At 48.4% G+C, this 72,089-nt stretch overlaps 1 protein-coding gene across 1 annotated transcript; it reads left to right on the top strand.

The window, feature by feature from the left end:
* The first annotated feature begins 21,072 nt into the window (after nucleotides 1-21,072).
* On the top strand, nucleotides 21,073-70,097 carry ZNF143 (zinc finger protein 143). The gene is made up of 15 exons (XM_044269831.1): nucleotides 21,073-21,230; nucleotides 45,519-45,635; nucleotides 48,068-48,160; nucleotides 48,239-48,316; nucleotides 48,583-48,657; nucleotides 48,746-48,942; nucleotides 51,906-51,980; nucleotides 52,073-52,192; nucleotides 55,319-55,394; nucleotides 55,769-55,894; nucleotides 64,178-64,357; nucleotides 64,725-64,952; nucleotides 66,683-66,810; nucleotides 66,921-67,064; nucleotides 67,798-70,097. The coding sequence occupies exons 1-15, from the start codon at nucleotides 21,134-21,136 to the stop codon at nucleotides 67,879-67,881; spliced, it is 1,818 nt and encodes a 605-aa protein (XP_044125766.1). The 5' UTR covers nucleotides 21,073-21,133; the 3' UTR covers nucleotides 67,882-70,097.
* The last annotated feature ends 1,992 nt before the right edge of the window (nucleotides 70,098-72,089 follow it).

The raw sequence follows: 72,089 nt of genomic DNA, 5'->3' as shown, positions 1-72,089 counted from the left end.
CAGAGACAGACTGATGGGGGTCTTAACGATTAAAAAAAAAAATAATCGGTGCAGGGAAGTCACATGACTGGGATGAGTGACCCCCCCCCAGACCGGGATTAACAATGAACAGTGCAGGAAAGTCACATGATGAGCGACCCCCAGACCGGGATTAACAATGAACAGTGCAGAGAAGTCACATGATGAGCGACCCCCAGACCGGGATTAACAATGATCAGTGCAGGGAAGTCACATGATGAGCGACCCCCAGACCGGGATTAACAATGAACAGTGCAGGGAAGTCACATGATGAGCGACCCCCAGACCGGGATTAACAATGAACAGTGCAGGGAAGTCACATGACCGGGGGGAGCGGCCCCCAGACCGGGATTAACAATGAACAGTGCAGAGAAGTCACATGATGAGCGACCCCCAGACCGGGATTAACAATGAACAGTGCAGAGAAGTCACATGATGAGCGACCCCCAGACCGGGATTAACAATGAACAGTGCAGAGAAGTCACATGATGAGCGACCCCCAGACCGGGATTAACAATGAACAGTGCAGGGAAGTCACATGACGTCAGACTCTGCTGCTAAAGCATCAAAACCATAAAGAATCCTCTCGATAAATGTCAGACCACTGGGCTTTACTGGTCCTCACAGCATTGCTCCCCCGCAGGAGAGACCTGCTCTGAATGCAGAGTAGTCAGGGATGAGATTGTGAGCCCCACTGAGGACAAGTGATGGGAATGTCTGTACAGCGCTGTGGAATAGGTCAGTGCTACACAAGTGATGGGAATGTCTGTACAGCGCTGTGGAATAGGTCAGTGCTACACAAGTGATGAGAATGTCTGTACAGCGCTGTGGAATAGGTCAGTGCTACACAAGTGATGAGAATGTCTGTACAGCGCTGTGGAATATGTCAGTGCTACACAAGTGATGAGAATGTCTGTACAGCGCTGTGGAATAGGTCAGTGCTACACAAGTGATGAGAATGTCTGTACAGTGCTGTGGAATAGGTCAGTGCTACACAAGTGATGAGAATGTCTGTACAGCGCTGTGGAATATGTCAGTGATATACAAGTGATGGGAATGTCTGTACAGCGCTGTGGAATATGTAAGTGATATACAAGTGATGGGAATGTCTGTACAGCGCTGTGGAATATGTCAGTGATATATAAGTGATGGAAATGTCTGTACAGCGCTGTGGACTATGTCAGTGATATACAGACGTGGACAAAATTGTTGGTACCCTTTGGTCAATGAAAGAAAAAGTCACAATGGTCACAGAAATAACTTTAATCTGACAAAAGTAATAATAAATTAAAATTCTATAAATGTTAACCAATGAAAGTCAGACATTGTTTTTCAACCATGCTTCAACAGAATTATGTAAAAAAATAAACTCATGAAACAGGCATGGACAAAAATGATGGTACCCCTAACTTAATATTTTGTTGCGCAACCTTTTGAGGCAATCACTGCAATCAAACGCTTCCTGTAACTGTCAATGAGACATCTGCACCTCTCAGCAGGTATTTTGGCCCACTCCTCATGAGCAAACTGCTCCAGTTGTGTCCGGTTTGAAGGGTGCCTTTTCCAGACTGCATGTTTCAGCTCCTTCCAAAGATGCTCAATAGGATTGAGGTCAGGGCTCATAGAAGGCCACTTTAGAATAGTCCAATTTTTTCCTCTTAGCCATTCTTGGGTGTTTTTAGCGGTGTGTTTTGGGTCATTGTCCTGTTGCAAGACCCATGACCTGCGACTGAGACCAAGCTTTCTGACACTGGCTAGTACATTTCTCTCTAGAATTCCTTGATAGTCTTGAGATTTCATTGTACCCTGCACAGATTCAAGACACCCTGTGCCAGACGCAGCAAAGCAGCCCCAGAACATAACAGAGCCTCCTCCATGTTTCACAGTAGGGACAGTGTTCTTTTCTTGATATGCTTCATTTTTTCGTCTGTGAACATACAGCTGATGTGCCTTGGCAAAAACTTCGATTTTTGTCTCATCTGTCCACAGGACATTCTCCCAGAAGCTTTGTGGCTTGTCAACATGTAGTTTGGCATATTCCAGTCTTGCTTTTTTATGATTCGTTTTCAACAATGGTGTCCTCCTTGGTCGTCTCCCATGTAGTCCACTTTGGCTCAAACAACGACGGATGGTGCGATCTGACACTGATGTTCCTTGAGCATGAAGTTCACCTTGAATCTCTTTAGAAGTCTTTCTAGGCTCTTTTGTTACCATTCGGATTATCCGTCTCTTAGATTTGTCATCAATTTTCCTCCTGCGGCCACGTCCAGGGAGGTTGGCTACAGTCCCATGGATCTTAAACTTATGAATAATATGTGCAACTGTACTCACAGGAACATCTAGTTGCTTGGAGATGGTCTTATAGCCTTTACCTTTAACATGCTTGTCTATAATTTTCTTTCTGATCTCTTGAGACAGCTCTTTCCTTTGCTTCCTCTGGTCCATGTCGAGTGTGGTACACACCATATCACCAAACAACACAGTGATTACCTGGAGCCATATATATAGGCCCAATGGCTGATTACAAGGTTGTAGACACCTGTGATGCTAATTAGTGGACACACCTTGAATTAACATGTCCCTTTGGTCACATTATGTTCTGTGTTTTCTAGGGGTACCATCATTTTTGTCCATGCCTGTTTCATGAGTTTATTTTTTTACATAATTCTGTTGAAGCATGGTTGAAAAACAATGTCTGACTTTCATTGGTTAACATTTATAGAATTTTAATTTATTATTACTTTTGTCAGATTAAAGTTATTTCTGTGACCATTGTGACTTTTTCTTTCATTGACCAAAGGGTACCAACAATTTTGTCCACGTCTGTATAAGTGATGAGAATGTCTGTACAGCGCTGTGGAATATGTCAGTGCTACACAAGTGATGAGAATGTCTGTACAGCGCTGTGGAATATGTCAGTGATATATAAGTGATAATGTACAGCGCTGTGGAATATGTCAGTGCTACACAAGTGATGAGAATGTCTGTCTGTACAGCGCTGTGGAATAGGTCAGTGATATATAAGTGATGAGAATTTCTGTACAGTGCTGTGGAATATGTCAGTGATATATAAGTGATGAGAATGTCTGTACAGCGCTGTGGAATATGTCAGTGATATATAAGGGATGGGAATGTCTGTACAGCGCTGTGGAATATGTCAGTGATATATAAGGGATGAGAATGTCTGTACAGCACTGTGGAATATGTCAGTGATATATAAGTGATGGGAATGTCTGTACAGTGCTGTGGACTATGTCAGTGATATGTAAGTGATGAGAATGTCTGTACAGCGCTGTGGACTATGTCAGTGATATATAAGTGATGAGAATGTCTGTACAGCGCTGTGGAATATGTAAGTGATATACAAGTGATGAGAATGTCTGTACAGCGCTGTGGAATATGTCAGTGATATATAAGGGATGAGAATGTCTGTACAGCGCTGTGGAATATGTCAGTGCTACACAAGTGATGAGAATGTCTGTACAGCGCTGTGGAATATGTCAGTGCTACACAAGTGATGAGAATGTCTGTACAGCGCTGTGGAATATGTCAGTGCTACACAAGTGATGAGAATGTCTGTACAGCGCTGTGGAATATGTAAGTGATATACAAGTGATGAGAATGTCTGTACAGCGCTGTGGAATATGTCAGTGATATATAAGGGATGAGAATGTCTGTACAGCGCTGTGGAATATGTCAGTGCTACACAAGTGATGAGAATGTCTGTACAGCGCTGTGGAATATGTCAGTGCTACACAAGTGATGAGAATGTCTGTACAGCGCTGTGGAATATGTCAGTGCTACACAAGTGATGAGAATGTCTGTACAGCGCTGTGGAATATGTAAGTGATATACAAGTGATGAGAATGTCTGTACAGCGCTGTGGAATATGTAAGTGATATACAAGTGATGAGAATGTCTGTACAGCGCTGTGGAATATGTCAGTGATATATAAGTGATGAGAATGTCTGTACAGCGCTGTGGAATATGTCAGTGCTACACAAGTGATGAGAATGTCTGTACAGCGCTGTGGAATATGTCAGTGCTACACAAGTGATGAGAATGGCCGTACGGCCAGGGATTCAGCTGCTATCATTTGCTCTACAGCAGTGGTCCCCAACCACCGACCTCTGGAAGATTGTTTGCTGGGCTGCGGCAATACACAGTGCTTGTTTTTTCTTGTGTGGCGGCTGGCCCTCCTTATATTTTAATTGCAGCTGCGCTGTACTTCATACCCTATTATAATCCCGCGAGACCTCCTGCGGCAGGTCTTGCGGGATCAATGCTGGAATGACGCGGCGGCGTGCTGCGGGATTGTGCACCGAACTGAAGCCCGCCGCAGATGATAATCAGTGGCACGAATGTCTGAATCCAGAAAGCGGAGGAAGCCTTAGGATGTCCTCTATAAGAATCTTCTATGTGACCCCCAGTAGATTACAGTCTGCTACTCGGGGGGAGGCCGCTCCCTGGTGATGTCTGTATGACAGGTACTGATACAGCCTTTGCACTATCCACACAGAGGTCCTGTCCATAAAATGGCCGCTGATGGAGGGTCATGTGATCTCCAGACGATGTCTCCTCCAGTCAAATGTTGCCAACCCCTTTAAAGACGGGGATCTGAAGTGCTATACAGACTGTTACCCTCCTGATATCTAATTCCGACTTGGCTTCGCCACAGAAAGCAGCCCAGAAAGGAAGGGCCCCGGCTGGAGAAGCTGCTCTACCACCAGGGCCACACTTTACAATCACAGTGCACTTACAGAAGAGGGAAAGACACTGACAGGGGACAGCCTCAGGGGGGCGCTGCAGGCTGAGGAATGGCAGCATGGCCCTCCCACCCTGATAATCAGTCACTATGGAGGGCGGTGTTACACTCGGTGGTCTTCTATATACAAGCCAGACACGGACTGAGCAGCAGGGGAACAGCCGGCCAACAATCTCACTTAAAACAGCCGAGCTGGTCTACAACTATCCGGCAAACACATCAATCTCTTTTCATATAAAAATTGCCGGTAAATAATCATTTGTTTACTTTCATCCAAAAAAGAATTCTGGTTGAAATTCTCAGTTTTGATCAACTTTAAGACTGATGTGTAAAACCACCATTAAAATTTCATAGTTGCCAGTAAAGAGCCTATAACAATCCTTACAAAGTACATACATTCCTCCTACTGAATCTATCACCTGAGGCAGAACTACACTGCAAACCTGCATACTCCAGAGCTGCACTCACTATGCTGCTGGTGCAGTCACTGTGTACATACATTACTTATCCCTTTACTGATCCTGAGTTACATCCTGTATTATACTCCAGAGCTGCACTCACTATTCTGCTGGTGCAGTCACTGTGTACATACATTACTTATCCTGTACTGATCCTGAGTTACATCCTGTATTATACACCAGAGCTGCACTCACTATTCTGCTGGTGCAGTCACTGTGCACATACATTACTTATCCTGTACTGATCCTGAGTTACATCCTGTATTATACTCCAGAGCTGCACTCACTATTCTGCTGGTGCAGTCACTGTGTACATACATTACTTATCCTGTACTGATCCTGAGTTACATCCTGTATTATACTCCAGAGCTGCACTCACTATTCTGCTGGTGCAGTCACTGTGTACATACATTACTTATCCTGTACTGATCCTGAGTTACATCCTGTATTATACTCCAGAGCTGCACTCACTATTCTGCTGGTGCAGTCACTGTGTACATACATTACTTATCCTGTACTGATCCTGAGTTACATCCAGCATTATACTCCAGAGCTGCACTCACTATTCTGCTGGTGCAGTCACTGTGTACATACATTACTTATCCTGTACTGATCCTGAGTTACATCCCTGTATTATACTCCAGAGCTGCACTCACTATTCTGCTGGTGCAGTCACTGTGTACATACATTACTTATCCTGTACTGATCCTGAGTTACATCCTGTACTATACTCCAGAGCTGCACTCACTATTCTGCTGGTGCAGTCGCTGTGTACATACATTACTTATCCTGTACTGATCCTCAGTTACATCCTGTATTATACTCCAGAGCTGCACTCACTATTCTGCTGGTGCAGTCACTGTGTACATACATTACTTATCCTGTACTGATCCTGAGTTACATCCTGTATTATACTCCAGAGCTGCACTCACTATTCTGCTGGTGCAGTCACTGTGTACATACATTACTTATCCTGTACTGATCCTGAGTTACATCCTGTATTATACTCCAGAGCTGCACTCACTATTCTGCTGCTGCAGTCACTGTGTACATACATTACCTATCCTGTACTGATCCTGAGTTACATCCTGTATTATACTCCAGAGCTGCACTCACTATTCTGCTGGTGCAGTCACTGTGTACATACATTACTTATCCTGTACTGATCCTGAGTTACATCCTGTATTATACTCCAGAGCTGCACTCACTATTCTGCTGGTGCAGTCACTGTGTACATACATTACTTATCCTGTACTGATCCTGAGTTACATCCTGTATTATACTCCAGAGCTGCACTCACTATTCTGCTGGTGCAGTCACTGTGTACATACATTACTTATCCTGTACTGATCCTGAGTTACATCCTGTATTATACTCCAGAGCTGCACTCACTATTCTGCTGGTGCAGTCACTGTGTACATACATTACTTATCCTGTACTGATCCTGAGTTACATCCTGTATTATACTCCAGAGCTGCACTCACTATTCTGCTGGCGCAGTCACTGTGTACATACATTACTTATCCTGTACTGATCCTGAGTTACATCCTGTATTATACTCCAGAGCTGCACTCACTATTCTGCTGGTGCAGTCACTGTGTACATACATTACTTATCCTGTACTGATCCTGAGTTACATCCTGTATTATACTCCAGAGCTGCACTCACTATTCTGCTGGCGCAGTCACTGTGTACATACATTACTTATCCTGTACTGATCCTGAGTTACATCCTGTATTATACTCCAGAGCTGCACTCACTATTCTGCTGGTGCAGTCACTGTGTACATACATTACTTATCCTGTACTGATCCTGAGTGTTACAGCCAGACACGGAGGCTCATGTTGCTATCTCCTTCTTTACTTCCACCAATAGCAGCAAAGGAAAAATTAACATAATCAAAACAACCAAGGCCCCTCCCCTGACAGATCCTATAATAAGCAGTGTCCTCTTCATATCTTCCTCTTTCTTTGCTGCTCCACCAAAGATAAGTTGTCTATATTTATTCAGTTATGTGATTTTAGATTGAAAGCAATTTATGTCTTTGCATGGTATTTTTATGCTGGCCGAGTATATATATATATATATATATTCTGTGCTGATCGGTAACAGGGTTCCCCCCTTTTCCCTTCATTTGTGGGATTTTTGCGCTGTATTGCTGCATCCTCTGTGCACCTATTGCGGTCTTCTGCTGGGGTCCGTTTCCCCCTCCCTCTCTTTCCCCTCGGCCTTGGCATTGACGCTGTTTCCCAGTCCTTTTACTTGTGGGGTTTCGTTTTTGTCCCCCCTCCTCTCCCCCTACCTTTGCGCCGCTCCGATTCCTCCCTGCTGTCCTCCGACGGCATAGGTTTTCAGCGGCGCTTCCCGCGGCTCCGAGATCTCGCGAGATCTCGGCGGCCATCTTGGGAGCTCCCGCCCGTCCTCTCGCGGGATTTCGGAGCATTCATCAGTTGCCTCACTGCTCCTCTCGGCTCCGGATCGGCTCCTACCTCTCTGCGGCGCTTGGGGTGATTAACCCCTGCTTAGGTTAGTTCTTTCGGCCACAGGTTAGGCTCTATTAGTCTGGGTACAGTAGGGGATCCCATCGATTATTCTGATAATACTACCAGCCAAATATAATCGAGATCATGTCCTCAGACCGATCCCCCTCCGGGCCTAATCCCCCCCCACCATCGGGGGACCCCGGTTTGCCAGTCATGAGCACACAGGCCCTGGAGCTACAACGCTCAGTGTCTAGTGCCATTATAGAGGCTATGGGCTCCATGTCCTCAATGATCTCTCAGACCATTTCTCAGGCCTTATCTGCCCATGCTCCGGGCCCCTCTAATTTAATGCCTGCACCCACTAACCCGCAGCCTGCCATTGAACCTCCTGCCCAGGAGAATTTGATTGGTGTGTTCCAAGCCACCCAGGATAGCGCGCTTAGATCGCGCAAAAGAGCCTTGCCGCGCCAGGCAGAAAGGGCGCGAACGTGGAAAAGTGCTAGAGCACAAACTTATGATAAAGATTCTGAGAACGAATCTGACATGGAGGCTTATGCGGAGGCAGATGACCTCTCTGATGGAGAGTTGGAGATGGAACAGGAGTTTCCAGGTACATCAGGCCCTAGGCCTTCCACATCTGGGTCCGTGGGCGCATCCACCTCTGCCCCTAACACGGCTTCTAGCCTGGTGGATCCCTCTGGCAACCCACTGTTTGACCCTGATGCCCTCCACCACCCTAGGTCGGCGGAGTGGATGCCTGTAGCTCATGTGAGCGACTACCTGGAGCATTGGGCGCGCCGTCCTCTCAGCAAAGAGGCGCGCAGTAAACTCCGTGCGGAATGCCCCAGACCATTAATCCCAAACAAGGTCTGCGAAACGCCAGCTGTGGATCAAAAGATGACGCAGTTTTTGGCCAAAACCGGCTGGAATCCCCGTAAGGGGCTAGATTCCGCTATAAAGAGTTGTCAGGACAAGCTCCTCGACATTTTTGGCCCCCTCGCCAAAATTTTTGAGATGGCCGAATCGGCCAAAGTGGACGGCTCTCCGGTTGACCCGGAGGAGCTTACTGGCTGGATTCAAAGAGCCATTTGCATTGCGGGCAGCACTAACTCCTCCCTGTCCATTGAAAGGCGTAAAGCCATCCTGTTTAAGATCGACCCAAAATTGGCCAACTTGGCACTCACTGAGACAGGGAAGGAGGCTCAGGGTCAACTGTTCGGGGATTCCTTCATTAAGGACCTCAGCAGGTACGTTGGAGCATTTACCGCATTGGACAAGGCCCAGTCCTCCATGAAAAGGGTATTTCAGGGACGGGTCTCCACTAGGGCCGGCAGTGGTAGGGGCCGTCTGTCCGGCCGCTCCAGTTATCAAGCCCGCAGCTCGGGCAGAGGCTCCTTCAACCAGAGGCCTCCTTTCCAGGACCAAAGGAATCCCCCCTCGTTCTTCCCGGCCAGAGGCGACCAATGGCGTTCCAGGTCGGTTAGAGGGAATCCGAGCTACAGAAAATCTTTCGGTAAGTCTTTCCCCAGTGGGGACTTCTTCCACCCCTCGCGTAGGGGGCAGACTCCGTCTATGTTCCCACGTTTGGTCCAACATCACATCAGACCCATGGGTGCTGAACACCGTGCAGGGGTTCCACATAGAACTTACGGGTTCCCCAGATTTCGTCCTTTCTCCCCCGCCCCTGGCACTACCGGACAGGGAGCTAGTGGACGTAGAACTTTTTTCCCTCTTGCACAAGGGTGCGATAGAAAGGGCCCCTCCTACCCGAGGGGGCGTTCTCAGCCACATTTTTCTAGTTCAGAAAAAAGGGGGACAATTTCGTCCAGTCATAAATCTCCGGGCACTGAACTCTGGTGCGTTACCGCCACTTCAAAATGGAGGGGATTCACCTCCTTCGGGACTTGCTGATTCCAGGGGACTGGATGGTGAAGCTGGATCTCAAAGATGCCTATCTGACGGTTCCGGTTGCCTCCTCATCCAGGGACCTTCTTCGCTTCCTGTGGAAGGGCGAGGTGTGGCGCTTCACTTGCCTACCGTTCGGCCTTTCCTCGGCGCCTTGGTGCTTCACCAAGTTACTGCGCCCAGTCATGGCCTGGCTGCGGAGTCGGGGGGTGCGTCTTGTCATATACCTGGACGACATCCTCATTATGCACCAATGTCAGCAGTCTCTGATACAACACCTCCAGTGGACCTCGGATCTGCTGACGAGTCTGGGTTTTCTACTCAATCTCGAGAAGTCCTGTCTCACACCGTCTCGGCGTATGGAGTTTCTGGGCTTCACGGTGGACTCTGTCGCGGAATCCCTCAGTCTTCCTGCGGAGAAGTTACGGACGATACGCAAGGAGTTGAGACATGCTCTCTCTACTCCCTCCCTATCGCTACGCCATCTGGCTCGCATCATTGGGCTATTAGCCTCCTCTATCCAGGCAGTCTTCCCCGCTCCACTCCATTATCGGGCTTTACAGCGTCTGAAGATCGCCCACCTCCGTGCCGGGGCCTCGTTTGCAGACGCGGTGATTCTGGATCAGGAAGCTCAGGAGGAACTCCGTTGGTGGTTGAGCAACTTGGAGGCCTGGAACGGCAGAGCAATTTTCGGATTCCAACCGGAATTCACGGTGGAGTCGGACGCGAGCCTCCAAGGCTGGGGGGCCCACTGCGAGGGTATCTCCACTGGCGGTCGATGGTCGGAGTCCGAGACCCGTTTTCACATCAACGCTCTGGAACTTCTAGCGGGTTCGTTTGCCATCAGGAGTTTCACCAAGGGCATAGCTCATGCTTGCATCCGTCTACGCATGGACAACGTGTCGGCGGTCCGATACGTCAATCATCTAGGCGGCACTCAATCGGCCACCTTAGCCCGACTGGCGAAGGAGTTCTGGTCCTACTGTCTGTCCAGGGACATCATGGTCCAAGCGGAGTACCTTCCGGGTCTCCACAACTACCGAGCGGATTGGAGCTCCCGATGCTTCACGGACGGCAGCGACTGGAGGTTGAATCCGGAGATGTTCTCCATGATCTCGGACATCTGGGGTCCTTGTTCCATAGACCTCTTCGCGTCCCGTCTCAACGCTCACCTGCCCAGGTTCTTCAGCTGGCGTCCGGATCCGGAGGCAGAGGCGGTGGATGCGTTCCTCCAGGACTGGTCTGCAGCCCTACATTACGCATTTCCGCCGTTCGCCATGATTCCGAGGATGCTGTTACAGACTCGTCGTCAGGCGGCGGAATTGGTGGTGGTGATTCCCTTCTGGGGGTCTCAAGCCTGGTACCCGATTATCCTGGAACTCCTGGTGGATGTGCCTCTCCTACTCCCGACGCGGACGGATCTCCTCCGGGACCCGCTGGGTGCCCCACATCCTCTCCTGGTCGACGGCTCCCTTCAGCTTCTGGCGTGCCGAATCTCAGGACTCCAGGCGAGGTCGAGGGAGTTTCGGAGGCAACTAGACGCCTCCTGGACAACGCTTGGGCTCCCGGCACCCGAAAATCTTACCGGGCAGCTTGGGGATCTTGGGTTGGCTGGTGCATGGAACGGGACCTGGATCCCGTTTCGGCGTCTGTGACCCATTTATTGCAATTCCTGACGTCTCTTTTTGAAGCAGGGAAGGCTTATCGGACCATCAATTTGTTCCGTTCCGCGATTTCCTCGACTCATCAGGGTTTTGATGGCGTTCCGGCTGGTCAACACCCTTTGGTGTCTCGGCTTTTACGTGGCTCGCGTTTGGCTCGGCCTCCTCGGCCGCGTTTCACCGCTACGTGGGATGTCTCCCTGGTTCTGTCTTTTCTCTCTTCCTGGCCCGACAACGCGTCTCTTTCCCTCCGTCAGCTGTCGGCCAAATTGCTGACTCTTTTTTGCCTGATTTCCTGTAAGAGGGTCTCAGATGTTAGGGCTCTGGATCATGATGCCAGGTCCTTTACGCCCGAGGGTGTTACTTTTAACATCACACGGCGTACCAAGACCAATATTCGGTCGGTGTCCTATCCCAGTTTTCCGTCTTCTCCGGCACTCTGTCCTGTGGTTTGCCTGCGGGAATATGAGTTGCGCACTCGGTCTCACCGTTCTGCGGACACTCCGCAGCTTTTCCTCTCTATTCGCCATCCCTTTGGCCCAGTGACCAGTCCCACTTTGGCGCGATGGTTGAAGTGGGTCATGTCCCTTTCCGGGATTGATACGACGATCTTTACCGCTCACTCGGCCAGGGGCGCGGCTGCTACTGCCCTGGCGGTTTCGGGGGCTCGTTTGGAGGACATTCTGCGTCTGGCTGACTGGTCTAGGGCCACGACGTTCACAGAATTTTATTTCCGTCCTCCAACTCACGTGTTTTCAGCTATTATTGAGCAGCTTTGAACTTGCAATACGAAGCCTCCGTGTCTTGCTGTAAAACTTAATGATTTTCCTATTTCATGACGTAAAGTCATAGTTTTATTAAAGACACAGAGGCGAGTATTGCCCGCCCTAGGTTTCTCTTGCCCCCCCCCCCCCCCCCCCCCCGGTTGTTATGTTATTATTATTGTTATTGACTGTTCAACTGTCTTTTGTTGTTATTTATGACGTTTGCCGTTCAGGTTTATTATGGTTGTTTCAGCGACCTCTTTGATGTGCGACCGTTATTGGGTCGTGATTGCGCATTTTGTACCCATGTGCTTACACTGGCTATATTATTGGTTCTGTTTCAGGTTGAGAACTCCTTGGCAGATGGCATTCCGTGTTGTTCCAGGTTTCCTGAGATGTTAGCCATGTTGGCTTGAGTTCTTCGGTTGGAGGGACCAGAAGGGTCGGTTCCAGTTCCAGTTCGGTTCGTTTTCGGTTATGGTTGGCGGTTGGTGTCGTGGATTCAAAGAAAGAGGAAGATATGAAGAGGACACTGCTTATTATAGGATCTGTCAGGGGAGGGTCCTTGGTTGTTTTGATTATGTTAATTTTTCCTTTGCTGCTATTGGTGGAAGTAAAGAAGGAGAAAGCAATAGGAGCCTCCGTGTCTTTAATAAAACTATGACTTTACGTCATGAAATAGGAAAATCATTAAGTTACATCCCGTATTATACTCCAGAGCTGCACTCACTATTCTGCTGGTGCAGTCACTGTGTACATACATTACTTATCCTGTACTGATCCTGAGTTACATCCTGTATTATACTCCAGAGCTGCACTCACCATTCTGCTGGTGCAGTCACTGTGCACATACATTACTTATCCTGTACTGATCCTGAGTTACATCCTGTATTATACTCCAGAGCTGCACTCACTATTCTGCTGGTGCAGTCACTGTGTACATACATTACTTATCCTGTACTGATCCTGAGTTACACCCTGTATTATACTCCAGAGCTGCACTCACTATTCTGCTGGGGCAGTCACTGTGTACATACATTACTTATCCTGTACTGATCCTGAGTTACATCCTGTATTATCCTCCAGAGCTGCACTCACTATTCTGCTGGTGCAGTCACTGTGTACATACATTACTTATCCTGTACTGATCCTGAGTTACATCCTGTATTATACTCCAGAGCTGCACTCACTATTCTGCTGGTGCAGTCACTGTGTACACACATTACTTATCCTGTACTGATCCTGAGTTACATCCTGTATTATACTCCAGAGCTGCACTCACTATTCTGCTGGTGCAGTCACTGTGTACATACATTACTTATCCTGTACTGATCCTGAGTTTTACAGCAAGACACGGAGGCTCCTGTTGCTTTCTCCTTCTTTACTGAACCACCAATAGCAGCAAAGAGAAAAAATTAACATACAGGGAACCATAGCAACCAATGTCCCTCCCCTATGGCCCCTATAATAGGCCGCTCCTCCTATGGCTCTTCCTCTTTCTTTGCTGCTGCCAAGCTAAGTGCACCTTGTCTCTTATTTTGTCTCTGCTTTAGGTGTTATCTGTTGTTTTGCGCTGGCCACCGCAGGGTGACTAACCCTGTTTCGCTTGCAGCGCTTGCTTTGCTTTTGCCTCCCTCCCTCTTGGGGCAGGTGAGGGATTTGTCTTCTCTGCGCTTATTTCTGCGCGTTTGCGTCCCTTTATGCGGCGCCGGTAGGGCCTCCCCACTCCCCTTCTGTGCTGGCCTCTGTGCCTTGCGCTGACCTCCCCTCCCCTCCACCCTTACTTGTTTTACCGTTCCCCGGCGTCCGCGCCGACGGGGGTTGGGGGGCGGGTCTCCGCTGCTGTCGGGGGCTCCATTCCCGGCGCGTCTGCGATCCGGTAGGCCGCGAGATCTCGCGAGATCTCGGCGGCCATTTTGGTTCGCCCTCTGTGTTCGGGAGGCCGCGAGATCTCGGCGGCCATCTTAGTTTGGGCGGCCGCTTCGCGGGCTTCTGGGGGCGGGATTACGGCGCTTCCTGTCTTCCGGCCGTTCACTCGCCTCCAGTTGTCCTGCACGGTCGGCGGCTCCTGCTTTGGCCTCTCAGGTGACCTCGTCCTTAGTGATTTGGGGGTATTTTCGGATCATAGCTGGGTTCCCTTCAGGCATCTGTGTCCACTATGTCCACTCCTACTCCCCCTCCTGCTGCTAGTCGGCCCCCCTCCCCCCCTGAGGCGTTTAACCCCTCCGAGGCAGATGCACAGGCGCTTGCTCTACAGCGCTCAGTGTCAGACGCGATTATGGCAGCCATGGGCTCCATGTCGTCGGTTCTGTCACAGACTATCACCCAGGCCCTGTCTGCACTCCCCACGGGTGTCCCCTCGCAGCTGCCCTCCGCAGCACCGCAGCCTACCTCCATTGATCCCCCTGTTGCACAGGGGACTGTGACTGGTGCGCATATTGCCACCCCAGAGACCGTGCTTAGCTCACGGAAGAGGGCCCTTTCCCGCCGGCAGAACGGGCGCGGACATGGAAATGCGCTAGAGCGCAATCACCGGATCTGTCTGTCTCTGATGGAGCTTCAGACGAGGAGGCGTTGGCGGATTTTGATTATGGGGTTGAAGAGGATCTCACCCTCCCCGTTCCGGGCCCCTCGACTTCCGCTGCTGCGGCCTCCTCTGCCAAGGATTTGGCAGCGACCTCCACTGCTACCCGCGCTGAGGGTGTGCTGGATGAGGCGGGTGAACCGATGTTCGACCCGGAGTCTTTACACCACCCGCGTTCGGCAGAATGGCTCCCCTCTCCTCATGTAGGAGCGTATTTGGAGCACTGGGTGCGCCACTCGCTTAGCCGCGAATCGCGCAACAAGCTTAGGGCAGAGTGTCCCCGTCCGGTGGTCCCTAATAAGGTTTGTGACACCCCATTGGTGGACCCCAAGATGTCGCAGTTCTTGGCCAAAACTGGCTGGAATGCTAAGAAGGGCCTGGATTCAGCATTGCGCAGCTGCCAGGACAAGCTGTTGGATGTCTTCGGTCCTTTGACCAGGATTTTGGAGATGGCCGAGGCGGCCAGAATTGAGAGTTCCCCTGTTGACCCGGTGGAATTGAGGGGCTGGGCCCAGAGGGCCATATGCCTTGCCGGCAATGCCAATACTGCCGTAGCAATTGAGAGACGCAAGGCTATATTGTTTAAAATCGACCCCAAATTGGCCAATTTGGCGCTCACTGAGGCAGGGAAGGATGCCCAGGGCCTCCTCTTCGGCGAGTCCTTCATCAAGGACATGGGCCGATTTGTGGGCACGTTTACCACACTGGACAAGGCCCAGGCTTCTATGCGCCGGGTCTTCCAGGGGCGGGTCTCTCATAGGGCCGGCAGTGGTAGGGGCCGCCTGTCCGGCCGTGCAAATTTCCAGGCCCGTGGAGCGAACAGAGGCTCCAGTGGACATCGTCCTCAGTTCCAGGACCAGCGTACCGCATCCCCCTTCTTCTCCACAAGAGGAAATCAGTGGCGTTCACGTTCCTTCCGGGGCAACCCGAATCATCGTAGACCCTTGGGTAAGTGCTCCCCAGATGGGGGATTCTACGGTACCTTGTGTAGGGGGCAGGCTCCGGCTTTTTTCCCACGCTTGGAGCCTCATTACCGCGGACCCATGGGTTCTGGCCACGGTCAGGGGATTCCACATAGAGCTCTCGGGGTCCCCCTATCTGATTCCTTCCCCTCCGCTCTTTCCCCTATCGCGCTCGGACTGTGCGTTGGTGGACGCAGAATTGCACGCCCTCAGGCTGAAGTTGGCGATAGAGCCGGCTCCCCTGTCATCTGCGGGGGTGATCAGCAATATCTTTCTGGTTCAGAAGAAGGATGGGCAGATGAGACCAGTCATCAACCTTCGCTCCTTGAATGCGGTAGTACGTTACCGGCATTTCAAAATGGAAGGGATCCATCTCCTTCGGGATTTATTGATCCCGGGGGACTGGATGGTGAAACTAGACTTGAAGGATGCCTACCTGACGGTTCCGGTGTCCTCTCGCTCCAGGGACCTGCTTCAGTTCAGGTGGCAAGGAGAGGTCTGGAGGTTCACCTGTCTGCCGTTCGGGCTGTCTTCAGCTCCCTGGTGTTTCACCAAGTTGCTGCGTCCGGTCGTGTCGTGGTTGAGGACTCGGGGTGTGCGCCTCATAATCTATCTGGACGACATCCTGTTGATGCACGAGTCCCGAGCGGGATTGCTGGAACATCTACGCTGGACGGCGGATCTGCTTTCGGGTCTCGGGTTCCTCCTCAACCGGGAGAAATCCTGCCTTACTCCGGCCCAGAGGATGGAGTTCCTAGGATTCACAGTGGATTCGCTCTCGGAGTCCCTCAGCCTGCCGGCAGCGAAGTTGCGGGGGATCCGCAAGGAGTTGAGACGTGCTCTCCTCGCTCCCCATCTCTCGTTACGTCACCTGGCCCGCATTATCGGCCTGTTGGCCTCTTCCATTCAGGCGGTGTTCCCAGCCCCACTGCATTACCGGGCTCTCCAGCGACTGAAGATCGCCCATCTTCGGACCGGTGCCTCCTTTGCGGACGCGGTGGTTCTGGACTCGGAAGCCCGGGAGGAACTGAGTTGGTGGATAGCCAACCTGGAAGCGTGGAACGGGAGAGAAATCTTTGGATTCCTGCCGGAGTTGACGATCGAATCGGACGCGAGCCTCCAGGGTTGGGGGGCCCATTGCAACGGGGTCTCCACCGGGGGTCCCTGGTCGGCGGAGGAATCCCTCCTGCACATCAATGCGTTGGAGCTCTTGGCGGGGTCCTTCGCTGTGAAGAGTTTCTCCAACAGGGTCGCCAACGCGTGTATCCGGCTTCGGATGGACAACGTGTCGGCGGTCCGGTATGTCAACCGTCTAGGGGGCACTCGCTCGGCCACCTTGGCACGTTTGGCCAAAGATTTTTGGTCGTTCTGCCTGTCCAGGGATATCATGGTGCAGGCGGAATATTTGCCAGGATTGAGCAACGTTCAGGCGGATTGGAACTCTCGCTACCTGTCGGACGGCAGCGATTGGCAGTTGGATCCGCTGGTGTTCGCGGCGATTTCGGATTTCTGGGGTCCAATGTCCATCGACCTCTTCGCCTCTCGGCTCAACAGGCAGCTGACCCGATTCTTCAGCTGGCGTCCGGACCCGGAAGCGGTGGGTGCTTTCCTCCAGGACTGGTCGGTGTCTCGCCTGTACGCGTTTCCTCCGTTCTCGATGATCCCGAGGACTCTCCTGCAGGTTCTCCGCCATCAGGCGGATCTGGTTCTGGTGGTCCCGTTCTGGGGATCCCAGGTTTGGTTCCCCTCTTTGTTGAAGATTCTGGTGGAGATTCCTGTTCTTATCCCGAGCCGGCTGGATCTTCTACGCAACCCTCTGGGTCTACATCATCCCCTCCTCCTCGACGGATCCCTGCGACTGCTGGCGTGCCGGATCTCCGGACGCCTGGATCTTTCGAGGGAATTTCGGCTGCAACTCGACGACTATTGGACAACGCGTGGGCTCCCGGCACCCGAAAGTCTTACCGGGCAGCCTGGAGAACTTGGGCTAATTGGTGCGTGGAACAGGACTTGGATCCCGTTTCGGCACCTGTAGCTGACCTGCTGCTTTTCCTCACCTCTCTCTTTGAGGCGGGGAAGGCGTATCGGACCATTAACCTTTTCAGGTCCGCTATTTCTTCTACCCACGAGGGCTACGCGGGTGTTGCGGCTGGTCAACATCCTTCCGTGTCTCGCCTCCTTCGGGGGGCTCGGTTGTCTCGTCCCCCTCGGCCTCGTTTTTCCACTACTTGGGATGTCTCCCTGGTTTTGGGTTTTTTGGCCTCTTGGCCCGAGAATTCTGCCCTTTCCATTAGGCAATTGTCCGCTAAATTGTTGGCTTTGTTTTCCCTCATTTCTTGTAAGAGAGTCTCGGACGTGCGGGCCCTTGATTACGACGCACGTTCGTTTACCCCGGAGGGGGTTACCTTTAACATCTCGCGTCGCACAAAGACTAGCATCCGGTTCGTGTCTTACCCTAGTTTTCCTTCGTCTCCGATCTTATGCCCCGTGGCGTGCCTTCGGGAGTACGAGTCCAGGACTCTGGCACACAGGTCTCCGACCAGGCCACAGCTGTTCGTTTCTATTCGGCATCCGTTTGGCCCGGTGGCTAGCCCTACGTTGGCGCGTTGGCTTAAGTGGGTTATGTCGTTGGCGGGTGTTGACACCTCTGTCTTCACGGCCCATTCCGCACGGGGGGCCTCTGCCACCGCCCTGGCGGTTTCGGGGGCCAGGTTGGAGGACGTGATGCGCCTGGCCGACTGGTCTAATGTTACCACGTTCAGGGAGTTCTATTTCCGTCCTCCAGCTAATTTGTTTGCTTCGATTATTGACAGGCTTTGAACTTGCAATATGAGCCTCCGTGTCTTGATGTAAAACTAAATGATTTTCCTATTTCATGACGTAAAGTCATAGTTTTATTAAAGACACGGAGGCGAGTATTGCCCACCCTGGATTCCCTCCCTTGGGTCTTTTGGTGGGTTGTTTTCTTTCAGGGCTCGCTTATTTATATATCTTTGCGGTTTTTATTGTCCTGTTATTTATTAATGACATTGTATTTATTGTCCTGTTGGTTATTTCATTGCCATTGTAGTGTTTGTTTAATGCACTTTATTGCCACTGGTCATTCGACCCCTATCGGGTCTGTTTGAGCTGTTGGTGTCCGACGCTCTTGTCCTGACATGCCGGTTTCACCTGGGCCCATGGTCTGTTCTCTCTTTCAGGTTGAAGCTGTTTCAAGGATGGTATGCAGTGTTCCTGTTTAAGTTCTACGGTGGTTGACCAGGTTGGCGACTGCTGAGTCCTGTTCGTACAGAGTGGAGTTCTTCGTTCCGGTTGATGTTCAGAATTCGTTGGATTGTTCGGGATGTTGGCACCAGGATCCCAAAGAAAGAGGAAGAGCCATAGGAGGAGCGGCCTATTATAGGGGCCATAGGGGAGGGACATTGGTTGCTATGGTTCCCTGTATGTTAATTTTTTCTCTTTGCTGCTATTGGTGGTTCAGTAAAGAAGGAGAAAGCAATATGAGCCTCCGTGTCTTTAATAAAACTATGACTTTACGTCATGAAATAGGAAAATCATTTAGTTACATCCTGTATTATCCTCCAGAGCTGCACTCACTATTCTGCTGGTGCAGTCACTGTGTACATACATTACTTATCCTGCATTATACTCCAGAGCTGCACTCACTATTCTGCTGGTGCAGTCACTGTGTACATACATTACTTATCCTGTACTGATCCTGAGTTACATCCTGTATTACACTCCAGAGCTGCACTCACTATTCTGCTGGTGCAGTCACTGTGTACATACATTACTTATCCTGTACTGATCCTGAGTTACATCCTGTATTATACTCCAGAGCTGCACTCACTATTCTGCTGGTGCAGTCACTGTGTACTTACATTACTTATCCTGTACTGATCCTGAGTTACATCCTGTATTATACTCCAGAGCTGCACTCACTATTCTGCTGGTGCAGTCACTGAGTACATACATTACTTATCCTGTACTGATCCTGAGTTACATCCTGTATTATACTCCAGAGCTGCACTCACTATTCTGCTGGTGCAGTCACTGTGTACATACATTACTTATCCTGTACTGATCCTGAGTTACATCCTGTATTATACTCCAGAGCTGCACTCACTATTCTGCTGGTGCAGTCACTGTGTACATACATTACTTATCCTGTACTGATCCTGAGTTACATCCTGTATTATACCCCAGAGCTGCACTCACTATTCTGCTGGTGCAGTCACTGTGTACTTACATTACTTATCCTGTACTGATCCTGAGTTACATCCTGTATTATACTCCAGAGCTGCACTCACTATTCTGCTGGTGCAGTCACTGTGCACATACATTACTTATCCTGTACTGATCCTGAGTTACATCCTGTATTATACTCCAGAGCTGCACTCACTATTCTGCTGGTGCAGTCACTGTGTACATACATTACTTATCCTGTACTGATCCTGAGTTACATCCTGTATTATACTCCAGAGCTGCACTCACTATTCTGCTGGTGCAGTCACTGTGCACATACATTACTTATCCTGTACTGATCCTGAGTTACATCCTGTATTATACTCCAGAGCTGCACTCACTATTCTGCTGGTGCAGTCACTGTGTACATACATTACTTATCCTGTACTGATCCTGAGTTACATTCTGTATTATACTCCAGAGCTGCACTCACTATTCTGCTGGTGCAGTCACTGTGTACATACATTACTTATCCTGTACTGATCCTGAGTTACACCCTGTATTATACTCCAGAGCTGCACTCACTATTCTGCTGGTGCAGTCACTGTGCACATACATTACTTATCCTGTATTATACTTCAGAGCTGCACTCGCTATTCTGCTGTATAAATAGATCTTAGCTGCGACCTGTTTGGAATACTATGTGTGTAAATAAATGGATCAGTCCCCCGCAGCACAGAGGATTTCAGGAGAGCAGTGTGCTGTTCTTGTGGAGTTCACAGGCTGAGGTACATAGTGGAAGGAGCAGGGTCCCAGCAGCACAGAGGATCTCAGGACAGATCCGACTCCAGCCCTCACTTGCCGCTGGTATAAGGACACGGGGAGTGCGGTAACGGTTGTACGGCACCGTCCGTTACAGGGGGACACTCGGCCCTGAGCAGCCGTATGGATTTCTCACATTCAGACCTTCTGCTCTAAGAGGCTCCCCGGGGCCCCTCCACTACCCGCCTCTTCCCTTTCACAAAATGGCGCTCGCTTCCCTCAGCCCCAGAACCAGCGCCATTCTAATCGTCGCTAGGCGGGCTCTCCTTACCTGACAGCAGCTTTCACCAATCAGCGGACAAGGTGGTGTGACGTCATGTAATTTACAGCCAATAAGCTGTAAATCCCAGAACTGGGCGGGTTCTCCAGGCTCCTCAGATGAACCCTGCATTCTGTATAACCTAATAAGACGAGCTCACAAGTCCAGTCCAGCCAATGACAGGGCGGCCTCCCGCAGTGAGCGGCAGTCTGAGTAGATGGATGCTGAGGCTTAGCCCTGCTCGGTGCTCCTCCCCACGGCCCTGTTATGCGAGTATCCCGGCCGCAGGGCGGCATTGCGCGGCTGTTTCCTGCCCTGATGCATGGTGGTCGGACGGAGGAATTGTTGGAAAATTGTGTCGGAGGTTGGTATATAAATGTGTTTTTACCCAGTGTGCCTTGTTTCCAGCAGTCAGCCCGGGGAGCGCAGAGCTGGGCCGGGGGCGCCGCGCCTGTCACCGCCGCCCTCACTGCCCCCTCCCCGCAGCCCTGCTACTGTCCCCGCCTCTCCCTGTGTGCCGGCCGCCTGTGCGGCTCTGGATCCCGGCCCGGGCCGCACTCCATCCCCAGGCCTCCCCGCAGGCCGCGGCCCACACCGGCGCACAGCCGTATCCCGGGCACTTACCGTGCAGGGGTGTCCGTGACATCACCTAGTATTATAGACCGGGTGTATACAGCGCGTGTGACCTCACCCGGGTATCTATACAGCGCGTGTGACCTCACCCGGGTATCTATACAGTGTGTGACCTCACCCGGGTATCTATACAGTGTGTGACCTCACCCGGGTATCTATACAGTGTGTGTGACATCACCAGGGTATATATACAGTGTGTGACATCACTAAGTATTATAGACCGGGTGTATACAGCGCGTGTGACCTCACCCGGGTATCTATACAGTGTGTGACCTCACCCGGGTATCTATACAGTGTGTGACCTCACCCGGGTATCTATACAGTGTGTGACCTCACCCGGGTATCTATACAGTGTGTGACCTCACCCGGGTATCTATACAGTGTGTGACCTCACCCGGGTATCTATACAGTGTGTGACCTCACCCGGGTATCTATACAGTGTGTGACCTCACCCGGGTATCTATACAGTGTGTGACCTCACCCGGGTATCTATACAGTGTGTGACCTCACCCGGGTATCTATACAGTGTGTGACCTCACCCGGGTATCTATACAGTGTGTGACATCACCCGGGTCTATATACAGTGTGTGACATCACCCGGGTATATATACAGCGCATGTGACATCACCAGGATATATATACAGTGTGTGACATCACCCGGGTATATATATAGTGTGTGACATCACCCGGGTATATATACAGTGTGTGACATCACCTAGTATTATAGACCGGGTGTATACAGCGCGTGTGACCTCACCCGGGTCTATATACAGCGCGTGTGACCTCACCCGGGTATCTATACAGTGTGTGACCTCACCCGGGTATCTATACAGTGTGTGTGACATCACCAGGGTATATATACAGTGTGTGACATCACCAGGGTATATATACAGCGCGTGTGACATCACCAGGGTATATATACAGTGTGTGACATCACCAGGGTATATATACAGCGCGTGTGACATTACCAGGGTATATATACAGCGTGTGACATCACCAGGGTATATACAGTGTGTGACATCACCAGGGTATATATACAGCGCGTGTGACATCACCAGGGTATATATACAGCGCGTGTGACATCACCAGGGTATATATACAGCGCGTGTGACATCACCAGGGTATATATACAGCGCGTGTGACATCACCAGGGTATATATACAGCGCGTGTGACATCACCAGGGTATATATACAGCGCGTGTGACAACACCAGGGTATATATACAGCGCGTGTGACATCACCAGGGTATATACAGTGTGTGTGACCTCACCCGGGTATATATACAGCGCGTGTGACCTCACCCGGGTATATATACAGCGCGTGTGACCTCACCCGGGTATATATACATATACAGCATGTGTGACATCACCAGGGTATATATACAGCGTGTGTGACATCACATAGTATTATAGACCGGGTGTATACAGTGTGTGTGACATCACCTAGTATTATAGACCTGATGATTACAGTGTGTGTGACATCACCAGGATATATATACAGTGTGTGACATCACCAGGATATATATACAGTGTGTGAGACATCATCAGGATAGATATACAGTGTGTGTGACATCACCAGGATAGATATACAGTGTGTGTGTGACATCACCAGGATAGATATACAGTGTGTGTGTGACATCACCAGGATATATATACAGTGTGTGTGTGACATCAGGATATATATATACAGCGCGTGTGTGTGACATCACCAGGGTATATATACAGTGTGTGTGTGACATCACCAGGGTATATATACAGTGTGTGTGTGACATCAGGATATATATATACAGCGCGTGTGTGTGTGTGTGTGACATCACCAGGATATATACACAGCGTGTGTGTGACATCATCAGGATATATATACAGCGTGTGTGTGACATCACCAGGATATATATATACAGCGCGTGTGTGTGACATCACCAGGATATATATATACAGCGCGTGTGTGTGACATCACCAGGATATATATATACAGTGTGTGTGACATCACCAGGATATATATACAGTGTGTGTGTGACATCACCAGGATATATATACAGTGTGTGTGTGACATCACCAGGATATATATACAGTGTGTGTGTGACATCACCAGGATATATATACAGTGTGTGTGTGACATCACCAGGATATATATACAGTGTGTGTGTGACATCACCAGGGTATATATACAGTGTGTGTGTGTGACATCACCAGGGTATATATACAGTGTGTGTGTGTGTGACATCACCAGGGTATATATACAGTGTGTGTGTGTGTGACATCACCAGGGTATATATACAGTGTGTGTGTGTGACATCACCAGGGTATATATACAGTGTGTGTGTGACATCACCAGGGTATATATACAGTGTGTGTGTGACATCACCAGGGTATATATACAGTGTGTGTGTGACATCACCAGGGTATATATACAGTGTGTGTGTGACATCACCAGGGTATATATACAGTGTGTGTGTGACATCACCAGGGTATATATACAGTGTGTGTGTGACATCACCAGGGTATATATACAGTGTGTGTGTGACATCACCAGGGTATATATACAGTGTGTGTGTGACATCACCAGGGTATATATACAGTGTGTGTGTGACATCACCAGGGTATATATACAGTGTGTGTGTGACATCAGGATATATATATATACAGCGCGTGTGTGTGTGTGACATCACCAGGATATATACACAGCGTGTGTGTGACATCACCAGGATATATACACAGCGTGTGTGTGACATCATCAGGATATATATACAGCGTGTGTGTGTGACATCACCAGGATATATATATACAGCGCGTGTGTGTGACATCACCAGGATATATATACAGTTGTGTGTGACATCACCAGGATATATATACAGTGTGTGTGACATCACCAGGATATATATACAGTGTGTGTGACATCACCAGGATATATATACAGTGTGTGTGTGACATCACCAGGATATATATACAGTGTGTGTGTGTGACATCACCAGGGTATATATACAGTGTGTGTGTGTGACATCACCAGGATATATATACAGTGTGTGTGTGTGACATCACCAGGATATATATACAGTGTGTGTGACATCACCAGGATATATATACAGTGTGTGTGTGTGACATCACCAGGATATATATACAGTGTGTGTGTGACATCACCAGGGTATATACAGTGTGTGTGTGACATCACCAGGGTATATATACAGTGTGTGTGTGTGACATCACCAGGATATATATACAGTGTGTGTGTGTGACATCACCAGGATATATATACATTGTGTGTGACATCAGGATATATATATATACAGCGCGCGTGTGTGTGACATCACCAGGATATATATACAGCGTGTGTGTGACATCACCAGGATATATATATACAGCGCGTGTGTGTGACATCACCAGGATATATATACAGTGTGTGTGACATCACCAGGATATATATACAGTGTGTGTGACATCACCAGGATATATATACAGTGTGTGTGACATCACCAGGGTATATATACAGTGTGTGTGTGACATCACCAGGATATATATATACAGCGCGTGTGTGTGACATCACCAGGATATATATACAGTGTGTGTGACATCACCAGGATATATATATATACAGTGTGTGTGTGACATCACCAGGATATATATATACAGCGCGTGTGTGTGACATCACCAGGATATATATACAGTGTGTGTGACATCACCAGGATATATATACAGTGTGTGTGACATCACCAGGATATATATACAGTGTGTGTGTGTGACATCACCAGGATATATATACAGTGTGTGTGTGACATCACCAGGGTATATAGTGTATGTGACATCTCCAGGGTATATAGTGTATGTGACATCTCCAGGGTATATATACAGTGTGTGACATCTCCAGGGTATATATACAGTGTGTGACATCACCAGGATATATATACAGTGTGTGTGTGACATCACCAGGGTATATAGTGTATGTGACATCACCAGGGTATATATACAGTGTGTGACATCACCAGGATATATATACAGTGTGTGTGACATCACCAGGATATATACAGTGTGTGTGACATCAACAGGATATATATACAGTGTGTGACATCACCAGGATATATATACAGTGTGTGTGACATCACCAGGGTATATATACAGTGTGTGTGTGACATCACCAGGGTATATATACAGTGTGTGTGTGACATCACCAGGGTATATATACAGTGTGTGTGTGACATCACCAGGGTATATATACAGTGTGTGTGTGACATCAGGATATATATATACAGCGCGTGTGTGTGTGACATCACCAGGATATATATACAGTGTGTGTGACATCACCAGGATATATACACAGCGTGTGTGTGACATCATCAGGATATATATACAGCGTGTGTGTGACATCACCAGGATATATATATACAGCGCGTGTGTGTGACATCACCAGGATATATACAGTGTGTGTGACATCACCAGGATATATATACAGTGTGTGTGACATCACCAGGATATATATACAGTGTGTGTGTGACATCACCAGGATATATATACAGTGTGTGTGTGACATCACCAGGATATATATACAGTGTGTGTGTGACATCACCAGGATATATATACAGTGTGTGTGTGACATCACCAGGATATATATACAGTGTGTGTGTGACATCACCAGGATATATATACAGTGTGTGTGTGACATCACCAGGGTATATATACAGTGTGTGTGTGTGACATCACCAGGGTATATATACAGTGTGTGTGACATCACCAGGGTATATATACAGTGTGTGTGTGTGACATCACCAGGGTATATATTCAGTGTGTGTGTGACATCACCAGGGTATATATACAGTGTGTGTGACATCAACAGGATATATATACAGTGTGTGTGTGACATCACCAGGATATATACAGTGTGTGTGACATCAACAGGATATATATACAGTGTGTGTGTGACATCACCAGGATATATACAGTGTGTGTGACATCAACAGGATATATATACAGTGTGTGTGTGACATCACCAGGATATATACAGTGTGTGTGACATCAACAGGATATATATACAGTGTGTGTGTGACATCACCAGGATATATATACAGTGTGTGTGACATCACCAGGATATATACAGTGTGTGTGACATCAACAGGATATATATACAGTGTGTGTGTGACATCACCAGGATATATACACAGTGTGTGTGTGTGACATCATCAGGATATATATACAGTGTGTGTGTGTGACATCACCAGGATATATATACAGTGTGTGTGTGTGACATCATCAGGATATATATATATACAGCGTGTGTGTGACATCACCAGGATATATATATATACAGCGCGTGTGTGTGACATCACCAGGATATATATATACAGCGCGTGTGTGTGACATCACCAGGATATATAGTGTGTGTGACATCACCAGGATATATATACAGTGTGTGTGACATCACCAGGGTATATATACAGTGTGTGTGTGACATCACCAGGGTATATATACAGTGTGTGTGTGACATCACCAGGGTATATATACAGTGTGTGTGTGACATCACCAGGGTATATACAGTGTGTGTGTGACATCACCAGGGTATATATACAGTGTGTGTGTGACATCACCAGGGTATATATACAGTGTGTGTGTGACATCAGGATATATATATACAGCGCGTGTGTGTGTGACATCACCAGGATATATACACAGCGTGTGTGTGACATCATCAGGATATATATATACAGCGCGTGTGTGTGACATCACCAGGATATATACAGTGTGTGTGACATCACCAGGATATATATACAGTGTGTGTGACATCACCAGGATATATATACAGTGTGTGTGACATCACCAGGATATATATACAGTGTGTGTGTGACATCACCAGGATATATATACAGTGTGTGTGTGACATCACCAGGGTATATATACAGTGTGTGTGTGTGACATCACCAGGGTATATATACAGTGTGTGTGTGTGTGACATCACCAGGGTATATATACAGTGTGTGTGTGACATCACCAGGGTATATATACAGTGTGTGTGTGTGTGACATCACCAGGGTATATATACAGTGTGTGTGTGTGACATCACCAGGGTATATATACAGTGTGTGTGTGTGACATCACCAGGGTATATACAGTGTGTGTGTGTGACATCACCAGGGTATATATACAGTGTGTGTGTGTGACATCACCAGGGTATATATACAGTGTGTGTGTGTGACATCACCAGGGTATATATACAGTGTGTGTGTGTGACATCACCAGGGTATATATACAGTGTGTGTGTGTGACATCACCAGGGTATATATACAGTGTGTGTGTGTGACATCACCCGGGTATATATACAGTGTGTGACATCACCCGGGTATATATACAGTGTGTGACATCACCCGGGTATATATACAGTGTGTGACATCACCCGGGTATATATACAGTGTGTGACATCACCCGGGTATATATACAGTGTGTGACATCACCCGGGTATATATACAGCGTGTGTGACATCACCAGGGTATATACAGCGCGTGTGACCTCACCCGGGTATATATACAGTGTGTGTGTGTGTGTGACATCACCAGGATATATATACAGTGTGTGTGTGACATCGCCAGGATATATACACAGTGTGTGTGACATCATCAGGATATATATACAGTGTGTGTGACATCATCAGGATATATATATATATATATATATACAGCGTGTGTGTGACATCACCAGGGTATATATATATATATATATATATATATATATATACAGCGCGTGTGTGTGACATCACCAGGATATATATATATATATATATATATATATACAGCGCGTGTGTGTGACATCACCAGGATATATATATATATATATATATATATATATATATATATACAGCGCGTGTGTGTGACATCACCAGGATATATATACAGTGTGTGTGACATCACCAGGATATATATACAGCGCGTGTGTGTGACATCACCAGGATATATATACAGTGTGTGACATCACCAGGGTATATATACAGTGTGTGTGTGTGACATCATCAGGATATATATATATATATATACAGCGTGTGTGTGACATCATCAGGATATATATATATATATATATATATACAGCGTGTGTGTGACATCACCAGGGTATATATATATATATATATATATATATATATACAGCGCGTGTGTGTGACATCACCAGGATATATATACAGTGTGTGTGACATCACCAGGATATATATATATATATATATATATATATACAGCGCGTGTGTGTGACATCACCAGGATATATATATATATATATATATATATACAGCGCGTGTGTGTGACATCACCAGGATATATATACAGTGTGTGTGACATCACCAGGATATATATATACAGCGCGTGTGTGTGACATCACCAGGATATATACACAGCGTGTGTGTGACATCATCAGGATATATATACAGCGTGTGTGTGACATCACCAGGATATATATATACAGCGCGTGTGTGTGACATCACCAGGATATATATACAGTGTGTGTGACATCACCAGGATATATATACAGTGTGTGTGACATCACCAGGATATATATACAGTGTGTGTGTGTGACATCACCAGGATATATATACAGTGTGTGTGTGACATCACCAGGGTATATATACAGTGTGTGTGTGACATCACCAGGATATATATACAGTGTGTGTGTGACATCACCAGGGTATATATACAGTGTGTGTGTGTGTGTGTGACATCACCAGGGTATATATACAGTGTGTGTGACATCACCAGGGTATATATATAGTGTGTGTGTGTGACATCACCAGGGTATATATACAGTGTGTGTGTGTGACATCACCAGGGTATATATACAGTGTGTGTGTGTGACATCACCAGGGTATATATACAGTGTGTGTGTGTGACATCACCAGGGTATATATACAGTGTGTGTGTGTGACATCACCAGGGTATATATACAGTGTGTGTGTGACATCACCAGGGTATATATACAGTGTGTGTGTGACATCACCAGGGTATATATACAGTGTGTGTGTGACATCACCAGGGTATATATACAGTGTGTGTGTGTGTGTGACATCACCAGGGTATATATACAGTGTGTGTGTGTGACATCACCAGGGTATATATACAGTGTGTGTGTGACATCACCAGGATATATATACAGTGTGTGTGTGACATCACCAGGATATATATACAGTGTGTGTGTGACATCACCAGGGTATATATACAGTGTGTGACATCACCCGGGTATATATACAGTGTGTGACATCACCCGGGTATATATATACAGTGTGTGACATCACCCGGGTATATATATACAGTGTGTGACATCACCCGGGTATATATACAGCGTGTGTGACATCACCAGGGTATATACAGCGCGTGTGACCTCACCCGGGTATATATACAGTGTGTGACATCACCAGGGTATATACAGCGCGTGTGACCTCACCCGGGTATATATACAGCGTGTCTGACCTCACCCGGGTATATATACAGCGCGTGTGACCTCACCCGGGTATATATACATATACAGCATGTGTGACATCACCAGGGTATATATACAGCGTGTGTGACATCACATAGTATTATAGACCGGGTGTATACAGTGTGTGTGACATCACATAGTATTATAGACCTGGTGATTACAGTGTGTGTGACATCACCAGGATATATATACAGTGTGTGTGTGACATCACCAGGATATATATACAGTGTGTGTGTGACATCACCAGGATATATACAGTGTGTGTGACATCACCAGGATATATATACAGTGTGTGTGTGTGACATCACCAGGATATATATACAGTGTGTGTGTGACATCACCAGGATATATATACAGTGTGTGTGTGACATCACCAGGATATATATACAGTGTGTGTGTGACATCACCAGGATATATACAGTGTGTGTGACATCACCAGGATATATACAGTGTGTGTGACATCACCAGGATATATATACAGTGTGTGTGTGTGACATCACCAGGATATATATACAGTGTGTGTGTGTGACATCACCAGGATATATATACAGTGTGTGTGTGTGTGACATCACCAGGATATATATACAGTGTGTGTGTGTGACATCACCAGGATATATACACAGTGTGTGTGTGACATCACCAGGATATATACACAGTGTGTGTGTGACATCACCAGGATATATATATATATATATATATATATATATACAGCGCGTGTGTGTGACATCACCAGGATATATATACAGTGTGTGTGTGTGACATCACCAGGGTATATACACAGTGTGTGTGTGACATCACCAGGATATATACACAGTGTGTGTGACATCATCAGGATATATATACAGTGTGTGTGTGACATCACCAGGATATATATATATATATATATACAGCGCGTGTGTGTGACATCACCAGGATATATATACAGTGTGTGTGTGTGTGACATCACCAGGATATATATACAGTGTGTGTGTGTGTGACATCACCAGGATATATATACAGTGTGTGTGTGTGTGACATCACCAGGGTATATATACAGTGTGTGTGTGACATCACCAGGGTATATATACAGTGTGTGTGTGACATCACCAGGGTATATATACAGTGTGTGTGTGTGACATCACCAGGGTATATATACAGTGTGTGTGTGACATCACCAGGGTATATATACAGTGTGTGTGTGACATCACCAGGGTATATATACAGTGTGTGTGTGACATCACCAGGGTATATATACAGTGTGTGTGTGACATCACCAGGGTATATATACAGTGTGTGTGTGACATCACCAGGGTATATATACAGTGTGTGTGTGACATCACCAGGGTATATATACAGTGTGTGTGTGACATCACCAGGGTATATATACAGTGTGTGTGTGACATCACCAGGTATATATACAGTGTGTGTGTGACATCACCAGGGTATATATACAGTGTGTGTGTGACATCACCAGGGTATATATACAGTGTGTGTGTGTGACATCACCAGGGTATATATACAGTGTGTGTGTGTGACATCACCAGGGTATATATACAGTGTGTGTGTGTGACATCACCAGGGTATATATACAGTGTGTGTGTGTGACATCACCAGGGTATATATACTGTGTGTGTGTGTGTGTGTGTGTGTGACATCACCAGGGTATATATACAGTGTGTGTGTGTGTGTGTGTGTGACATCACCAGGGTATATATACAGTGTGTGTGTGTGTGTGTGTGTGACATCACCAGGGTATATATACAGTGTGTGTGTGTGTGACATCACCAGGGTATATATACAGTGTGTGTGTGTGTGTGTGTGTGTGTCATCACCAGGGTATATATACAGTGTGTGTGTGTGTGACATCACCAGGGTATATATACAGTGTGTGTGTCATCACCAGGGTATATATACAGTGTGTGTGTGTGTGACATCACCAGGGTATATATACAGTGTGTGTGTGTGTGTGTGTGTGTGTGTGTGACATCACCAGGGTATATATACAGTGTGTGTGTGACATCACCAGGGTATATATACAGTGTGTGTGTGACATCACCAGGATATATATACAGTGTGTGTGACATCACCAGGATATATATACAGTGTGTGTGTGACATCACCAGGATATATATATACAGTGTGTGTGTGACATCATCAGGATATATATACATAGAATGTGTCGGCAGATAAGACCCATTTGGCCCATCTAGTCTGCCCCATATACTGAATACTATGGATAGCCCCCGGCCCGATCTTATATGAAGGATGGCCTTATGCCTATCCCATGCATGCTTAACCTCCTCCACTGTATCTGCAGCTCCCACTTCTGCAGGAAGGCTATTCCCTGCATCCACTACTCTCTCAGTAAAGTAATACTTCCTTATTTATATATATATATATATATACACAGCGCGTGTGTGTGACATCACCAGGATATATTTATACAGCGCGTGTGTGACATCACCAGGATATATATATACAGTGTGTGTGTGACATCATCAGGATATATATACATAGAATGTGTCGGCAGATAAGACCCATGTGGCCCATCTAGTCTGCCCAATATATCTGAATACTATGAATAGTCCCTGGCCCTATCTTATATGAAGGATGGCCTTATGCCTATCCCATGCATGCTTAACCTCCTCCACTGTATTTGCAGCTACCACTTCTGCAGGAAGGCTATTCCATGCATCCACTACCCTCTCAGTAAAGTAATACTTCCTGATATTACTGTTAACCCTTTGCCCCTCTAATGTAACACTATGTCCTCTTGTAGCAGTTTTCCTTCCTGTAAATCTTCTCTCCTCTTTTCCCTTGTTGATTCCCTTTATGTATTTAGCCGTCTCTCTCATCTCCCCTCCGTCTCGTCTTTCTTCCAAGCTCTACATGTTAAGGTCCTTTCATCTTTCCTGGTAAGTTTTATCCTGCAATCCATGGACCAGTTTAGTAGCTCTTCTCTGAACTCTCTCTAGAGTATCTATATCCTTCTGGAGATATGGCCTCCAGTACTGAGCACAATACTCCAGATGAGGTCTCAGTAGTGCTCTGTAGAGCGGCATGAGCGCCCCCTCTGTCTACTGGTAATGCCTCTCCCTATACACCCCAGCATTCTGCTAGCATCTCCCGCTGCTCTATGACATGGTCTACCTACCTTTAAGTCTTCTGAAATAATGACCCCTAAATCCCTTTCCTCAGATACTGAGGTTAGGACTGTATCACTGATTGTATGTTCTGCTCTTGGGTTTTTACGCCCCAGGTGCATTATCTTGCACTTAGCAACATTACATTTTAGTTGCCAGATTTTTGACCATTCCTCTAGTTTTCCTAAGTCCTTTTCCATTCGGTGTATCCCTCCAAGAACATCAACCCTGTTACACATCTTTGTGTCATCAGCAAAAAGACCCACCTTACCATCGAGGCCTTCTGCAATGTCGCTGATAAAGACATTAAACAATATGGGTCCCAGAACAGATCCCTGAGGTCCCCACTGGTAACAAGACCATGGTCTGAATATACTCCATGGACTACAACCCTCTGTTGTCTGTCCCTCAGCCACTGCCTAATCCATCCAACAATATGGGAGTCCAAGCCCAAAGACTGCACTTTATTAATAAGCCTTCTATGTGGGACAGTATCAAAAGCCTTACTAATAGTATCAAAAGCCTTACTATATATATATATATATGTATACATACAGTGTGTGTGTGTGACATCAACAGGATATATATATACAGTGTGTGACATCACCAGGATATATACAGTGTGTGTGTGTGACATCACATAGTATTATAGACTGGATATATACAGTGTGTGTGACATCACCAGGATAGTGTGTGTGTGTGTGTGTGTGACATCACTAGGGCTGCAACGATTAATCGATGTAATCGATTATATTCGATAACTGGATTCGTTGTTGACGAATCCAGTTATCGAATAATCGCCGATTCGTTGCTATTCGGGCGGGCGGTCGCTGCATCTTTATTTTACCTTTTTACAATGACGCTCCCGCTCCTGTAACAGCCAGGCAGAGCGGACGGCGGCGTAACGTCACTCACTCACGTGACACGCCTGCTCCGCCTCCTTCATTCATGAAGTGGGCGGAGCAGGCGCGTCACGTGATTGAGTGACGTTACGCCGCCGTCCGCTCTGCCTGGCTGTTACAGGAGCGGGAGCGTCATTGTAAAAAGGTAAAATAAAGATGCAAGCATCGGGGCCGGGGCTGTTAGGGGGAGGGGGGATCTGTCTATGGCACTGCTATGGGGGGGGTCTGTGTCTGTGTATAGCACTGCTATGGGGAGGGGGGAGGATCTGTCTATGGCACTGCTATGGGGAGGGGGGTCTGTGTCTGTGTATAGCACTGCTATGGGGAGGGGGGAGGATCTGTCTATGGCACTGCTATGGGGGGGGTCTGTGTCTGTGTATAGCACTGCTATGGGGAGGGGGGAGGATCTGTCTATGGCACTGCTATGGGGAGGGGGGTCTGTGCACTGTTATGAGGAAAGGGATCTGTGCACTGTTATGCCCATAACAGTGCACATATCCCCCTCTCCATAACTACGCCGTCCACAGATCCCCCTCTCCATAACTACGCCGTCCACAGATCCCCCTCTCCATAACTACGCCGTCCACAGATCCCCCTCTCCATAACTACGCCGTCCACAGATCCCCCTCTCCATAACTACGCCGTCCACAGATCCCCCTCTCCATAACTACGCCGTCCACAGATCCCCCTCTCCATAACTACGCCGTCCACAGATCCCCCTCTCCATAACTACGCCGTCCACAGATCCCCCTCTCCATAACTACGCCGTCCACAGATCCCCCATAATTACGCCGTCCACAGATCCCCCATAATAGTGTCGTCCACAGATCCCCCATAATAGTGTCGTCCACAGATCCCCCATAATAGTGTCGTCCACAGATCCCCCATAATAGTGTCGTCCACGATTTGTTTTAATATGGCCTTTGAACATAATTTTTCAAGTAAGATCATATAAACCTCTCTGTTTGGTAATTTTGTCGTTTTTTCCGATTAATCGATTAATCGTAGAAATTAATCGGCAACTAATCGATTATTCAAATAATCGTTAGCTGCAGCCCTAGACATCACCAGGGTATATACAGTGTGTGTGTGACATCACCAGGATATATATACAGTGTGTGTGTGTGACATCACCAGGGTGTATACAGCGTGTGTGTGTGACATCACATAGTATTATAGACTGGATATATACAGTGTGTGTGACATCACCAGGCTATATATACAGTGTGTGTGTGACATCACCAGGCTATATATACAGTGTGTGTGTGACATCACCAGGATATAGCAGAAAACTGGTACCTGGAATTTTACTTTCCTTGAGTCCGAAGGCAGCACAGAATGGGTTAACGTCGCCCACCTAGATTTAAACAATCAAACAATTAGTCAATCACATAATCAGTCCACCTATAAGGCCTGGTGAATGCAACTGCCCCTTGTATTAAAAAATAGATGCAAACGGTTGCAGAACAGAATACAGTTTATTAGGGAGGGTACGCCTGTGCTGCCTTCGGACTCAAGGAAAGTAAAATTCCAGGTACCAATTTTCTACTTTCCCTTATGGTCCTCGGCAGCACAGAATGGGATTTTTATAGATTCCAAAGGGGGGGATTATACCGAAACTGAACTTAGAATGCCTGTGCCAAAGGCTGAGCTCCTGGACTCGATGTCGAGGCGATAATGCTTTGCGAAGGTGGAAGGAGTGGACCAGGAGGCTGCGCTGCAGATTTCTTGTAAAGACACCTGTCCATATTCCGCCCAGGAGGCTGCTGTCGATCTCGTGGAATGAGCCTTGATGGAAAGTGGTGGAGTTTCCCCCTCTAACAAGTAGGTTTCTGTGATGGTGTTCTTTATCCACCGGGCGAGAGAATCCTTGGATGGCGTTCGCCCTCTTCTCGGTCCAGAATAAAGCAAAAAAAGACTTTAGTCTAAACGGAACTCTTCCGTTCTTCGCAAATATGTTTCTACTGCTCTAACCACCAGTTCAAACTCTGAATAACGGATGGCCTCAGACTGATTCTTCTTTCCAAATCGCAATGACTGGTGCGTCTTGCCTGTATCATATTCCATTGAAGGTCTCGCATATGGATCTTCGCCCAGGGGACCGCATCTATGGTAGAAGTCAGATGACCCAAGGTCTTCATCACTCTGCGTACAGATGGCTTGTGAATGGATCTCAAGGTTCTCACTTCCTCTCTGATCTTCTGACTCTTGTCTGAAGGAAGGAAAACTTTCATGCAGCGGGTGTCTATCACCATCCCCAAGAATCTTTTTGACGTCGTTGGGGAGAGCTGAGATTTCTTCCAACTCATTATGAAACCGAGGGACTAGAGAAGAGAGATGACTGTACGGAGATGAAGTTGTAACTGTTCCTCTGTTGCTGCTGCCACTAGCCAGTCGTCCAAGTAAGGATAGACTTGAATGGCCTGTAAGCGTGGATACACTGCTGCCACCACTGATATCTTGGTAAAAATTCTGGGTGCGGACGTCAGTCCGAAGGGCAACGCTCTGAATTGAAAGTGCAGGATTTTCCCTGCTCTTCTGACGGCTACTCTTAGGAATTTCCTTGAGGAAGCTCTTATGGGTACATGCAGGTAGGCGTCCTCCAAGTCCAGGCAGGCCATGAACTGGTTTCGCTGAAGAGTGGACACCACCGGTCTTAACGTTTCCATCTTGAAATTGATTTTTTTCAGAAAATGATTTAAGTATCTGAGGTCTATAACGAGACGCCAATCCCCGCTTGCTTTTGGGACTAGAAACAACCTGGAGTAGACTCCCTTTTTTTCTTGACCTCTTGGTACCCGTTCTAAAGCTCCTTTCTTTAGGAATTGGTCCACCAGGTGATCTATACGAGGGTCTTCTCTTTGATACAGAAATCTGCTTCTTGGCTGATGAAGAAACTCTAGCAAGTATCCGTCTCTTACTAGATCCAGAACCCATTTGTCTGTAGTGATTCTCTCCCAGTTGTTGTAGAAGTAGGATAAGCGCCCTCCTACAGACTGGCTTTCGACGTCAGAAATCAGTCTTGGAGTTTTTACTGATGTCTTCCTTCCCTCTTGCTTTTTCAGCAGAACTGGGAAGGACTCTTCTGTCTGACCGGCCTCTGCTAGATCGCCCACGATAGCCTGTTCTGCGGTAAGGCTGCCTACCAAAGGGACGAAAATTCCTCGGCCGATTCTTGGTTTTAACCTGAGGGAACTTCAGAGATTTTTCATCAGAATTGGATTCTAACAGCTTGTCTAGCTGAGAGCCGAACAGTCTCCCAGGCTCAAAAGGTAAAGCGCAGAGGTTGGTCTTTGAGGCAACATCTCCTGCCCATAGCTTGAGCCACAAGGTTCTTCTTATCGAATTTGAGAGAGCCATATCTTTAGCTAGAAATCTCAGCGAATCCACTGGAAAGTCGCACAAAAACTCAGCGGCCATTTTAAGGGACGGCAGTTGAAGAAGCAGGTCTTCTCTGGAGACTCCGTCCTCGATGTCCCTTCCTAGATGACTTAGCCAGATTCTGATTGCATTCTTACTTGGCCACGTTATCTGCTTTTCTGTCCATCGGGTCCCTCAGCAACGCGGAGTCATCTGCAGGAAAGAAGGACCTTTTAGCCAGCCTTGTTACCGCCGGATCAACTCTGGCAGGGACTTCCCAGCTTGAGGACTCAGAGGAGTCGATCTTAGGCTACATTCACACGTCAGTATTTTTCTATATCCCGATTTTCGGTCAGTTTTTTGCGGATCCGTTGTTCCTGAAAATGTTTCCGTATGTCATCCGTTTTTTGCGGATCCGCAAAAAAACGGAAACATGTATAAATTTCAATAATCAAATAAAGTTGTTTGGAATTCATTGAAAAAAAATTGAAAAAAAAAATGTATGTGTTTCCAGGAACGGATTCCGCAAAAAACGGATGACATACGGAATGACATCCGAATGTCTTCCGTTTTTTGCGGATCCATTGACTTTGTATTGTACCAGGATCTGAATTTTGCGGAAAAGAATAGGACATGTTTTATATTTAAACGGACATGCGGAACGGAACAACTGAAACGTGCTGTCCGATTATTTATTTATTTATTTTTTTATTTTATTTTTTTTTTTCCAGGACCCATTGAAAATGAATGGGTCCAGATCTGGTCCAGATCTGGTCCTGATCTGTTCCGCAAAAAACGGAACAGATCAGGAAAGAAAAAACGGACGTGTGAATGGACCCTTATAAACAGAGCGGAATCTTGAGCCAGGATCCATCTTTTTCAGGGGACATTTACATTCCTTCTGGAATATGGAGTCCAGCACTGGATGGCTTGGGAGGACTGAAGCTTTTTTCTTTGGAAAATAGAAGAGACTCTCCTTGTCCTGTGCAGCGACAGGGTCTTCCTTAGTCTCCATTATTCCCTTTACTTCTTTGATTAAGCGATTCGCATTCTTCCTATCAAAAAGGAAATTTTCCTCCATTTTAGAGACTTCCCAATCGGAGTCTGAATATTCGCTCTCAGCCGGCAGAGACTCGTCAGAGGATGAGGAGACAGGATCGCGCTTTCTCTTTTTGGCCTTCTGTTTCTGCTTTGTCAGAAAGGACTTAAAGAGGCTCATTAGCCTTCTGGACTCTGCGTCAGACTCGACCTCCGGCTGAGTACAGGAAGAGCAGATATTGGACCGCGAATCCTCAGGTAAGGGCTGAATACAAGAAATGCAGCGGGACTGCTTCCTCCTAGACCTCTTGGATCCAGACGATCTATGAGAATGGACGGAATCCGCCGCCGTACAGTTGTCACAGTAGTCCTCTCGCTGCTCATCAGGTAGGGGCTGCTCACATGACAGGCAATATCTGTGTCTGTGCTTCTTAGACTTCTTTCTCCCTGAACCAGGAAGCCCAGACATCTGGAACAGACAAACAGACCTACAATGAGCAGAACAGCAAGGAGATCTAGTCAGAAGGGCCCCAGCTGACACAATGAGCAGAACAGCAAGGAGATCTAGTCAGAAGGGCCCCAGCTGACACAATGAGCAGAACAGCAAGGAGATCTAGTCAGAAGGGCCCCAGCTGACACAATGAGCAGAACAGCAAGGAGATCTAGTCAGAAGGGCCCCAGCTGACACAATGAGCAGAACAGCAAGGAGATCTAGTCAGAAGGGCCCCAGCTGACACAATGAGCAGAACAGCAAGGAGATCTAGTCAGAAGGGCCCCAGCTGACACAATGAGCAGAACAGCAAGGAGATCTAGTCAGAAGGGCCCCAGCTGACACAATGAGCAGAACAGCAAGGAGATCTAGTCATAAGGGCCCCAGCTGACACAATACCTTACTCTCACAGGAGCTCGGCTGCCAGGCACTTATGGCAGCTTGCTCCAGCCTGCATCCACCTTAAATATTCGAATCTGGCGCCCTGGACGCCGCCTGGTGACGTCAGCCGCTCCGGCGGCTTCCCATTGGCCCCAGAGGGCGCGCTGACTGATGACGTCAGACGCTGCCCGAACCCGGAAGTGCGGCATGGGGCGGCATCCGATCCAAGGAGCGGCATGCTGGGGATGACAGCGTCGGGCGCACATGCGTGAATCATCGGCAGGGAAGCGGCTTAGCAGACCGCAATGGAGAACCTCCTGCCGGAGCGCACATCGTGGATGCAGCATAGTGCCAGCGCCAAGGACACACCCGTGGCACTGCTGGACACTTGGCCTGGAGCCTGGGACACACCCCACGGCATAGGTGGCCGATCTTCACCACACCAGACAGGTGGGCAGATTCCTCAGGAATGAGGACATAAAAAAAATACAAGGGGCAGTTGCATTCACCAGACCTTATAGGTGACTGATTATGTGATTGACTAATTGTTTGATTGTTTAAATCTAGGTGGGCGGTCAACGTTAACCCATTCTGTGCTGCCGAGGACGATAAGGGAAATATATATACAGCGTGTGTGTGACATCACCAGGATATATATATATACAGCGCGTGTGTGTGACATCACCAGGATATATATATATATATATATACAGCGTGTGTGTGACATCACCAGGATATATATATACAGCGCGTGTGTGTGACATCACCAGGATATATATATATACAGCGCGTGTGTGACATCATCAGGATATATATATACAGCGCGTGTGTGTGACATCACCAGGATATATATATATATACAGCGCGTGTGTGTGACATCACCAGGATATATATATATATATATATATATACAGCGCGTGTGTGTGACATCACCAGGATATATATATATATATACAGCGTGTGTGTGACATCACCAGGATATATATATATACAGCGCGTGTGTGACATCATCAGGATATATATATACAGCGCGTGTGTGTGACATCACCAGGATATATATATATATATATATATATATATATATATATATATATACAGCGCGTGTGTGTGACATCACCAGGATATATATATATACAGCGCGTGTGTGACATCATCAGGATATATATATATATATATATATATATACAGCGCGTGTGTGTGTGACATCACCAGGATATATATATATATATACAGCGCGTGTGTGACATCATCAGGATATATATATATATATATATATATATATATATATACAGCGCGTGTGTGTGTGACATCATCAGGATATATATATATATATATATATATATATATACAGCGTGTGTGTGACATCATCAGGATATATATATATACAGCGCGTGTGTGTGACATCATCAGGATATATATAGTGCGTGTGTATGACATCACCAGGATATATATATATATATATATATATATATATATATATATATATATATATATATATACACATATACAGCGTGTGTGTGACATCACCAGGATATATATACAGCGCATGTGTGACATCACCAGGATATATATATATACAGCGCGTGTGTGTGACATCACCAGGATATATATATATATATATATATACAGTCATGTGAAAAAATTAGGACACCCTTTGAAAGCATGTGGTTTTTTGTAACATTTTTAATAAAAGGTTATTTCATCTCCGTTTCAACAATACAGAGAGATTAAAGTAATCCAACTAAACAAAGAAAACTGAAGAAAAGTCTTTTCAAGATCTTCTGTAAATGTCATTCTACAAAAATGCCTATTCTAACTGAGGAAAAAGATAGGACACCCTCACATGTATTCCCTCTTAAATTGGCTCAGATCTCACACAGGTATATCACACCAGGTGCACATAATTAGTAGATCGTTACTCTGCATGTTGAATGAGGCTTGCCCTATTTAAACCTCAGACATTTAGTTTGGTGTGCTCCTGACTGTTGAAGTGAGAGTGAGCACCATGGTGAGAGCAAAAGAGCTGTCAGAGGACTTCAGAAAAAAGATTGTAGCAGCCTATGAGTCTGGGAAGGGATTTAAAAAGATCTCAAAAGATTTTGAAATCAGCCATTCCACTGTCCGGAAGATAGTCTACAAGTGGAGGGCTTTCAAAACAACTGCCAACATGCCCAGGACTGGTCGCCCCAGCAAGTTCACCCCAAGAGCAGACCGCAAGATGCTAAAAGAGGTCTCCAAAAACCCTAAAGTGTCATCTCGAGAACTACAGCAGGCTCTGGCTACTGTTGATGTAGAAGTACATGCCTCTACAATCAGAAAGAGACTGCACAAGTTTAACTTGCATGGGAGGTGTGCAAGGAGGAAACCTTTGCTTTCCAAGAGAAACATCGAGGCCAGACTGACATTTGCCAGAGATAAAGTTGACAAAGACCAGGACTTCTGGAATAATGTTCTTTGGACAGATGAGTCCAAAATTGAATTATTTGGACACAACAGCAGAGGACATGTTTGGCGTAAACCAAACACAGCATTCCAAGAAAAGAACCTCATACCAACTGTGAAGCATGGAGGTGGAAGTGTCATGGTTTGGGGCTGCTTTGCTGCAGCAGGACCTGGTCAGCTCACCATCATAGAATCCACGATGAATTCTACTGTGTATCAGAAGGTGCTTGAAGAACATGTGAGACCATCAGTTAGAAAATTAAAGCTGAAGCGGAACTGGACCATGCAACATGACAATGACCCAAAACATACTAGTAAATCAACCAAAGATTGGCTGAAAAAGAAGAAATGGAGAGTCCTGGAATGGCCAAGTCAAAGTCCAGATTTGAATCCCATTGAGATGCTGTGGGGTGACTTGAAAAGGGCTGTACGTGCAAGAAACCCCTCAAACATCTCACAGCTGAAAAAGTTCTGCATTGAGGAGTGGGGTAAAATTTCCTCAGACCGATGTCGAAGACTGGTAGATGGCTACAAGAACCGTCTCACTGCAGTTATTTCAGCCAAAGGAGGTAACACTCGCTATTAGGGGCAAGGGTGTCCTATCTTTTTCCTCAGTTAGAATAGGCATTTTTGTAGAATGACATTTACAGAAGATCTTGAAAAGACTTTTCTTCAGTTTTCTTTGTTTAGTCGGATTACTTTAATCTCTCTGTATTGTTGAAACGGAGATGAAATAACCTTTTATTAAAAATGTTACAAAAAACCACATGCTTTCAAAGGGTGTCCTAATTTTTTCACATGACTGTATATATACAGCGTGTGTGTGACATCACCAGGATATATATATATACACAGCGTGTGTGTGACATCACCAGGATATATATATACAGCGCGTGTGTGTGACATCACCAGGATATATATATATATATATATATATATATACAGCGTGTGTGTGACATCACCAGGATATATATATATATACATACACAGCGTGTGTGTGACATCACCAGGATATATATATATACAGCGTGTGTGTGACATCACCAGGATATATATATACAGCGCGTGTGTGTGACATCACCAGGATATATATATATATATATATATATATATACAGCGTGTGTGTGACATCACCAGGATATATATATATACAGCGCGTGTGTGTGACATCACCAGGATATATATATATATACAGCGCGTGTGTGTGACATCACCAGGATATAGAAACATAGAATGTGTCGGCAGATAAGACCCATGTGGCCCATCTAGTCTGCCCCATATACTGAATACTATGGATAGCCCCGGCCCTATCTTATATGAAGGATGGCCTTATGCCTATCCCATGCATGCTTAACCTCCTCCACTGTATTTGCAGCTACCACTTCTGCAGGAAGGCTATTCCATGCATCCACTACTCTCTCAGTAAAGTAATACTTCCTTATTTATATATATATATATATATACACAGCGCGTGTGTGTGACATCACCAGGATATATTTATACAGTGCGTGTGTGTCATCACCAGGATATATATAGTGCGTGTGTGACATCACCAGGGTGTATGCAGCGTGTGTGTATATAGCCTGGTGATGTCACACACACTATATACACCCGGTCTATAATACTATGTGATGTCACACACGCACTGTGTATAACCTGGTGATATATACAGCGTGTGTGACATCGCCAGGGTATATACAGCGTGTGTGACATCGCCAGGGTATATACAGCGTGTGTGACATCGCCAGGGTATATACAGTAGGGTTGTCACGATACTAAAATGTGATTGGTTTCGATACCATGCAAGAAAAAATAAAACGCCAAAAAAGCCGCGTGCTTTCCGCATTTTATGGAACGTCCGGCCCAGGAACAGTCCGATCCTATATTTTTTGGGGGAGAAGGTAAAAAAAAAAAAAAAGGTGAATCGCGGTTTTTTTTTCTTTGTTGTTTTTTTTTTTTTTTTTTTTTCCTTTTTACAAGGTTCACCGCATAGATTATTATTAATTTTTTTTTTTATTTTTTTTTTAAATAGTTCACACTTTTTGGGACCTGGTGATTATGTTTATTTATTCATATATTTTATATGTAAAATTGGGAAAGGGGGATACTTCTACTTAATATTATAATTGTCCTATTCCCCCTGATGGAGCTCTGTTGTGGTGACTAGGACCTCGCACTGTTCCTGCTGCCCTGGGATCTGTGCACACAGCAGGGAGCGGACCATGGCTGCCATGGTAACCGATCGGAGCCCCAGGATTACACTGCTGCCACTGCCACCAATGGATGTCCCCTGTGCTGCTGGGAGCCCCGCGCACCATGTTCTCTGATACTAGGCTGCGCAGTAGAGCAGCTTGGTATCGGTAGAAGGCAAATCCCGGTATTGTATCGATTGGGTATTGATAATTCGATACCTGAGACAACCCTAATATACAGTGTGTGGCTCTGATACTAATGACATAAAGATGGCGGCTATATCGTAGCTGAGGCGGTTCCGATCATGGAGGAGGCCATGGTCCATTGCGGCCCAGGCTGGCTTATGGCCCCTGTGACATCACGCAAGCTGTTTGTATGGCCCCCCACTTGTGCGTGAGCCCCTTCCTGTGCTCTCTGTGTCAAGGATCACGGGGGGATTCACACTTGGCAGACCTCTTTCAGAAATCCTGTGTAGCCCCCTTTAGATTAATGGAACTGGTTTTTGATCCCAGAAATTTCTGACTATCCTGTAAATTGCGCAGCTGATGGTGGTGAGACAGACGCAGAAGATCCCGGGCTTCACCCCACTAACGGAACAATACATTATAACAGTAGAATTGCGCTAATCCGGCATGCTGCAGACGACGCGGCCTGTGTGAATGCTGCCCTAAGAGGTCCCATGTCACCGAACAGGGATCAGCAGCCTCTGTCTCTCCCCGAAACTACAACTCCCAGAATCCTCTTCTCACTTCTGTAGGATATAAGTACATATGCACGCTGGAAGTTGTAGTCTGCTGTAGGATGTTACCTGTTTGGCTTTCCCTCCCAGTACGGATACAATAGCGCCCCCTCCGACACTCGCTCCATAGTCTTTGGGGGGATTTATCACGGACGGTGGCGGGTTTTTTCCCTGACACTTTCTGCAAAAATATGCAGCTTTTTTCATTTTTATATTGCTTTTGCCATATTTTTAATAGGCGGGGCATAACGGGAAGGTGTGGCCTCTACAGTCCCACAGGTTTATTATAGTGACCGCCAGAAATTGGTGTAAATTCTGGTACCCATCTACACCGCTCATAGCGGCCCGAAATTTACAGAGGCGCATCTTGTAAATTAGCAAATGTATGAAATGCCAGTCTTGGTAAATCTGCCCTCAACATTTCTCACCATGTTCAAAATCTCTGCTTGAAGTCAGTGAATAAGACTATTCTTATTTCAATCCAGAGGCTGAGAACCTACCCGACCTAGTCCTGCTGAGGGTTTGTTACAGTGTGTCCATTAGGCAATATCTATGAGCTGAAATCCACACTGAAACATTGTAGCAAACAGCACCTATGTTTTGGTGTTCAGCTTGCAGTGGATTGTGGACACTGATGCACAGTGACAGACCCTCAGCTGGGCCAGAATACAGTTTACTGAACGCCTGAGAGAAATCTGCGTTACCAGATGAATACACCAGGATAGCCATGTCTGTACAGGAGGACTGCGCTAGTGAATGCCTACTTTGACATTTGCACCTGGAGCTTTCCGAAGTGTGCCCTTCATCTTACAATACTGTGCCCCTCAGTGGCGGTCAGCCAAACGCGGGCCTCAAGGAGAAAGTGGCGAGAGCCGATGAGACGGCGGTAATGACTGGACGTTCCTGTTTCTCTGCAGGTAAAGCCATGCTGCTGGCTCAGATAAACCGCGACTCCCAGGGAATGACGGAGTTTGCCGGAGGCGGCGACGGCGGCCATGTCACTCTGTGCCTGACCGAGGCCGTGGCTGGTGACGGTAAGTTTATTCCCGCTGTACTCGGGGGTTTACCTCCAATCACAGTCTGTCAGGATTAGGGGAGAGCTCTTCACCTGTGGGGGGCTGTCTCCGCTGCTGAAGACGCTCCTCCTGACGCTTTATTAATGGGGCCAGACATCTCGGCCCCCCGACAGTCTCCTGCCTGCGGCGCAAGCGCTACTGTAGCAGCGATTGTGCGTGCATCTCTACACTTTCAGATAGCGGCACATGGACAGTTGCAGGGCCCTTCTGAGATGTGAGGTTGTTGGGGTGGCCGAGATGTCCTGCCCTGTCCTTCTCGGGGGAAGGGGAAGAGTTCTTGTTGATGGGATGAATCAATTAGTCTGAACTGATTTTCTCATCACAGAATGAAACTAATAGGAAAGACCGATCCTCGAAATAACCAACTGATCCCCCCCCCCCCCCCCACTAACCTCAGATATTCTGCCCCCAAGAGAAGTGACTGAGTGGTGGCTCCGGGTGTCATCTGCGATACCCCCCGCTCCGGGAGTGGCGCCAGGTGTCATCTGCGATACCCCCCGCTCCGGGAGTGGCGCCAGGTTCGCTATACCCCCCGCGCCGGAGTGGCGCCAGGTGTCATCTGCGATACCCCCGCTCCGGGAGTGGCGCCAGGTGTCATCTGCGATACCCCCCGCTTCCGGGAGTGGCGCCAGGTGTCATCTGCGATACCCCCCGCTCCGGGAGTGGCGCCAGGTGTCATCTGCGATACCCCCCCGCTCCGGGAGTGGCGCCAGGTGTCATCTGCGATACCCCCCGCTCCGGGAGTGGCGCCAGGTGTCATCTGCGATACCCCCCGCTCCGGGAGTGGCGCCAGGTGTCATCTGCGATACCCCCCGCTCCGGGAGTGGCGCCAGGTGTCATCTGCGATACCCCCCGCTCCGGGAGTGGCGCCAGGTGTCATCTGCGATACCCCCGCTCCGGGAGTGGCGCCAGGTGTCATCTGCGATACCCCCCGCTCCGGGGAGGCGCAGGGTGTCATCTGCCGATATCCCCTATTGCGCAGGTGTCATCTGCGATACCCCCCGCTCCGGGAGTGGCGCCATGTGTCATCTGCGATACCCCCCGCCTCCCGGGAGTGGCGCCAGGTGCATCTGCGATACCCCCCGCTCCGGGAGTGGCGCCAGGTGTCATCTGCGATAACCCCCGCTCGGGAGTGGCGCCAGGTGTCATCTGCGATACACCCCGATCCGGGAGTGGCGCCAGGTGTCATCTGCGATACCCCCCGCTCCGGGAGTGGCGCCAGGTGTCATCTGCGATACCCCCCGCTCCGGGAGTGGCGCCAGGTGTCATCTGCGATACCCCCCGCTCCGGGAGTGGCGCCAGGTGTCATCTGCGATACCCCCCGCTACGGGAGTGGCGCCAGGTGTCATCTGCGATACCCCCCGCTCCGGGAGTGGCGCCAGGTGTCATCTGCGATACCCCCCGCTCCGGGAGTGGCGCCAGGTGTAATCTGCGATACCCCCCGCTCCGGGAGGTGGCGCCAGGTGTCATCTGCGACTACCCCCCGCTCCGGGAGTGGCGCCAGGGTCATCTGCGATACCCCCCGCTCCGGGAGTGGCGCCAGGTGTCATCTGCGATACCCCCCGCTCCGGGAGTGGCGCCAGGTGTCATCTGCGATACCCCCCGCTCCGGGAGTGGCGCCAGGTGTCATCTGCGATACCCCCCGCTCCGGGAGTGGGCGCCATGTGTCATCTGCGATACCCCCCCGCTCCGGAGTGGCCGCCAGGTGTCATCTGCGATACCCCCCGCTCCGGGAGTGGCGCAGGTGTCATCTGCGATACCCCCCGCTCCGGGAGTGGCGCCAGGTGTCATCTGCGATACCCCGCTCGGGGGCAGGTATCTCGCTACCCCCGCTCCGGGAGTGGCGCCAGGTGTCATCTGCGATACCCCCCGCTCCGGGAGTGGCGCCAGGTGTCATCTGCGATACCCCCCCGCTCCGGGAGTGGCGCCAGGTGTCATCTGCGATACCCCCGCTCCGGGAGTGGCGCCAGGGTGTCATCTGCGATACCCCCCGCTCCGGGAGTGGCGCCAGGTGTCATCTGCGATACCCCCCGCTCCGGGAGTGGCGCCAGGTGTCATCTGCGATACCCCCCGCTCCGGGAGTGGCGCCAGGTGTCATCTGCGATACCCCCCGCTCCGGGAGTGGCGGCTCCGGGTGTCATCTGGGATACCCCCGCTCTGGGAGTGGCACCGGGTGAAATGTTCTGTCTGCCCCAAGAAATCCGACATGTCCTCTCCCCTCACTGTCCTGTGTCTGGCTGTAGGACAGCTGGCTGCAGCAGAAGCCTCCCTCTCCGCCCTGGATAATGTAACCCCGCCCTGAATAATGTAACCCTGCCCCTCGAGTAAGCCCCGCCCCTTCCACCAGTCATTGATCCTTAGTGATGATCTGTATTGTAATACTTGTGCAGATGGGGAGAGCATGGACACCATGGAGGGTGTGAGCTTACAAGCAGTGACCCTGGCGGACGGCTCCACAGCGTATATACAGCACAACGCAAAAGGTACCAGTGCAGCCGCTTTGTGCGCACAGCCGGCTCTGCTGAGTGGACAGTCGCCTACTAATGATTTCTTCTCTGTAGATGATAAACTCATGGAAGGACAAGTGATTCAGCTGGAGGACGGCTCCGCGGCTTATGTCCAGCATGTCCCTAAAAGTGGTAAGTGTCGCCCATGACTGTAGAGATCAGTGGATGCGCCCCCCGCCGGTCTCCTCTACTGCACCAGTAATGGTTCCCAATCACCGTATGTCCAAGGAGTGTGTGGCGTAGTGACGCTTGTTATGGCCATTAGATGATCTAGTGATGTGTGCAGTCATAACCCGTCGTATCCTTTCCTGGACTGCCCCCTTTAAGGCCCTATTCACAAAGCGCAGCCTTATGACACAGCGCAAACTGCACCAGAAATGATGCTTGTCTCCTCGTAGACTCTCTCCGCCTGGAGGATGGGCAGGCCGTGCAGCTGGAGGACGGGACCACCGCCTACATCCATCACTCCAAAGGTAAAGGCGGAGTGCTGCTTTATGATTGAGATCCATATGCACCCATGTAGCTGGTCCCACTGACCCCCTTACGTGTCCTCTCTCTCAGATTCCTATGACCAGAGCTCAGTGCAGGCCGTGCAGCTAGAAGATGGCACGACGGCGTACATCCACCATGCCGTCCAGGTCCCGCAGCCGGACACCATCCTCGCTATTCAGGCCGACGGCACGGTGGCTGGACTGCACACAGCGGAGGCCACCATTGACCCGGACACCATTAGCGCTCTGGAGCAGTATGCAGCCAAGGTATAGGTGAGATGATGTGAGGGGAGGTTCACACTGAGGTTTCTGGAGGAGGGTTCGAAGCAGATTTTCCTGCAGGATTTGAAATGAATCGGAAATATGAAAGAAGGAAAATCGGTCTCAAAACCTCCCCAAAAAACAGTGTGAATCAACCCTAAGGGTTCGGCTACATGGCGACATTCCTTGTGATGTATTTCAGTGGCGTCGCCATGTGACATGCTGAGACTGCCGCATGCAACACCATCGAAATCAGTTACCGTATTTTTCACCCTATAAGACGCATCGGCCCATAGGGTTATAGAGGAGGACCATAAGAAAAAATATTTACCATTACACCTCAGATCAGACCCCAATCAGACCTCAGATAAGAGCCCCATGCCTCTCACCAGCCCCCATTATCAGCCTCTATGCCTCTCATCAGCCCCCATTATCAGCCTCTCACCAGCCCCCATTATCAGCCCCCATGCCTCTCACCAGCCCCCATTATCAGCCCCCATGCCTCTCACCAGCCCCCATTATCAGCCCCCATGCCTCTCACCAGCCCCCATTATCAGCCTCTATGCCTCTCACCAGCCCCCATTATCAGCCTCTATGCCTCTCACCAGCCCCCATTATCAGCCCCCATGCCTCTCACCAGCCCCCATTATCAGCCCCCATGCCTCTCACCAGCCCCCATTATCAGCCCCCATGCCTCTCACCAGCCCCCATTATCAGCCTCTATGCCTCTCACCAGCCCCCATTATCAGCCTCTATGCCTCTCACCAGCCCCCATTATCAGCCCCCATGCCTCTCACCAGCCCCCATTATCAGCCCCCATGCCTCTCACCAGCCCCCATTATCAGCCTCTATGCCTCTCACCAGCCCCCATTATCAGCCCCCATGCCTCTCACCAGCCCCCATTATCAGCCTCTATGCCTCTCATCAGCTCCCATTATCAGCCTCTATGCCTCTCACCAGCCCCCATTATCAGCCTCTATGCCTCTCACCAGCCCCCATTATCAGCCTCTATGCCTCTCACCAGCCCCCATTATCAGCCTCAATGCCTCTCACCAGCCCCCATTATCAGCCTCTAATGCCTCTCACCAGCCCCCATTATCAGCCTCTATGCCCATTATCAGCCCCCATGCCTCTCACCAGCCCCCATTATCAGCCTCTATGCCTCTCATCAGCCCCCATTATCAGCCTCTCACCAGCCCCCTTATCAGCCCCCATGCCTCTCACCAGCCCCCATTTCAGCCTCAATGCCTCTCACCAGCCCCCATTATCAGCCTCTATGCCTCTCACCAGCCCCCATTATCAGCCTCTATGCCTCTCACCAGCCCCCATTATCAGCCTCTATGCCTCTCACCAGCCCCCATTATCAGCCTCTATGCCTCTCACCAGCCCCCATTATCAGCCTCTATGCTCACCGCCCCATTATCAGCCTCTAGCCTCTCATCAGCTCCCCATTATCAGCCTCTATGCCTCTTATCAGCCCCCATTATCAGCCCCTATGCCTCTTATCAGCCTCTATGCCTCTTATCAGCCCCCATTATCAGCCTCTATGCCTCTTATCAGCTCCCATTATCAGCCTCTATGCCTCTTATCAGCCCCCATTATCAGCCCCTATGCCTCTCACCAGCCCCCCATTATCAGCCCCCATTATCAGCCTCTATGCCTCTTATCAGCCCCCATTATCAGCCTCTATGCCTCTTATCAGCCCCTATGCCTCTCACCAGCCCCCCATTATCAGCCCCTATGCCTCTCACCAGCCCCCATTATCAGCCTCTATGCCTCTTATCAGCCCCCATTATCAGCCTCTATGCCTCTCATCAGCCCCCATTATCAGCCTCTCATCAGCCCCCATTATCAGCCCCTATGCCTCTCACCAGCCCCCCATTATCAGCCCCTATGCCTCTCACCAGCCCCCCATTATCAGCCCCTATGCCTCTCATCAGCCCCCATTATCAGCCTCTCACCAGCCCCCATTATCAGCCCCTATGCCTCTTATCAGCCCCCATTATCAGCCCCTATGCCTCTCACCAGCCCCCCATTATCAGCCCCTATGCCTCTCACCAGCCCCCCATTATCAGCCCCTATGCCTCTCACCAGCCCCCATTATCAGCCTCTATGCCTCTTATCAGCCCCCATTATCAGCCTCTATGCCTCTTATCAGCCCCCATTATCAGCCTCTATGCCTCTCATCAGCCCCCATTATCAGCCTCTCATCAGCCCCCATTATCAGCCCCTATGCCTCTCACCAGCCCCCATTATCAGCCCCTATGCCTCTCACCAGCCCCCCATTATCAGCCCCTATGCCTCTCACCAGCCCCCCATTATCAGCCCCTATGCCTCTCATCAGCCCCCATTATCAGCCTCTCACCAGCCCCCATTATCAGCCCCTATGCCTCTTATCAGCCCCCATTATCAGCCCCTATGCCTCTCACCAGCCCCCCATTATCAGCCCCTATGCCTCTCACCAGCCCCCATTATCAGCCTCTATGCCTCTCATCAGCCCCCATTATCAGCCTCTCATCAGCCCCCATTATCAGCCCCTATGCCTCTCATCAGCCCCCATTATCAGCCCCTATGCCTCTCACCAGCCCCCATTATCAGCCCCTATGCCTCTCACCAGCCCCCCATTATCAGCCCCTATGCCTCTCACCAGCCCCCCATTATCAGCCTCTATGCCTCTTATCAGCCCCCATTATCAACACTCCTCTCCTGCTCCTGGACGCCGCCTGCCATCTGCCTTCACCGCTCTCTGGTACTAATGAGCGCTTCCATAATAGACGTGCTCATTCATATCGATCCATAAGGTGCACGGGCTTTTCCAACCACCACCACCACTTTTAGGGGGAAAAATGCCTCTTATGGGGTGAAAAATATGGTATATGAAATGTCGCTGTGTAGCTACCCCCGAAACGTGTCAGCCTCCCCCGGCACTACACAGTACAGCAGCCAGGGCCGTGTTTTCTGTACTTCAGGTTTCTATTGAGGGAAGCGACAGTGTGAGCAGCAGCGCGCTGATCGGCGAGTCCGAGCAGGAGAAGAAAATGCAGGTGGGGTCCGCGTTCTCTGCCCCTGTGTCACTGACATCTGGGGTGTTTGGTATTTTAGGTAAATTTATTTATTTATATTTTTTACTTTGCAGATTGTTTTACAAGGACACGGGCCCCGCGTGACGGTCAAAGCGCCACAGACCAACGAGAAGGCATTTCGCTGTGAGTATGAGGGTTGTGGCAAGCTCTACACGACAGCTCATCACCTGAAGGTAAGAGGCCGCGCCGCCTGCTGGTTATTGCCGCTACCTTTGTCATGGCTTCTAAACTGCCTTTACCACTTGGGGCCTCATGCACACAGGCATCAGATGCGGACCCGTTAATTTCATCAGCGGGGCTGCACACTGCACATCCGTATGTCCGTGCTGAAGTCCTGCAAAGATAGAGAACATGTCCTATACTTGTCTGTTTCGCGGATAAGGAGGACATTTCTTTAGAATGGAAAAGTAAAATGGCGACTTTGTTTGAGGCTTAAAGGGCATTTTTATTTAACCCATAGCGAAATTTCCGTTTGTGTTTTCATTTTTTACCCCCTGCCTTCCTAGAGCCATAACTTTTTATTTTTCCTTTCACATAGTCATATGAGGACTTTTTGCGGGACAAGTTGGCCCCGTATAATTCTGCATACAGCGTAGTGGGAGGCTGGGAAACTGGGGTGGAATTGGAAAAGAATTCTGCCACAGTTTTCTGGTTTGTTTTTACGGCGTTCCCTTCATTCTCCAGGTCGGTACGATTACAGCGATGCCACATTATATCGTTTTTCTTGTGTTCCAATACTTTTCATTGCATCTTCTGACCCCCAGAGCTTTTTATGTGCGAGGCTCGTTTTTGTGGGACGATCAGGTTGAATGGGATTATTACTGGTTTTTATTGATGCCATTTTGCGATGTATATGACGTTTTAATCCCTGTTTTATTCAATATTTTTGGGAGGTGGAGGAATGAAATAAACCGTGAATCAGTCATTTTTTCACGCTACGCTGTTGGCTATATGGGATAAGTATTTTTGATACGCAGCGATGCCTAGGATGTTCCTTTTTTTTAATTATTATTATTATTATTCATTTTTTAATTATGGAGGACGGGGATGATTGTAATTTTTTTTTTTTTTTTAAAGCCTTTCTTTTTTAGCTCCCCCTAGATAATAAGCCCTCATTAGGCTGCGTCTATGGCTACTTTCACACCTGCGGTAGGTGCGGATCCGTCTGGTATCTGCACAGACGGATCCGCACCTATAATGGAGACGCTGGTATCCGTCCAGAACGGATCCGTTTGCATTGCCATGAACAAAAAACGCTGCTTGCAGCCAGACGGATCCGTCCTGACTTGCATTGAAAGTCAATGGAGGACGGATCCATTTTCAATTGCACCAGATTGTGTCAGTGAAAACGGATCCGTCCCCATTGACTTACATTGTGTGCCAGGACGGATCGGTTTGGCTCCGCATCGTCGGGACGGATCGGTTTGGCTGCAGGCAGCGTTTTGGTGTCCGCCTTGGAGCGGAATGGAGACGGATCGGAGGTAGGGATCGACCGATATTGATTTTTTAGGGCCGATACCGATAATTTGTGAACTTTCAGGCCGATAGCCGATAATTTATACCGATATTCTGGGAATTTTCATTTTTGAAAAAAAAAAAAAATTCCCACAAATCTGCTGAAAATTAATGTTTATTGTTAATGTGTATTTTTTTTTTTTTTGTAAATCTTTCTTTTTCATTTATATTTAATATTTTGGTGTTTTTATTATTTTTTTGTAACTTTTTTTTTTTTTAACTAACTTTTAGCCCCCTTAGGGACTAGAACCCTTGTCCTATTCACCCTGATAGATCTCTATCAGGGTGAATAGGAGCTCACACTGTCCCTGCTGCTCTGTGCTTTGGGCACACAGTAGCATGGAGCTTATCATGGCAGCCAGGGCTTCAATAGCGTCCTGGCTGCCATGGTAACCGATCGGAGCCCCAGCATTACACTGCTGGGGCTCCGATCGGAGGAGCAAGGGAGAGGGGATCCTGTGGAGGGGCGCACTGCGACTGGGGTGGGGGGGGCCCTATGAGCCGATACTGGGGGGCTTGGGGGGGCGCACTGCGCCACCAATGAAGCTTAATCTCACATTTATGCATATACAGGAGGCGGGAGCTGCAGGATCACATAGCCGGCTCCCGACCTCTATGAGCAGTAGCTGCGATCCGCGGCACCTGAGGAGTTAACTACCGCAGATCGCAGCTACAGCTCATAGAGGCCGGGAGCCGGCTATGTGATCCTGCAGCTCCCGCCTCCTGTATATGAATGAATGATAGATTAATCTTCATTGGTGGAGCAGTGGCCATAGCTCCTCCCCTCCTCCTGTCCCCTGTCCTTACATTGGCGGCAGCGGCAGCACAGGGGGAGGAGACACTGCTCCTTCTCCCCTGTGCTGCTGCTAAGGGGAACACGGAGAGCGCTGTCAGCAGCGCGATCTGTGTTCCCCATACGCTATCGGAATATCGGCAAAATAGATGCCGATACCGATAGCGGTCAAAATCCTGAATATCGGCCGATAATATCGGTAAATCCGATAATCGGTCGATCCCTAATCGGAGGCAAACTGATGCGTTTTGAGCGGATCCTTCTACATTCAGAATGCATTGGGGCTGAACTGATCCATTTTGGGCCGCTGAGCCCTGAAACGGATCTCCCAAGCGGACCCAGAAACGCCAGTGTGAAAGTAGCCTAGAATGTGTTGCATTGAATTGCTCTTGCAGGATTACGACGTTCTTATGGAGCCCGCCACCTGCAGGGCTCCATGGGAACTACAGCTCTAAAAGCCATCTTGGTTTCTTCAGAGAGACCAGTCCTTTCACAGACCACCCACGGTTCCCCCTTTCGTCACGTGGGGAGACATGAAGGACTCGGGAGCGCAGCGCTGTCAGGTGTATTAGGAACATTTTACCATGCCATCTTGGGGGTTAAATGTTTTCAATCCTTGTTGTCGCCGATCAGACATTAGCCCTGAAACAATGGACACCCAGCGGCTATGGCACCCAATCCATTCCGAAGCGGGTGTCATCTTTAAAGTGACATGTATGGAGCTGGTCGGCAAGGGGTTAAATGGAGTCCCTGATTTGTCGTCTTTCACTTTTTATTAAGACCGGTTAAGCATTTCTTAGTAAGTTCCGTGTCTGGGACAGCTGGATGACAATCGGCATAGCCGGCATTACCGCTCCCCCCGTGGTTGTCACCCAGTCTGGTTACCCCTCATGGATGGAAGTTTTGGAGCTTGTTGCTGTTGGAGTCCTTTGATTCTTCAGATGTTGCCGGATCGTCATCCGCTGACACAATGTAACTTTATATCTAATAGGTGCACGAGCGATCGCACACTGGGGACCGGCCGTACCAGTGCGAACATGGCGGCTGTGGGAAAGCGTTTGCAACAGGTCCAGTAATCCAAGATCTCTGTCCAGCGGTGCAGGGACTAATGAAATGGGAACCTAGTGAGAGCAGCGCCATTTATGGCCCAGGGTGGGGGGCACTGCACATTCTTCTTTTATTTTTCTGACTTCTACTCCAGTTACCTCCAAAGCTGCATTCCCAGCTGACTTCCATCTGTCAGCACTGGACCATGACAACATTGAGCAGCAGGAGGAAAGAGACTGAATTCAGCTGTGGATGTGCTCGCAGAAGAAGGACAATACAGCTTTGGATGTGACTGGAGTACAAGACATGATAAACTCTGGATCAGTCAGTTCTAGACAAGTGAAACAAAACTTTTCCAAAGTTCCGGATTGTGACGTCTCACTTATTTCTGTAGGCTACGGGTTAAAAAGCCACGTACGGACGCACACAGGAGAGAAGCCCTATAGGTGCACAGAGGAAAACTGCACCAAGTCCTTCAAGACATCAGGAGACTTGCAGAAACACATCCGAACTCACACAGGTAAGTGGCCCCCGCGCCGCCATCTTTTCTGGAGTATGTCAGCAGCGCTTTGAGTAACTGGTGCAGTGTTTTCACTGCTACGTTTGACCATAGGAAATATTTAATAGATGAAATCCCGTCTTGACCTAGAAATTCACAGCTGAGAGTTTGTTACGGTGTATCAGTACAGGTGAAATGGACGTGATACATGTGTAACAATATTGTTACTGGATTTTTCATTTTTTTCGCCATCTGATGCAAAGATTTACTCTATTGCTCGGACTAGAAGGGCTCATTGAGACGGCCGTATGAATGAGTCTTTATCCGTGAATATAGAGAACAAGGTGGCTGGAACTGGGGCACCCACCAATATGGCTCACCCTGCCACCAATTAATTCAAATGTATACGTGTAGTAATGATAGGCACTCGACATCTGGAATCCTTTCAAGCTGACGGCATTTACTGAAATGAACCTTAAAAACCTAATCCTACTAAAATATATGAGGATACAAATACTGGTTAAAATGGGACATGGTGTCTAAAAACCAGTTCAGCAAAATCTGCCTTCCAAAAACCATACAGCGCTCCTTTCCTTCTGCGCCCTGCCACGTGCCCTTACATCAGTTAACGACCACATGTGGGGTGTTTCAGTAAACCGCAGAATCGGGGTAATAAATATTGAGTTTTGTTTGGCTGTTAACCCTTGCTTTGTTAGTGGGTAAAAAAATAGATTAAAATGAAAAATCGCCCAAAAAAGTTAAATTTTGAAATTTCATCTCCATTTTCTATTAATTCTTGTGGAACACCTAAAGGGTAATCACAGTTTATAAAATCAGTTTTGAGTAACTTGAGGGGTGTAGTTTCTACAATGGGATCATTTATGGGGGTATCCACTATGTAGGCCCCACAAAGTGACTTCAGACCTGAACTGGTCCTTAAAGTGGGTTTTAGAAATTTTCTTAAAAATTTTAAGAATTGCTTCTAAACTTCTAAGCCTTGTAACGTCCTGAAAAAATAAAATTACATTTACAAAATGATGGCAACATAAAGGAGACATATGGGGAATGTTAAGTAATAAATATTTTATGAGGTGTCATTGTCTGTTTTAAAAGAACATAAATGTACATTTTTAAAATTGAGAATTTTTTTTTCACTTTTTTTTGTAAATTTGGGATTTGTTCATAAATAAAGGTGAAATATATTGACTCAAATTTATGACTGTCATGAAGTACAATGTGTCACGAGAAAACAGTCTCAGAATGGCTTGGATGAGTGAAAGCGTTCCAGAGTTATTACCACATAAAGTGACACAAAAAATGGCTTGGGCAGGAGGGTGAAAACTGGCCCGGGGTAAAAAGGGTTAATTCATAGATAGTATAGAAACTTCTAGCGACTTTACATACAGCCCTAAACACAATTATGGGGGAAGGGGGGGGGGGGTAATTTCTCAGTGCCCTGACCGGGAGGCTCCTTTTGTTCCCACTCATGTAATTTCTGCCGTTATTTTCTTTAAATATCCAGCGATTCCCGCCGCTCGTTGCCTGCAGTGTTTACAATAAGTGTTTCCTGTCTCCATGGCAACATCCTGTTATATAATATTCCCTAACAGACGGTGACGGCAGCTTGGCAGGCAGCGAGGTCTGTATGCACTGGGCGGGGAGCCGTAGCAGAACATTGTGTCCTCCACTTGGTGACGCCCCGTCCTTAGAAAGCAGAGGAGAACGTTGCGTTCTCACCGAGGAACAGCTGCACAAATAGTTTCCAAAAAGTCACCAAATGATATCATTGGCTGACAAGATGGAGGAGGGGACGGCGCTTGTATTATACGGGTCAATATCCTTATTGCCCTGAAACTTATTTCTGTAATATAATTTATCGCTTTTTGTGTTTTACTGAAAAAACTGGGACCGAAGGTCAGGGAGCCCACGGCCACCTGTGCGCAGTGTATGGAGGATAGCGCGGCCACCTGTGCGCAGTGTATGGAGGATAGCGCGGCCACCTGTGCGCAGTGTATGGAGGATAGCGCGGCCACCTGTGCGCAGTGTATGGAGGATAGCGCGGCCACCTGTGCGCAGTGTATGGAGGATAGCGCGGCCACCTGTGCGCAGTGTATGGAGGATAGCGCGGCCACCTGTGCGCAGTGTATGGAGGATAGCGCGGCCACCTGTGCGCAGTGTATGGAGGATAGCGCGGCCACCTGTGCGCAGTGTATGGAGGATAGCGCGGCCACCTGTGCGCAGTGTATGGAGGATAGCGCGGCCACCTGTGCGCAGTGTATGGAGGATAGCGCGGCCACCTGTGCGCAGTGTATGGAGGATAGCGCGGCCACCTGTGCGCAGTGTATGGAGGATAGCGCGGCCACCTGTGCGCAGTGTATGGAGGATAGCGCGGCCACCTGTGCGCAGTGTATGGAGGATAGCGCGGCCACCTGTGCGCAGTGTATGGAGGATAGCGCGGCCACCTGTGCGCAGTGTATGGAGGATTGCACTGTGCTGGGTGCAGGAAACCCTCTGCAAGGATTACGGTGAGCGGGCACAGGCCGCAGCGTCCGGCAATTTGAATAATGATTCCATAATCTGACCGATTCACCACAGATCACTGAGAGGATTATAATGTCCGCGCTCCGCTGCTGACGCCCATCACACTCCTGTCATTCATTAGGGAGGCAGATGCTTGGAGTTTCAGTCCAGTCTTATTTTTGCAGGGTTAAAGGGATTCTGTCACCTGGTTTTAGCCTATAGAGATGCGGACATGCACGGCTAGATCGCCGCTAGCATGTCCGCAATATACCTGTCCCATAGCGCTGTGTGCTTTTATTGTGTTTAAAAAATGATTTTATAGATAAATGAGCCTGGTAAGGAGCCCAAGTGGCCGCACTAACCGTTCTGGAGCCCAGCCACGGCACCGCCTGCGTCCTCCGAATCTCCTCCTTGCTCACAAAGTTAGATCGCCGTAATCTCGCAATGCGCAGTTCCTTCCCTGAGGCTGATGCCAGCACAGGGAAGGCACACTATGCCGTCACTGCGCCAGCTCGCGCATTGTGAGATTACGGCGATCTAACTTTGTGAGCAAGGAGGAGATTCGGAGGACGCAGGCGGTGCCGTGGCTGGGCTCCAGAACGGTTAGTGCGGCTACTTGGGCTCCTTACCAGGCTCATTTATCTATAAAAATCATTTTTTAAACACAATAAAAGCACACAGCGCTATGGGACAGGTATATTGCGGACATGCTAGCGGCGATCTAGCCGTGCATGTCCGCATCTCTATAGGCTAAAACCAGGTGACAGAATCCCTTTAACCCTGCATTTCTTTACAAAAAATTGTGACAAACCCTGCAGCATGTGCATTATCCCTTAGGCTTGTGTTTTTTGCTTACTAGTTAACCATTAACACTTACATGTATGACATTATGTGCAAGGGCTTGTATGGGGCAGACTGCTGCACTCAGCGCGCTCCGTACACGGCGGGTGCCGGCTCTATAATACAGGAGGCTCCCGGCCGCAATGACCAGGGGTTTTCTATTATGGTCTACAAGCAAAGCAATCTGAAGATCGCAGGTTATAGCCCCACAAGAGTAAAACGTTAAAATTATAAAAATTCCAACCACCCAATTGTATATATAAAAAATAAACGTAACAGGTATTAGCGCCTACAAAAATGTCTGAACTACTAAAATCTAAAAATTTCCTGTGCGGTGTATGTCGTAATGGGGAAATTTTTTTTTGGTAATTTGCCATTATTCAATCACCTTGTTCCACCCCACATACACACGTATATATATTGTGGTGATGTGTCCAGTATAAGTGCTGGGAGGCGTGTATATCCCCCCCCAAGGGTGCTGGTGTAAAGGCTGCTGGACCGTAAATGGCTGAGGATCTAATCCGGTGTGTGAACAGCGCTCTATAGGTGAGGTAGAGATAACACGTGTATTAGGTAGAGCCCAGACAGGCAGGGGTTTATTTTCGATGTTTGTGTGGGTGATGTGCTGAAGTGCCAAAATAAAGCACCTTTTGGACTTGAACCCCATTGTCAGAGAAGTCTGTGATTGTGACCCCCTGATATTTATATATATATAAGTTTGGACGCACCTTCTTCTCATTCAAAGAGTTTTCTTTATTTTCATGACTATGACAATTGTAGATTCGCACTGAAGGCATCAAAACTATGAATTATCACATGTGGAATTATATACATAACAAACAACTGAAAATATGTCATATTCCAGGTTCTTCACAGTAGCCACCTTTTGCTTTGATTACTGCTTTGCACACTCTTGGCATTCTCTTGATGAGCTTCCAGAGGTGGTCACCTGAAATGGTCTTCCAACAGTCTTGAAGGAGTTCCCAGAGATGCTTAGCACTTGTTGGCCCTTTTGCCTTCACTCTGTGGTCCAGCTCACCCCAAACCATCTCGATTGGGTTCAGGTCCGGTGACTGTGGAGGCCAGGTCATCTGGCGCAGCACCCCATCACTCTCCTTCATGGTCAAATAGCCCTTACACAGCCTGGAGGTGTTTGGGGTCATTGTCCTGTTGAAAAATAAATGATGGTCCAACTAAACGCAAACCGGATGGAATAGCATGCCGCTGCAAGATGCTGTGGTAGCCATGCTGGTTCAGTATGCCTTCAATTCTGAATAAATCCCCAACAGTGTCACCAGCAAACCCCCCCCACACCATCACACCTCCTCCTCCATGCTTCACGGTGGGAACCAGGCATGTAGAGTCCATCCGGTCACCTTTTCTGCGTCGCACAAAGACACGGTGGTTGGAACCAAAGATCTCAAATTTGGACTCATCAGACCAAAGCACAGATTTCCACTGGTCTAATGTCCATTCCTCGTGTTCTTTAGCCCAAACAAGTCTCTTCTGCTTGTTGCCTGTCCTTAGCAGTGGTTTCCTAGCAGATCTTCTACCATGAAGGCCTGATTCACACAGTCTCCTCCTAACAGTTGTTCTAGAGATGTGTGCGAATCTACAATTTTCATAGTCATAAAAATAAAGAAAACTCTCTGAAAGTGAAGGTGTGTCCAAACTTTTGGTCTGTACTGTGTGTGTGTGTGTGTGTGTGTATATGTATATATATATATATATATATATATATATATATATATATATATATATATATATATATAATAGAATATCTGGCAAAAGTCAATTTATTTCAGTAATGCAAATTAAAAGGAATTCCTTTTTAATGTGCATTACTGAAATAAATGGACTTTTGCAAGATACAGTGATCCCTCAAGATACAATGGCCTCAGGATACAATATTTTCAACATACAATGGTCTTTTCTGACCCATCGTAGGTGAAACTAAACTCAACATATGTCTGTGAAGGTTCTCCTTTATCCAGGTCATGGTATATCTGTAAAGAATAAATCAAGGCAACTGGACGTCCTGTAGATTTCTTGAAAGAACGAGTGAAACGTTTTCAAGAAATGTACAGTAAGTCCAGTTGCCTTGATTTATTCTTTACAGATAAACTCAACATACAATGCCTCAGACTCAGATCCAACCAATCAAGGCCACTTTTCTGGTAAAATAGCTGTAGTAGATGCTAGTTAGCACATATTCCTGACTGTTACATGGAAGGACTGGTTTTATCTGTCTTAGTTTTCTGCTTATGTTTCTTAAATCTTCATTTTATCTCATCTTTGATGACATTTTGAGGCTTTGGAACCAATTACTCAACTTACAATGTTGAGGCACAGAGGCCAAGGCCAAGGAACTCAAACACCTCAGAGGGGCACTTAAAACTTGTGGGTATCCAGTTTGGGCCTTTGTCAAAACAGAAGGAAGGAGAAGAAAGACCACCAAGACTACCAGTGAGGGCGAGAAGCATGACAGACGCAAGACTATGGTTATCCCATATGTAGCTGGGGTGTCTGAGAAACTCAAAAGGATGATTAATAAACATCACATCCCTGTTTGCTTTACACCCAGCAACACACTGAGGCAACAACTGGTTCACCCCAAAGACCCAACGCCTAACCACAAGATGGACAACATTGTGTGCGCAGTCCAGGCAATGAGGAATGTTCAGAACTGTATATCGGCGAAACAACAACTACATCAGCGTATGGCCCAGCATAGAAGAGCCAAAACCTCGGGTCAAGATCCAGCCGTGTACTTACATCTAAAAGGAACAGGTCACGCCTTTGAAGACAGTCAAGTACGTGTTTTGGATAAGGAGGCCGATTGGTACAAACGAGGTGTGAAGGAGGCCATCTACGTACAAATGGAGAAGCCAAGCTTGTATAGAGGCGGGGGGGTTAGACATCTATTGTCTGCCACATACAATGCTGTCTTGACACCTTTTTCTGAGAAGTCTTTATCACCTACTGACTCCAATTAGGATAATGGAATCGACACCTTTGACCCCATGCTGGGTATAATGACCTCTGACCCAATGCTGGGTATAATGACCTCTGACCCAATGCTGGGTATAATTACCAGATGTGGATTCAGTTACACATTTATTCCCAGAATTCTTGTACAGTCAGAATTGAGAAAGCTCGTTGGAAGAACGAGTGAAACGTTTTCACGAAATCTACAGGACGTCCAGTTGCCTTGATTTATTCTTTACAGATATACCATGACCTGGATAAAGGAGAACCTTCAGTCAACCTACAATGGTTTCAACATATAATGGTCGCACTGGAACCAATTCATATTGTAACCTGAGGGACCACTGTATTCTCATTTTTCGAGTTTCACCTGTACATATATATACACACACACACACATACAAAAATATAAACGCAACACTTCTGGTTTTGCTCCCATTTTGCATGAGCTGAACTCAAACATCTGAAACATTTTCTACAGACACAAAAGACCCATTACTCTCAGATATTGTTCACAAATCTGTCTGAATCTGTGTTAGTGAGCGCTTCTCCTTTGCCGAGATAATCCATCCCACCTCACAGGTGTGGCATATCAAGGTGATGATTAGACAGCATGAATTTTGCACAGGAGTGCCTTAGACTGCCCACAATAAAAGGCCACTCTGAAATGTGCAGTTTGATCACACAGCACAATGTCTGAGGGAGCGTGCAATTGGCATGCTGACTGCAGGAATGTCTACCAGAGCTGTTGCCCGTGCAATGAATGTTCATTTCTCTACCATAAGCCGTCTCCAAAGGCGTTTCAGAGAATTTGGCAGTACATCCAACCGGCCTCACAACCGCAGACCACGTGTAGCCACACCAGCCCAGGACCCTCCACATCCAGCATGTTCACCTTCATGGTCGCCTGAGACCAGACACCCGGACAGCTGCAGCAACCTAACCAAAGAATTTCTGCACAAACTGTCAGACACCGTCTCAGGGAAGCTCCTCTGCTCGTCGTCCTCATCAGGGTCTGGACCTGACTGCAGTTCGTCGTCATAACAGACTTGAGTGGACAAATGCTCACATTCAATGGCGTCTGGCACGTTGGAGAGACATTCTGTTCACGGATGAGTCCCGGTTTTCACTGTTCAGGGCAGATGGCAGACAGCGCGTGGCGTCATGTGGGTTTGCTGACGTCAACGTTGTGGATGGAGTGGCCCATGGTGGCAGTGGGGTTATGGTACAGGCAGGCGTATGTTATGGACAACGAACACAGGGGCATTTTATTGATGGCATTTTGAATGCACAGAGATCCCGTGAGGAGATCCTGAGGCCCGTTGTTGTGCCGTTCATCCGCGACCATCACCTCATGTTGCAGCAGGATAATGCACGGCCCCATAGTGCAGGGATCTGGACACAATTCCTGGAAGCTGAAAACATCCCAGTTCTTGCCTGGCAGCATACTCACCGGACATGTCACCCATTGAGCATGTTTGGGACGCTCTGGATCGGCGTATACGACACCGTGTTCCAGTTCCTGCCAATATTCTGCAACTTCGCACAGCTATTGCTATTGTTGCAACATCTGTGGCATTGTGCTGTGTGATCAAACTGCACATTTCAGAGTGGCCTTTTATTGTGGGCAGTCTAAGACACACCTGTGCAATATTCATGCTGTCTAATCAGCACCTTGATATGCCACACCTGTGAGGTGGGATGGGTCTTTTGTGTAGAAAATGTTTCAGATCTTTGAGTTCCGCTCATGCAAAATGGGAGCAAAACCGAAAGTGTTGTGTTTTACAAACCACAGTTGTGTGCATGAGGCCTAACAATGATCAAAACATTGTATGCACCCCAAAAATAAGCCCTCATATGTCTATGCTAAGTTATGACTCTTGGAATGTGGGGGGGGACGGGACGAAAATGGGCCTGGTCTTTGAGGGGTTAAACTATCTCATTATTTGCCTGCAGGAGAGAGGCCATTCAAATGTCCGTTCGAAGGTTGCGGAAGGTCATTTACCACATCAAACATCCGGAAAGTTCACATCCGTACACACACAGGGGAGCGGCCATATTACTGCTCAGAGTCCGGCTGTGGCAGAGCATTCGCCAGCGCCACCAATTACAAGAACCACGTGCGGATACACACAGGTACCACCATGCGCTGCTGCCCAGAGACAATGGATGCGACCTGTAAGGCTATGTCCATACCATTCACATACCTGATGTATATCGGTAGTGCAGGGATCAGCAACCTCCGCCACTCCAGCTGTTCTGAAACTACAACTCCCAGAATCCTCATTTCATTTGGGAGTCACAGGAATAGCTGAGGAAGTATGTATGCTGGGAGTTGGAGTTTCACAGCAGCTGGAGAGTGGAATCGGAGGCGGACGCTTCTGCTGCGGACCCCCCTGCCCCTCACGATCACTGCTTTATGTCCCAGATCTCCAGTGCGGAGGCCCCAGAGACGTTTATATCCATATATGTGACTGACCTTTGATCTTGTCTCTACGGCCAGGAGAGAAGCCATACGTGTGTACGGTGCCGGGATGCGATAAACGTTTCACGGAATATTCCAGCCTATACAAGCATCACGTGGTTCACACTCACTCCAAGCCGTACAACTGCAACCACTGCGGCAAAACGTACAAGCAGATCTCCACGCTCGCCATGCACAAGAGGACGGCGCATAATGACACGGAGCCCATCGAGGAGGACCAGGAAGGTTTCTATGTACCGCAGCCACGTAAGTGCCACCCCTCCACACCCTCTATTCCCACCCAGGACACCTGACAACCGATTCTTGAAATGAACCCGGTCTAGTGGTGATCACTTATCGCTGGGGGGTCCATCTGCAGGGGACGTGGTATTACCTAGCAGAAAGCCCCCCAATAACAGCGCAGCAGTGAGGACAGACTCTTCGCGGTCTTCTCCGCGTATCCTCACAGATTCCCCGCGCCCCTTCTCCCTGACAAGTGGCAATAGTAGCCCCCTATAGCAGCTAGGATTACAGTTGGTAATAGAAACATAAAGGGTGAAATGTATCATTCCCCACCAGTGTTACAAATTTGTGAAACCCGGTTTTGCTACTTTTTTTATGTCATTGCATTTTATTGTGCCTCACCAATTTCCAAAAAAGGACAGAATATGGGCGGAGTCATCGGCCACCTCACTTTTCTCATTTATGTCAGAAATTTGGTGTAAAACAAAACGACTGAAATCTGTGGCAGCTCTGCGCACAGGTTACCGGATGAGGCCTGCTGCGGCAGCGCAGGGCGTAGCACACGCTCATCGGGGCCAGTATTAGAACCCCTCATTGATGGCCCGGATGAGCTGCTCACCGTTATCGCAGCTGCCGGCTAGGTTGACATCGATACCTGGATCGCTATGAAGTGTCCGTTTATCCAGAACAAAGCTCTCGTGCACACACCGCAGATCTGTTTGCCCTGGACACCTGGTGAGCGCAGTGGTTTGGGCAGGTGCCAGGCCACAGCTTGTCACCCTCACAAAGGATCTGCTAACGAGCATGGCGAGGCCCGGGCAGCATCCGTTGAGGAGCCTTACCTGGCACAGAATCCGCACTGACAAGCGGGGAGGGGCGCCCCGCATTCATACATTCCTTCCCTTCAGACCGCTGATCTGGAACAGCTGCCGGCCCCACAGTCCTGCATTTTACTGCTTCCATTGTTTGTGCTGCAACAGCCAAAACGGCTTTAATAGACAAATCTAATCAGCACCAAAGTGAAGAAGTAATCGGAGGGCTCCCATAACGATACTGAGGCCCCCCCCCCCCCCCCCCCGCAGGCTGATACATTGTAGAAAACCAGCAGGACAGGAGAGATAGGATTGTCTACACTGGATACCTTGTAGCACCCGAGGTCTCTTGGAAATCTTATTTTCTTTTCGCTCGCGGCAAGTATTGACTACAGACTGTTTTACAAAGGTGACTTCTATTTACATGTCAGTGGTTCAACCAGTGAAATGTCTCCATCGGACGGTAATGGGAGCGCAAGTGACTGTGCAGAAGTTCTCTTTGTGAACAGCTGAGGGCGCTCTTGCTCACTTCCTGCAATAGAATCCGTTTCTTGCAGCGGACGGGCTCGGCTATGGGAGCACTGGGGCACGTGTTCTAGCACGCTGCTCCTTATCACTGCGTCAGTGTTTGCGGACAGTGAATGATTGATTGGGACTTCACTGAGTAAACACAGCGTCCATTGTGTTGATGCCAGGGAGCAGCTCCATCAGCCGTTTAATGTGGCGGCTTTATTATAGGCGTCAGGTTAATATTTCACGTGTTGCTGTGATCGTGGCGCTGTACTTAACGCATTAGAGAGGAACCCCAGAAAACAAGCTCCAGGCAGCAGGTTGGGGTGCTCCTTTATTCTTGTGCAGAGCTCTCCCAGGACTCGTCTGCTTGTTGGAGGCTTACAGGAAGGTGATGTAGGCAAGCTTGCTGACCGTTTCCATTTGTTACAGCGGAAGAAGTCCTGAAAGGCTCCCAGATAACGTATGTCACTGGAGTGGATGGAGAAGACGGCTTGCCGGCCGCAGTGACGCAGTCCGGACAGCAGCTGGCTCTTATAGCCCAGGATGGCACCCGGCATGTAAGTGATTACGCCCACTCCGTAGCTGATGCCCGTGTCTCGCTGTCTGCTATTTCCTACCTTTGGTGCGTTTTACCTGTGAATCTCCCCCATTTCCTCTCCCTTCACAGGTGGCTATAGTGGCGCAGGACCTGTCGGCCTTCCATGCGGCCTCCGTGGAAATGGGGCAGCAGCAGCACGGTCACCACCTGGTCACCGAGACCCGGCCGGTCACACTGCTGGCCACATCCAACGGGACACAGATTGCAGTCACGGTACGAGGGGGAGGGGCCTACAGCAACCAATCAGAGTCACACTGTTGCATTTATTTTTGTAAGGTTATTTGGAAAACAAAAGCTTCAATCTGATTGGTTGTTGTAGGGGATGAGTCAGCTGATTGGCTCCTGAGGTTAATGAGCGGGCACTGAGCCTAAGGATAAACAGTAACTTACCATGCCCAGGTATGTGGGCATGGCTGCTGGTGTGAATATGAATCTGTTGGAGGCCCCGGGACCCAGAGGTGGGGCCCCCGGGTGGGACACCTATGGCACTGACCTCTGTATCCAGTCTGGCCCCCAGATATCTGAAGTGCCCAGTGATAAAGGAGCAGGGGACGGATCCATTCAGAAGGATGGGAAAGCTGGGTGGGTGACAAAGCTGCCAGGGCGGCCATCTTGGCTGTATGTACACTGTGACAGATGTCGGCTCGAGGACTTAATTTACAGGGGATTTAAAGGAATATTCCAGTTTCAGAAAACAAAATAAAGTGAAAAGTTCTATAATGTTTAAATGATTTCAGTATCTCTGCTTGCTGTCATTCAAAAGGAAGCTTCATAGTTTATCTCCAGGGGATGTGCTGGCACACAACTATAGCGTGACCAGGACGCGATCACAAATCCCCTGGAAGTAAACACTAAAGATTTTCATTCAAGGACAACAACCAGAGATCTTGAAAAACATGAGTGAAATACAGAGCAGATGAGGTAACGCCTTGTGTTTCCCCCTCAGCTGGGCGAGCAGCAGTCCTTGGAAGAAGCGATCAGGATAGCCTCACGGATACAGCAGGGGGAGTCTCCCGGGATGGATGATTAACACGCCCCGGCCACCATCTTGGCCGTTCTGTCGGACGGGATGAGGAGATGGTGTGTCAGGACTTGTAGGACATTGAACAGTGTCCGGGGACTGTGCTAATAGTCCGGCTGCATTTCAGGGCCGTGTCCCCGGCTCGGCGCCTGCGTTTGCGCTCGTAGCGCTCCGGCCGCCATGTATTATTTGTACATAGAGATTGTTAATGATGAAATTAATACTATTTTATCTTTGCAGCAAATCATGTGCAAACCCCCTCCCCTCCCCCCACATTAAAGGGACAGAAGTGGTTTTGTACATTACTGAATTAGTCGCCATATTGGATAGAAGTGAAGGAGGCGCCCAGAGCGCAGCACGTGACGGGGGAGGGGATTCCGAACCTCATGGCATTGGTTCTCAGGCTCACGATTCGCCGGCTGTTGGGAAGTTTGTGGCCAATTGACACGAGATCTTTATCTGCCGATCCATCGTCTACGCAGAAGAGTAAAGTCGGCCCGATCCGAGGCCGACGGCGTATTGTAGCCCCCGCCTCTTCCCTCTCAGAACACATGCACACTCGGCCTGTCGTATGGGGATTGTAGTCCGATGTCTGCGCTGCTCATACACGTGAGACTTAGGGGCAGCCAAAGTGCATGGGAAGGAATGATCGCCACTGCCGTGGTTCTTTCCTATTACCGGCAGCACATAATTCTGCGCCTTCCATCCTGATGAAAATCGGCAGAGGCTCTCCAAACGCTGCCGCTCTGTCCCCATGTATCGTCAGCGCGGGCAAAACAGATCAGGATGCCTTCCATTCCATGACCGGACACAAAACCGCTGCGGCCGGTCTGCGAAACGGAACAAACTGGATCTGGCACTAAATTCAAGTCAATGGTCCTGCGTCCGTTTTTCTGGTTTGTTCAGTTTTGATTTAATACACCTGCATCTGAATGGAACGGATGCATCCCAATGTATTAAATCAAACGGAATCGTTTTGCTCCGGTTTTCAGATCCTCTGTCGGATCTCAGAACCGGAATACAAAGCGCGGATGTGAGAGTAGCCTAACAAAGGTGCACTTACTGATGTATCGGCTGATTGGCGCCACAGTTCCACCACTGGCCAGGAATAAGGGCTCCTACGAACGCTGGTCCACGATAATTGGCCTGAAAACCATTCTGTCTAAGGGCGGGTTCACATCACGCTTTATGATGTATACGTTACAGAAAAAAGGATACAAAAACACAGCACACCGCGTCCTTCTATCCTGCACAGTCCGGTAACAAAAGTATACTTATTGGAACTCTATGGTGAACGGATGCCACCGTGTGGCATCAGTCTGAGGCGTCCGTTTAATGTATACGTTTTTTGAATATGTTAAACAGGAAAAACGTCATGTGAACCCAGCCTAACAGGGCCTTAAAGCGGCTGTCACCCCATGCACCAGGCGTAACGCCCGCTGGTTAAGGCGATATCTCTTTTCTCTATAGGTAGTAGCAGTGGGGGGAAATATGAACTTGTATAATATGCTAATGAGCTACTGGAGCACCAGGAGGCGGGCGAAGGTGGTTCGAGCACCGCTACTGACGCCTATTTCCTTCAAGTTGCAACCTCCACTCCCTCCCTTTAGCGTGAAAGCCGACCCCGCCGCCACTTCCAGGTTCGGTGACATGAATGGAGCGTGCACAGTATGGCTCATAAGGGTGAATCTGAAGATGTGCGCAGGCGTGAGAGCCCAGAGGTCTAGCACTGTCAATCTAAAGGGAGGGGGGGCGGTGCTCCAACCTCTTAAGCCCGCCTCCTGGTGCTCCAGTAGCTCATTAGCATACTTATAAAAGCTCTGATTTCTCCACAACACTACTACCTACAGATAAGAGAGATGTCCCTAATCGGCGTCAGTAACCCTGGCGGGCGATGCACCTGGTGTATGGGGTGAGCAGATCTCGTGGCTGTGACCGGAGACTCGCTCATCTCTAGCTGGGTATGAAGGGTTAATGCCATGTTTCCGTAATGAATGCAGCGATTTCCACGTGGTCCCGGTCCAGTCTGCAGGGGCATGAGAATGTATGAAATAAAAAATTAAGCGTTTGCTTGCGCTGCTTGGGATGAATTCTTTCTTTTTATAGATTTTTCTATTGTCCACAACATTTGGTTATTGTGACGGTCGGGGGACGCTTCCGTTTCTTTGTAAGCACTGGTTTTATTTGTACTATGATAAAATAAACCTTATTATTTTTTTTTTAAACCCTTTATCCGTTTTCATGTTTAGTGGAATAAGAATGTAAAGGGCCGAGGCATCGCCATTATGAAATGTTCTGTACACGTCCACAATTTCTATCTGCATTTTGCAGAACGTTGGCTCCGGAAATGCGGACCCGCACTTCCGGGTCCGCATTTCCGTTGCCGAAAAAAAATAGAACTTGTCCTATTCTTGTCCACAATTGCAGACAAGAATTGGCATATTCTATTAGTGCCGGCGATGTGCGGTCCGCAAAATGCGTAACACATTGCCAGTGTCCGTGTCATGCTACGGACGTGTGAATGGAGCCTTATCAGGAGGGGAATTTTACGTCCATTTAGTGAGTCTACGTTACTGTAATTTGGCCACATCTGTCTAACAGCGTGTTAGAAATTTGGCACAGTCCGGTTTCCTGGCACCCTGTCCGGCACGGGGCCTGGACAGACGCTGGGGTGGCTCCACGCTCGCCCCTGCGCAGCTTCACCTTATGCCCCATGGCCTACATGTGCCCCTTTTATTGGGGTGAAGCAGGTGGCCACCCAGGGGCTCAGCCTCCGGTGGTCCCTCCATCTTGTTCAGTGACTACCTGTGTGTCTGATTATAAGCTGCGCTCTCCCTCCTGGGGTCGCCTGACCTTAGATTTCACCTTCATTTAAAATCCACGTGTGCCCAGATAAACGTTCCCTCCATTAGGTCAGGGATCAGCAGCACTCCAGCTGCTGTGAAACTACAACTCCCAGCATGCAAACTCCCACAGAAGTGAAAGGAGGATTCTAGGAGTTGTAGTTTAAGAAGAGCTGGACTGCGGAGGTTGTGACCTGCTGCATGTACATGCCTCTCAATCTACCGCCACCCAGATGTCGATTATAAATTCGGCAGCCTTAGAGTTGATATACACACACGGAGCCGTTGGACCACGTGGTCATGTGACTGCTGGACTCCGGCCATTACTCTACACCTATAGGTTACTCTTGATCGATACACAGCAGCCGGTGAAGGTTAAGGTTTTGTCACGTCGGCAGCAAAACCCCCAGAATTCACCCCACACATCGCAGAGGGAGGAATCGGCTGTGGACAGATGGGGCTGGATTGGCATCATCTCTACTGCAGACCAACTCTTCACACATTTTGCATGAGATTTGGAAAATCTCCTTCACTTTGCAACTTCAATAAACGCTGTGGATTTTCCACCCAAAAATTCCTGAGCAGAAAATCCTTAGTGTACCCCCATCCTAATCCCGACCCTGGACTGGTGTGACTGGGGATCCTGCTTCTCGGCTGGTAGCACTGGGACAGCTCTGACAGTCGGTGACCGCCACCGTCTCAGGTTCTATGGGGCTGTCAGGCAACCAGTCCATCGCTGAGCTCAGTGTGAACGCACCTTAGGACTTAAGTGGCCCGTGCTGCGGACCGCAATGCATGGGCACAGACTGTGGAGCAGCCGCATGCTGATCGCAGACCCATTCACTTAAATTGGGTCAGTGATCCACACCACAAAAAAGTAGTGCATGCGCCACTTTTTTTTTGCAGTGCGGAGGCACGGACAGAAACACCACCGTGGGGTTCCACGATCCAGGATGCCTGTGTATTGTGGACCCGCTGTATGTGGGCTGCAAAACGACCACGGGCAGCACACGGTTGTGTGCATGAGCCCTTAATCTGAGATCCAGTAATGTCTCCGAGTAGCGCTTAGTCCCTGTTCTCTGACAACTGCCTGATCCGTTTACAGCACACTTGCCGGGGACACGCAATAGTCCGGTCATTCTGCCGCATCAAGGCCAGTGCGTGGCGCATGAGGTCATCACAGGAGCTGTCGGCACAACACACCGGATATGACCGAAAACCCGAGACTGACGAAGGTATGCAACCTGCCGTACAGCCGCCACCCCATAGTGACCCCTTCTACAGGAGCCACAGCGCGGGCACGCTACTTTACACCAGGGGCGCTAATATTTATAGAGACTTGTGCACTGGAAGACAGGTTTATAACCCCCCCAT

The sequence above is a fragment of the Bufo gargarizans genome, chromosome 10 (assembly GCF_014858855.1).
Source record: "Bufo gargarizans isolate SCDJY-AF-19 chromosome 10, ASM1485885v1, whole genome shotgun sequence".
NCBI classification, from domain to species: Eukaryota; Metazoa; Chordata; class Amphibia; order Anura; family Bufonidae; genus Bufo; species Bufo gargarizans.
The sequence above is the reverse complement of the archived record's forward strand: the minus strand, read 5'-3'. Positions and strand labels throughout refer to the sequence as shown.

Excerpts from the sequence above, each read along its gene's own strand:
- ZNF143 (XM_044269831.1), top strand. The coding sequence starts at position 21,134 with ATGCGAGTATCCCGGCCGCAGGGCGGCATTGCGCGGCTGTTTCCTGCC. Across the intron at positions 21,231-45,518 it reads GTTGGAAAATTGTGTCGGAG|GTAAAGCCATGCTGCTGGCT; the intron begins GTTGGTATATAA and ends GTTTCTCTGCAG. Across the intron at positions 66,811-66,920 it reads CCCAGGATGGCACCCGGCAT|GTGGCTATAGTGGCGCAGGA; the intron begins GTAAGTGATTAC and ends CTCCCTTCACAG.